We start from the raw sequence: 72,089 nt of genomic DNA, 5'->3' as shown, positions 1-72,089 counted from the left end.
AGGAATTTTATGGGTCGTCTTGGGAGGATCTCAATAGAATATCAACTTTCTAGATGTGTCCTTTCATATGCTGATTCATGGAAAGGAGTGTATAAAGCCCTGGCCGGATAGTTCAGTTGGTTAGAGCAGTGTTTTTCTTTTTTTCTTTTTTTTTTTTTTAGGTTTCTTTTTTTTTTTTTTTTTTTTCATTTTAGAGAGGAGAGTGAGAGACAGAGAGAGAGAGAGAGAAGGGGGGAGGAGCTGGAAGCATCAACTCCCATATGTGCCTTGACCAGGCAAGCCCAGGGTTTCGAACCGGCGACCTCAGCATTTCCAGGTCAACGCATTATCCACTGTGCCACCACAGGTCAGGCCCTAGAGCAGTGTTTTTCAACCAGTGTGCCGTGAGACATGGTCAAGTGTGCCGTGGGGAAATTAAACATGGGTCCCCAAACTACGGCCCGCTTACGTACAAACAATGAGAAATGGGCTCCTGTGTTGGATGATGTGAGCATAGTGAAATTTGTGAAGATGCAACCTTTGAGATGTCGCTTATTTGCGTCTTTGTGTAAAGAAATGGGAGTGGAACATAAAATCTTATTGCTCCACACGGAGGTCTGGTGGCTGTCGCGTGGCAAAGTGCTGGCCCCTGTGTATAAGTTGTGAGAGGAACTTAATTTCTGACAAACAAGAGGTCCGATTACTCAAAGCTGCTTGCAAGTGATGAGTGGTGTGCAAAGCTGGCATACCTGGCTGATATATTTCATTATCTGAATGAACTGAACACACGGATGCAAGGCCAAAATGAACCTGCTTACAAGCACTGATAAAATGAACGGATTCCATTTAAAGGTGCAGCTCTGGCAACAACATGTGCAGCGTGGCAACTTTGAGATGTTCCCTCTCACCAAGAAACAGCATGATGGCAACACTGCAAAATGTGCGAGGTGATTGGCAGACATTTGTTTTGTTTTTTTTGTTTTTGTTTTTGTTTTTTTTTTTGCAATTTTCTGAAGCCGGAAACAGGGAGAGACAGTCAGACAGACTCCCGCATGCGCCCGACCGGGATCCACCCGGCACGCCCACCAGGGGGCGACGCTCTGCCCACCAGGGGGCGATGCTCTGCCCATCCTGGGCGTCGCCATGTTGCGACCCTCCTGGGTGTCGCCATGTTGCGACCAGAGCCACTCTAGCGCCTGGGGCAGAGGCCACAGAGCCATCCCCAGCGCCCGGGCCATCTTTGCTCCAATGGAGCCTTGGCTGCGGGAGGGGAAGAGAGAGACAGAGAGGAAGGCGCGGCGGAGGGGTGGAGAAGCTAATGGGCGCTTCTCCTATGTGCCCTGGCCGGGAATTGAACCCGGGTCCTCCGCACGCTAGGCCGACGCTCTACCGCTGAGCCAACCGGCCAGGGCGATTGGCAGACATTTGAAAACTCTTGAGAAGACGTTGTCATTTTATTTCTCTTCAGCCTTCACAGAATGCCTTGACTGGGTTAGGGGCTCATATAGCTCAGTATCCGTTGCTGGAAAGGACATGTCTTTAAAGGAGCAAGAGGAACTCATTGAACTGAAACAAGATCGTGGTTTAAAGCTAAAGTTTGCTGATCTTCCTTTGGACAGTTTTTGGTTATCTGTTGCCAAGGAGTTCCCCATTCTGGCCAACAAAGCTATTTTGACATTGCTCCCGTTTTCAACCACATATCTATGTGAGCTGAGCTTCTCAAGCTTGACTGCAATAAAAACTAAAAACAGAGAGAGACTGAGAACTGTTGAAGAAGAGCTTCGTGTGTGTCTTTCTACCATTCCTGCCAGGATATCCCTTTTGTGTTCATCGAAACAGGCCCAGGTTTCACACTGAGTATAAATACATTTAGAAACTATATGTATAATATGTACTGTGTTAGAGTGTCATTTTGTGTCATTTTGGTAGGTGGTGTGCCCCAGGACTTTGTAAATGTAAAAAATGTGCCGCGGCTCAAAAAAGGTTGAAAAATCACTGGGTTAGAGCATCTTCCCGATATGCAGAGGTTGTGGGTTTGATCCCCGGTCAGGACACATATAGGAACAGATCAATGTTTCTCTCTCTTCTAAAATCAATAAAAAGGTTTTTTTTTAAAAAAGGTTCATTTTCTTTTCAATGAGTGTATGGAGGAGTCAGGGTCATTCTCTGGTCAGTTTCACCTTCAAAGAATGTCACCAATGAGGGACCTGGGCCCGGTAGAGTCTGGAATGTGTAAACCATTCGCGCTCGTAGGTATCCTTAGTTAGGAAAGCTAAGACCTTGCGATTTATTGTCTGGCTGTAACTTGCTTGGCTGTTTAACTGTCTGTTTTGGTTTCCCCATTCCACTTGCCAAGGAATTTTCCTAGCTTCTTACCGTCCTGCCTCAGTACTAGGAAAGGTAAACAGACAGGGCTCTTCACCCAACTGAGTCCCCATTCCGGTGACCTTTAGCAAACCATTCTCTATACCAGATCTCATTCCTGTATAACACAGGAATCATAAAATGCACCACCTGGGTTGGCAGAAACAGTAGCAAGGGATGTGTCCTTGTCTCTAAGTATCAAAGCTCTTCAGAAGAGAGGAGAAGCTCTTTGGTTCCGACCCTCTATAACTGAGAGGAGAGTCTATTAGACAGCCCGGTGAAATCTCACAAATAAGACAGGACTCGCCTACATTGCCCGTGTTGATTTGTTTTAATAAGCTTTTTATTTTACAGGTTTTAGATTTACAGAATAATTGCAAAGATGGGACAAAGAGTTCCCAAATACTCAGCATCCAGTTTCCCTATTATTATCATTTTATATTAGTATGGTACATTTGCTACCATTAACTAATTTTAATGTACTATTAACTATATTCTGATTTTCTTAGATTTTACCTGGTGTCCTTTTTCTGTCCCAGATCCCAGCCAGGTACCACATTGCACTCAGTCATTGGGTCTCCTCTTGGCTGTGACAGTTTCTCAGATTCTCCTTGTTCTTGCTGATTCTGGCAGTTTTGGGGAGCACTGGCCAGGTATTTTGTAGAATGTCTCTTAGTTGGAATTTGTCTGATATTTTTCTCATTATTAGACTGGGATTATGGGTTTTAGGGAGTAAGATCAAAGTAAAGTGCATTTTTATACCTTTCTTCTTTTTAAAAATCCCATGTCAATTCCTCCCTATCTCCCCCCACTGCCGAGAGCTGTTATTATATTGACAGTGCCTGTTAGGGTCAAGGAAACAGAGCTTCCTTCTGGTATGTATCACAGGCAGTCATTCCTACCTGATTGGCTATCACTGGTGGGAATGGATTTTTCAGAGAGGATTTCCCAGGAGGAGTCGCCATGGAGCCACAGACTTGATAGCAAGTGAGCTGAGAAGGGGACCAACCAGAAGCAGCAAGCCCAGGCAGAGAACCAGGACAATCTTGGCAGCGGACCTGAGAGAAGACACTGCCTGAGGGGTTTTCTAGTCCTTTCTGAGTAATGAAAGACTGAAATGTGAAGTAATGAGTGATAAAAATACGGCCACAATCCGAGGCACCTGGTCGAAGAAACACACTCACGCCCTACCTAGTAGAGGAAAGGCAGAATATAAATATGTCAGAGACAGGTGGTTGACGAGGCGCTGGCCTCTCTCCTGCCTCTGCTGCTGCCTCTCCCAGAGACTTTGGGCAAGTCACCCCTCCATCGTTTCTCAGGGTGATTCTGGAGGGTGGGTAGAATAGTGCCTGCCTCCTAGAGTTTTGTGGGACTCAAATGGGATGATATGAGTAAGCACTTACAGTAGTGCCTGAGCCATGGTGATTGCTCAATACTTAGAAGCTATTATCATCATTATTATATTGAGATTGAAATGGAGCAAATCCAGGAAGTATCCTAAAGTTAAAATCTTAAGGCTCAGATGGCTTCTAAATAAGCTAGCTGAAAATACATATTCTGGAAAAAAATCAGGAAATCTCTCTTTAAAAACAGAAGGCTTAGTCACCATCCGTTGTACCTGCTGGCAGGTGGAGAAGGCAGACGATTAGAGTTTCTCAGGAGCGTGTGTGTAATGCTTCCTCAGGTCTTCTCCCATATAATTTAAATTTAGAGTCATGTGCAGAGGGCAGTTAACTAGGGCTAAGTATGCTTCGGTGTCCAGAGCCAAAAAATGGAACCAAATCAACTGGCTCTTACTGGAACGGTGAACTTGGACTCTGGCCACTCAGCCAGCCAGCTAATGACCTGCCAACACAAACAAGCTTCAACATTCACCTCATTTTAGAACTCTGGTAAGGAGTAGAGGAACTCAGTTATCAGAAAACTCTGGGTAATCTGTGAAGTACTTTTAATTGAGAAGTATTATCAGTGTTCTGTTAAGCTCTTTGCCCAGGTCTGTCTCTGAAGAATGTGGCAAAAAAGGAATGCAGTGAGGATATATTCTCCTCTTCATATATCCTTTTCTTTCATATTTATAGTCCAGGTAATTATTATATAAAGATAGTGCAAGTGCATAACAGCAGAGGATTCATTAGCCCTCAGTGTGCTGGTTACAATTCTAAGCTCTTTGCATGTATGAATTCTTTTAATCCTTTTAACAATTCTCTGTTATTGTGCCCATTATTACAGATGAGTAAACTGAGATACTGAGAAGTTAAAATAAAAATAGCTATAATATAGCTGTACCATTTGGGACTAGGTTTGGTTGCATAACAACCCAAATTACATGATTTAAACAAATCAGACTTTAATTTGTTCTTGAGTAAAAGAAAATGGGAGGTAGGTAGTCAAAGGTTAGAATGGCAGTCTCATCATTCTGAGACTCAGGTTCATCTTTTTTTCTTTGGACATCTTAGCCCACGACTTCTATCCTTGGGTTCTCCTCAATAGTTCAAGATGGGGCTTGGAGTGCCAGGCATCAGAACTGTGTGTTCAGTTAGAAGAGAAGGAAGGAGAGTGCCAATGGTCTTTCCCAGGAGCCCCATCTAACAACCTCCACTGACACCTTGTTGGTTACCCCTAGCTGCAAAGAAAGCTGGGAAATGTGTTTTGCTTCTTCTTCTTTTTTTTAACTGGGCACATTTTTGCAGGTTCTAGAAAAGAAAAGAAAATTTTGATTCATACACCATAGAATATAGTTTCTCAGAACAGAATTGGGAAGTACAAGCAAGGTGGTGTATACTATTTTTTTAAACATTAAAACTTTACTCTGATTTTCAGTTTTTTCTTATCTGCCATTTAGTTATAATTGATTAGATTCTGGAACTTCATAGTATTCAAATGATTATTTTAGACTCTTACAATGCAAGACATTGTCCTCAGATTTTTCTTTCAAAGAGTAAATGTCCAATATTAAAGCTTTCATTTGTCTTGTAAGGAAAGAAAAGAAAAGAACAATTGAATTAGGTATTTAGAGAATTTCTTAGTTGGGTTATACTGTATTTGATTATGACCAACACCTTTCTTTTGATCTCAGTTTCTCCAGTATAAAGTATAGTCATTCATTCATTCATCCACTAAATACTTATGGGTTTAAAAGATGTTGGATGCTTTATATGTGATAGTCATTTCTGTCTTATTGTTAACAAAACAATTGGGTCACATGTAATAAGTTATTTAAAGTTTGTACCTCAATGAGTAATTTTACAGTTACATAGAAAGTATTTCTTTTCATATAGTAAACCAAATCTGGTATATTGAAAAGAGAAACTTTTGGGAATCATGAGATACAAACATTTCAACTATGTACACATAACACATAGAAAAACATATTATGAAGCTTTACATCTAAGGATATTAGAAGATAAATATTAAATTTTCTTTTAAGAGTAAACAATATATTGTGAAATGCCTTTGTGAAATTCCCGAGAGCTGATACAACTGTAAAATAGATATATTTACAGAAAATATTCTTCTCATTTGTATTATTGTAGCCATATTGCTTCTCTAAGGAAATATTTATAAATATTGCTACTGTGTTCCAGAAATGTTCTAGGAAGAAAATCATTGTATATGAATCACCTACAATGGAAAATATTATAATGTTTCCCCCATAGAATTAGAAATTGTGCATGTCACAGCAAACAAAAAGATATGAGTTCTGCATCAGAGCCTACGGCTATGGCTGGGTGTCATGGTTTATTTTCAGTTTCTTATTAATTCTGATTGCCTTCTAACACTAGACAAGCCATTCAAACTATAGAATTCTTCACCTTTCGTTTGCCAGAGGACACAGCCAACAATGGCCGTGGGAGGAACCATAGAGCACCTAGAAGCTTCAGTACACCAGTTGGAGACCTAAGTGCATGGCTATTGGGGAAAAGGGCCACACAAGTCGTTTAAGTCTTTAAAATATTTACTTCAAATTATGATAGACACAGAACCTTCCATTTTAATGATGGATTCACATAGAAGTGAGTGAAGTGAAGCGGGACAATGGGGAGAAGGGAGGCAGCCAGAACAGCACGACTCTGAAGCAGTGCTCTATGGAGAGAGTAAATATGGCAGTTACAGAAAGCAGAGAATCAGTTACCAAATCAGTTCTCAATGTGCTTTTCCTATTGTGCCCTTGATCTTATTTAGAAGAAGATGATTCAAACATTTGAACATATACCATAGCTTCATTTTTGTCTTGGTTAGCTAGTTTGTTGTTTGGGACAGGTGATAATGTGCCTGCCTCTTGACCAAAAGTTTGTCCTTCCTGCTCCTCAAAGTCAACGTTATTTTTATAGTATGATGCTTATAGAATCCCTTTCTTAGCATTTTTTTTACTTTGCTAATTTCTTCCCAGACACTTCTCCCCTCTATAATAGAACAGCAGTGCTGGAGTCCTAGCAAATCCTTAGTCAATAAATTAGTAGTCTATACTGGTGGTGTTAACATTCTTCATTTCAAATTAATGCAAATATGAGCTGTGCTGTTTATTGAGGGACACTGTCACAATAAGAAAGAGATTTTGAAAGTCTGTCTTTGGTGGCAAAATAGAACAATAGACACACTTTATCATTTTTGCCAGAGCCAATCATCTGCTTGTTTGATAATTCACACAGTAGTCAATCTTACACTAATTACTACCTCTTAATACACCCTATTCTTCTTACTCACTGCCATGAAAAACCATACTAAATCTGAATCTGAGATCCTGCAAATTATCCTTCCTTCCTCTTCCCTATATCCTTCCTCCCCCAACACTCACAAAGCAAACAATCTTCTAAAATAAATAAGCAACAACAGGAAAATGGCTCTTAGAGCCAGTCCGGCACTAGTAGATAAAGTCCCTTTATCTCTGGCTTATAACATCTCAAAGCAACAATGCATTCAAGATCCTTTGGGATGGTAAAGCACATAGATGCTTAGCTGTAAGGCAGGAGGAATAACACAGTGTATGAACCTTTGCCCCAAGATGACCGAAGTACTGAGGGAAGGTTCTTTGGCCTCCCAAAAAGCAAACTTTTGTGGCAGAAACACAACCAGGCATGATGAAGGAAGCAGAGCAAGAAACTAAAAATGGAGTATGATTTAATTATTTATAATGTTGCTGCAGCTGTATTGATCAGAGGAAGTTTCTCTCTTATCCCTGCCTTCTCTGTACCTAAAGAAGCTGTTATACCCGAAAGAATTATGCCCCAATTTGAAAGGGTGTGGGGTGGGTTACTGGTCAGGATCTTAGTTAAGAAAACACTGGTTATTCAATATAGTTCTACCATATCAAATGACAAACAAACCAATGATCTCTTTGCATATCTCATTTCCTAAGAAAGAAATGGCATATCATTTCACAGGACACCCTGCAGGGGAAAAGGGCTGGCCTCCCTACCAGGATCATGTTACCCCAGCATCAAAAAACCTAATGCAAAATTGAAGCTTTCAAAACACAGCATGGTATTAAAAGGACATTTATATTTTAAGAATCTTGTTTATCTTGTTTAGTGCTGAACCTGCATCACCAGACCACTGCCAGGCCCACAGTAGGAGGTCAGGCATATTGAATAAGCAAATGAATGTTGTTGGTATATCCAGATTCAGTGAATGGATTTGGATTCAGGCACTAAGAGTCATGTGCTCAGCAGCGTGTTAGGGGGCTGCTGGCTTCTATGATAGTCTGAGCTGGCTATCCTAGCTTCTTCCCAGGCAAAGTCTTGCTTGCTAGAGAAATAACTGGGAGATTAAGGAAGCATTTAGGCTATGTGCACACAGTTCCAGCTTTGCCGTCGGGAAACTCTAAGACAAAGATGGATTCTTTGTCCTTAAATAATTCCAAAGCAGTCTGCCACTCTCTTTAGGCCAAAGACTGTGTATGATAAACTTCTGAAAAAAAGAAACTGTTAGAAGATACAATATCCTTTTCACCTCAAGGGAAAGGGGACTTGAAAAGCAATGCTGTTTTTTGTTTGTTTTATTGACTGATTTTTAGAAAAAAAGGTATTCATTTGTTGTTCCACTTAGTTGTGCACTCGTTGGTCACTTCCTGTATGAGCGCTGACTGGGGGTCCAACCCACAATCTTAGTATTTTGGGACAAAGCTCTCTAACCAAATGAACTAACTGGCCAAGGCCCAGAAAATGCTGTTCTTATTGCTACTGAGGTAACCAGCACTTCACTTGGAAAAAATAAAATCCTATTCTGAGGTGGATGAGAAAAAACTATTGATAACCTACCAAGCTGGTTCATTCCATGAAAAAATTCTAAGTATTTGTTCTGAATGGGTGTTGAAAAGCCACCTAGGACAGGCATGTTGTGGCATGTCTCCATTACACACAACTTCGGCTAATGTGCTACCTTTTTCCCTCACAGTTAACATTTTATGGAATTAAACCAAAAAGCACATTACTGAAAAAGAAGGAGACAGGTAGATATGCCTAGTTCTTTGGTGATATTTAAATAGATCAGAGTGCTAGAAGTGATCAGGTTCCAACCAGAGCCTAAAAATGGCATCAATCTTGGATTTCAGATAAGAAGGCAGGTAGAGCCCATGCAAAGGCTTCTGTAGCTCCCATTCCACTTCCTAGAAGTGACAGGGCAGATGCTTTTTGCTTTTGTTTCTTCAAGTTAATAGCAGTACTAGAATATAGAAATAGATACTGAATGATCCAGAAATTATTATAGGGAATTCTAAAATATTCAAAGCAGATGGAATACTGTTAACAGTGATAAGCTCCTACCTAAAACTGGGAATGACTTCAAATGTGCTACTGACTCAGAAAGGGCAAATTCAGGGAACAAGAGGAGCCCTGGGTCACCAGAAAGTGCTGAGCTGGGACAAATGTGGACAATAGAGCAAAAATGTAGTAATAGAATTATATATCATAACCAAGCAGGATTTATGCCAGAGGTTCAAAATTGGAATTAAATATTAATGCAATTCACTCTATTACTAGAATAAAAATGGAAACCATACAATCATGTAAACAGATGCCTCAGAAAGGCATCTGATAAAATTCAAAATGTATATCTAATTTTAAAAATCATCTTTAGCATACTAGAAATAGGAACCTTCTTAAACCAAATAAAGGATATTATTAACCAAAAGTCCTTATTCCCCAAATTCCTCTGCCACAGGGTGAGCCATTCGGATGGTTTTCATTAAGGTCAGAAATAAGACAAGAATGACTGTTACCATTCTCTGTCCAACATTATACTGGAAGTTCTAACAGAAATAAGACAAGAACAAAATCTCTAAATATTGGCAAAGACTAAAAAAAAATGGGTTATATTTGTCCTTTTAAAAAATTTCTGTAACATCAACTAACAAACTTTTCAGAATAACGAGAGTCCAATAAGGTGACCAGAAACAAAATCAACAGACAAAAGCTATAGCGTTCAAACTTACTAGTAATATCCATATAAAGAATATTACTATGAGTTTCCTCAAACCTTCATGTGTTTTTGAATACATGACCCCTAGGACATGTATTTTGGATCCTAACCCCAAAGGTATTAGGTCAGTGGGAACTTTGAGAGGTTGTTAGATCATGAAAGTGGAGCCCTCAAGAATGAGATTAGTGCCCTTGTAAAATAAAAGACTCCGGGAAGCCCTCTTACCTCTTGTGCTGTGAGGAAACAGTGAGAACACACTGCCTTTTGCTTGTGTCTAGGTGAGAAACTCTTTGTGTTTATTCTTCTATGGTCTGCTGAGTTCTTAGATCTGTAGATTAATGTTTTCCATCAAATTTGGGAAGTTTTTAGCCATTATTTCTCCAAATATTTTCTTTACCTTCCTCTGTTTCTCTTCTCTTTTTCAACACACACACACACACACACACACACACACACAATGTGTATTCTATATGAAGTCCAAAATATGAATATAGCATAAATTATTCAATTAATTTGTTAGTGAAAATTAAATTCCTTCTATTTTTTACCATTATTAACAATGTTACAATTAACATTTAATTGAGGTTGCTTCTCTGAACAGATACGGAAAAGTGAAAATGCTGAGTCATTTAACATTTTAGTCACTGTTGCCAAATTGCCCTCCAAAATAATTACATCAATACTCAAACCAAAAGTTCTTTTTTTTTTTAGAGTTTAGTTTTCTTTTTCTTTTTCTTTTTTTAATATTAATATTTTTTTATTAAATTTAATGCAGTGACATTGATAAATCAGGGTACATATGTTGAGAGAAAATATCTCTAGATTATTTTGACATTTGATTGTGCTGTATACCCCTCCCGCAAAGTTAAATTGTCTCTGTCACCTTCTATCTGGTTTTCTTTGTGCCCCTCCCCTCCCCTAACCCCTCTCTCCTTCTTCACCCCCTCCCCCCTCCCCCAACCCCCCCGCCCCTGTTGCCATCACATTCTTGTTCATGTCTCTGAGTCTCATTTTTATGTCCCTTCTATGTATGGATTCATCTCAGTTTTTTTTCTGATTTACTTATTTCACTCCGTATAATGTTATCAAGGTCCATCCATGCTATTGTAAATGATCTGATGTCATCATTTCTTATGGCTGAGTAGTATTCCATAGTATATATGTACCAAAGTTTTTTAATCCACTCGTCCTCTGACGGACACTTGGGCTGTTTCCAGATCTTCGCTATTGTGAACAATGCTGCCACAAACATGCGGGTGCATTTCTCCTTTTCGAGCCGTTCTATGGTGTCCTTGGGGTATATTCCTAAAAGTGGGATAGCTGGGTCAAAAGGCGGTTCGATTTTCAGTTTTTTGAGGAATCTCCATACTGTTTTCCACAGTGGCTGCACCAGTCTGCATTTCCACCAGCAGTGCAGGAGGGTCCCCTTTTCTCCACATCCTCGCCAGCACTTATTCTGTGTTGTTTTGTTGATAAGCGCCATTCTGACTGGTGTAAGGTGATATCTCATTGTGGTTTTAATTTGCATTTCTCTAATGATTAGTGATGTTGAGCATTTTTTCATATGCCTATTGGCCATCTGTATGTCCTCTTTGGAGAAGTGTCTATTCATCTCTTTTGCCCATTTTTGGATTGGGTTGTTTGTCTTCCTGGTGTTGAGTTTTACAAGTTCTTTATAAATTTTGGTTATTAACCCCTTATCAGACGTATTGTCAAATATGTTCTCCCATTGTGTAGTTTGTCTTTTTATTCTGTTCTTGTTGTCTTTAGCTGTGCAAAAGCTTTTTAGTTTGATATAGTCCCATTTGTTTATCCTGTCTTTTATTTCACTTCCCCGTGGAGATAAATCAGCAAATATATTGCTCCGAGAGATGTCAGAGAGCTTACTGCCCATGTTTTCTTCTAAGATGCTTATGGTTTCACGGCCTACATTCAAGTCTTTTATCCATTTTGAGTTTATTTTTGTGAGTGGTGTAAGCTGGTGATCTAGTTTCATTTTTTTGCAGGTAGCTGTCCAATTTTCCCAACACCATTTGTTAAAGAGGCTGTCTTTACTCCATTGTATTTCCTTACCTCCTTTGTCAAATATCAGTTGTCCATAGAACTGTGGGTTTATTTCTGGGTTCTCTGTTCTATTCCATTGATCTATATGCCTGTTCTTATGCCAGTACCAGGCTGTTTTGAGCACAATGGCCTTGTAGTATAACTTGATATCAGGAAGTGTGATACCTCCCACTTTATTCTTCTTTTTTAAGATTGCTGAGGCTATTCGTGTCCTTTTTTGGTTCCATATAAATTTTTGGAATATGTGTTCTGTATCTTTGAAGTATGTCATTGGTATTTTAATTGGTATTGCATTGAATTTATAAATTGCTTTGGGTAATATAGACATTTTAATGATGTTTATTCTTCCTAACCATGAGCACGGTATATGCTTCCACTTGTTAGTATCTTCCTTGATTTCTTTTATCAATGTTTTGTAATTTTCCGAGTACAAGTCTTTAGTCTCCTTGGTTAAGTTTACTCCTAGGTACTTTATTTTTTTGGTTGTAATTGTGAAGGGGATTGTTTCCTTAATTTCTCTTTCTGACTGTTCATTGTTGGTGTATAAAAATGCTTCTGATTTCTGAGTATTGATTTTATATCCTGCCACTTTGCTGAATTTATTTATCAGGTGCAGTAGTTTTTTGACTGAGACTTTAGGGTTTTCTATATACAATATCATATCATCTGCAAATAATGATAGTTTTACTTCTTCTTTTCCAACTTGAATGCCTTTTATTTCTTCTTCTTGTCTGATTGCTGTGGCTAGGACTTCCAGGACTATGTTAAATAAGAGTGGTGAAAGGGGGCACCCCTGCCTTGTTCCTGATCTTAAGGGGATTGCTTTTAATTTTTGCCCATTGAGTATGATGTTGGCTGTGGGTTTCTCATAGATGGCTTTTATCATGTTGAGGTATGTTCCCTGTATTCCCACTTTGCTGAGAGTTTTGATCATGAATGGGTGCTGGATTTTATCAAATGCTTTTTCTGCATCTATTGAAATTATCATATGGTTTTTCTCCTTCTTTTTGTTTATGTGATGAATCACATTGATTGATTTACGAATATTGTACCAGCCTTGCCTCCCCAGAATAAATCCCACTTGATCATGGTGTATGATTTTTTCCATATATTGTTGGATCCGGTTTGCTAATATTTTGTTGAGGATTTTAGCATCTATATTCATCAGAGATATTGGCCTATAATTTTCTTTCTTTGTGTGGTCTTTGCCTGGTTTTGGAATCAGAATTATGCTCGCCTCATAAAAGGAGTTTGGAAGTCTTCCTTCCTCTTGAATTTTTTGAAATAGTTTGAGAAGGATAGGAGTTAGTTCTTCTTTGAATATTTGGTAGAATTCCGTTGTGAAGCCATCGGGCCCCGGACTTTTCTTTGTTGGGAGTTTTTTTGATAACTGTTTCGATCTCCTTTGGTGTAATTGGTCTGTTTAAGTTTTCTGATTCTTCCAGATTGATTTTTGGAAGATTGTACGTTTCAAGGAAAAGTGAAAATGCTGAGTCATTTAACATTTTAGTCACTGTTGCCAAATTGCCCTCCAAAATAATTACATCAATACTCAAACCAAAAGTTCTTAAAGGTACCACATTTCCTTACACTCTTGAAAAATTGTGTTATCAATTTGTTTTAATTGCTGATAATATGATGAATAAATAATGGGCGCTCATTGTTTTCATTTCTGTTTCCTTGTTACTACTGTGGTTGTGCATCTTTTCATGTTTATTGGTCATTTGTTTATCCTCACTTATAAATATTGTTTTTATCCCCTATCCATTTTTCTAGTAGGTTTTGTTTTTTTCTTATTGATTTACAGGAGGTTCCTTTTGTTTTCCTAAATGTATCCTATATCTGTTGTTTATGCTGCAAGTTTTTCTTCCCAGTCTCATTTCTTTTAACTTTGGTATCTTTTGATGTACAGAGTTTTCTCATCACCATTTGATTGATCTTTGCTTTCACCACTGACTTGAAATGTTACCTTTATTATTTAGTAAATAAATGTAAATCATGTAAATTCTCATCATGAGTTTTTTCTTATTCTGTTTTATTGATCTATTTGTCTGTTCTTATGTCAATTTTTCTAATTATTATGACTTCATTTTTCTGTTTGCTAGGACACTGGTTTTTGGGTTTTGTTTTGTTTTTTATAAATCGTCCTGGGCATTCACATGCATTTCTTTTTAGAATTAAATTCACAATTTTCTGGAAAATGCTTGAGAGTTTTATTGTGATTATTTTGGATTTACAGATTAATCTAAAGATTGAAGAACTTCATTGCTAACAGATTGTCTTACAAGATATACTAAAGGAAATCTTCAAAATGAAAGCAAATGACTATAGATAGCAAGTATGATGAGCACCAGAAATGACAAACTTGTGAGTAAATAAATAATATACATATATATTTTTTAAAATTTCTTTAAAACCATGCAATCTTTTGTTAAGTGTGTAAAGCAATAATTAAGACTGTATTGTTGAGTTTATAACTTGTAAGATGTAATATATATGACAATGGAGGGAGATAACTGGAACTATATTGTAAAGTTAGTATATATTACCAGAATTAACTCAGTATTAATCTAGAGTAGATTGCGATTGCCCTGGCTGGATGGCTTGATTGGTTTGGTTGGAGCATCATCCTGATGTACAAAGGTGGTAGGTTCGATACCTGGTCAGGGCACATACAAGAACAGATTGAGGTTTCTATCTCTCTCCCTTCCTCTTTCTAAAATAAATTTTAAAAATAAAAAAATAAAGTATATTTTGATCAGTTAAGATTTATATTTTAGTACCTAGAGTAACTATTAAAAAATAACAATTTTGTTAAAAGTCAACAAAATATTCATGGAACACTCCACCCAATAACAGAATACATGTTATTTTTATTATTATTATTTAGTGAAAGGAGGAGAGACAGAGACAGACTCCTGCATGTGCCCCAATGGGATCCACCCAGCAAGTCCATTTGGGGGTGATGCACTGCCCATCTGGGGCCTTGCTCCATTGCAACTGGAACCATTTTTCATTGCCTGAGGCAGAGGCCATGGCATCATCATCAGCACCTGGGGCCAACTCAATCCAATCAAGCCATGGCTGCAGGAGGGAAGGAGAAGAGAGAGAGACAGAGAGAATCAAGAGGGGTAGAGGTGGAGAAGCAGACTGGCGCTTCTCCTGTGTGCCTAGACGGGGAATCAAACCTGGGACATCCACATGCTGGGCCAACACTCTACCACTGAGCCAACTGGCCAGGGCCCATTGCTATCACTTTTATTCAGTATTGTACTGGTGGTTCTAATCAGAGCAATATTGCAAGAAAAATAAATGAAAAGCATACAGATTGGAAAGGAAAATTAAAAGTTCTTTAGTTACAGATACATATGGTCCCCGACTTACAATTTTTTGACAATGTGAAAGATTTCAGTAGAAACGGAACTTTGAATTTTGAATTTTGATCTTTCCCTGGGCTAGCAATGTGTGGTATGATACTCTCTTGTGTTTAAGAGCAGTGGCAGCAAGCCACAGCTCCCAGTCAGCCACCTGCTCACGAGGATAAACAACCCATACTCTCCAGTGTAGTATTAGATGCATTTTCAATTTCAGATATTTTCAACTTACAATGGGGTTATTAGGACATAACACCATTGTAAGATCAGGTGCATCTGCAATAGGATAAGGAATGTACAAATAAAATCTACTAGACTAGCCTGACCTGTAGTGGTGCAGTGGATAAAGCGTCGACCTGGAAATGCTGAGGTCGCCGGTTCGAAACCCTGGGCTTGCCTGGTCAAGGCACATATGGGAGTTGATGCTTCCAGCTCCTCCCCCCTTCTCTCTCTCTGTCTCTCCCTCTCCTAAAATGAATAAATAAAAAATTAAAAAAAAATCTACTAGACTAAATGAATTTTGCAATACTGTAAACTAAAGCTCATTATGCAATTATTAGTTGTATTTCTATATACAAGCAATGAACAATCCAAAAGTAAAATTAAAAAATCAATTTCATTCATAATAATAAAATACTTAGCAATACACTTAAGAAATGCAATACATCTGAACACTAACAGCTATAGAGCAAAGAGAAATTTTTTAAAATCCCAACAACTGGAGAGATATTCTAATGTTTTAAAACTGGATTATGAAATGATTGCACAACTCCAAAATTTTTTTTTTTTTTTTTTTTTTTTTTATGAAGCTGGAAATGGGGAGAGACAGTCAGACAGACTCCCGCATGCGCCCGACCGGGATCCACCCGGCACGCCCACCAGGGGCGACGCTCTGCCCACCAGGGGGCGATAATCTGCCCATCCTGGGCGTCGCCATGTTGCGACCAGAGCCACTCTAGCGCCTGGGGCAGAGGCCACAGAGCCATCCCCAGCGCCCGGGCCATCTTTGCTCCAATGGAGCCTTGGCTGCGGGAGGGGAAGAGAGAGACAGAGAGGAAAGCGTGGCGGAGGGGTGGAGAAGCAAATGGGCGCTTCTCCTGTGTGCCCTGGCCGGGAATCGAACCCGGGTCCTCCGCACGCTAGTCCGACGCTCTACCGCTGAGCCAACCGGCCAGGGCCACAACTCCAAAATTTAATAAAAATCACTAAACTATATACTTACAACTGGTGGGTTTTATGCTATGTAAATCATACCTCAATAAAGCTGTTTTAAAAAAAACATTATTTTAAATGACCATTCTGGGTTCAGGTGAAAAGATGCATTTGTGTCAGAAAGTAGCATTTTATGTTTGCATTTTTGAAATAAAAACTATTGAAGTAATATGATAGTTTTTTAAAAAACAAGATCTTTTTAGATTATTCTAGTCTCTAACTCTTAAACTGCTAAACATTAATCATTATAGATTTCAAAACCTTCACAAATGCAATTATTATCTGTGCCCATAGTTTAAAAACACTTAGAATGTGTATTCTGTTAATGTCATTTGTTGAAACTATTATGTGTTATGTTGATTATCATTAGATGGAGAGAATACGGTGTTGTGGATGAAAATGGAGTAAAAAACTGGATCAGGTTACAATAATTTTAATAATTGGCATGGCAATAGAGCAGTTACATTGAAAAGTTTTCTTCATTAGATGGAAATTGGAAATTAGCAGATTTCTGAAAGCATGTGACCCTTTAATATTGCTAGTCTCAGTATGAAGAGATTCATGCATCACATAATCCCTCTATTAAATATCTTTCTCTTAGGTAGGGAAATTTCCTATGAAGCTGCATCTGTCATGTTAATTTCATGGTTTTTGAGAAATATGAATTTTTTTAATTGTTTCTTTTGGGAAATGAAGTTTGACATTAATTTGTGTGATATTAATCTTATTTTGTTCATATAGGTAAGAGGAATAATAAAGCACATCTTGTTGGTATCTATTAACTGTCTGACCCTGCATCTTTTTTTTTTTTTTTTTAACAGAGACAGAGAGAGAGTCAGAGAGAGGGATAGATAGGGACAGACAGACAGGAACAGAGAGAGATGAGAAGCATCAATCATCAGTTTTTCGTTGTGGCACTTTAGTTGTTCATTGATTATTTTCTCATATGTGCCTTGACCACGGGCCTTCAGCAGACTAAGTAACCCCTTGCTCAAGCCAGCGACCTTGGGTCCAAGCTGGTGAGTTTGCTCAAACCAGATGAGGCCGCGCTCAAGCTGGCGACCTCGGGGTCTCTAACCTGGATCCTCCCACGTCCCAGTCCAACGCTCTATCCACTGCGCCACTGCCTGGTCAGGCTGACCCTGCATCTTTGAAGTCCATGCATAGAATTTTAGGGGAAATTGTAATGTGGCCTACATTTTGTATGCCTATCATCTTTGAAAGGTCTTTACTGCTCCAAAATGCTCTTTGCACACTGACAACAATAAAGAGTAGTAAATGCCACCAGGCATCTGAGTAAAATCTCAGGACCCAATCTAGGTTCTAACGTCTGGACACTGATGTGGACTCAAGCAGTTCTACTCTGGGCCACTGTAGCAGCTGAGGCTAAGATCCATACCGTCAACCCCATCTTGGTCTTGGATAGGAATCCAAGCAACTAATAAGGATATTTTGCATAGAGTAGTTCCTAGTAGCAAGTGATCAGGTGGACAGACCTTTTATAATATCAACTTTTCTAGGGAAAACAGTGGCAGCTAGTGTTGCCAGATGGCAAACGAATTCTAAAGGTCTTAGCATTAAGAACAGGGTTTGCCTGACCAGGTGGTGGCACAGTGGATAGAGTGTCAACCTGGGACACTGAGGACCCAGATTCGAAACCCCTAGGTCACCAGCTTGAGTGCAGAGTTGCCAGCTTGAATGTGGAATCAGACATGACCCCATGGTCACTGGCTTGAAGCCCAAGGTCGCTGGCTTGAGCCCAAGGTCGCTGGCTTGAGCAAGGGTCACTGGCTCAGCTGGAGCCCCTGAGTTAGGCACAAATGAGAAGCAATCAATGAACAACAAGAAGTGCTGCAACTACAAGTTGATGCTTTTTATCTTCTCCCTTTCTGTCTGTCTGTCTCTCTCACGCACATAAAAAAGAAAAAAAAAAAAACAGGATTAGATACCATTTCATTTAAAACCAGTCATTTTAGGCTCTGGCCTGTTGGCTCAGCAGATAGAGCATTGACTCAGTGTGTGGACATCCTGGGTTCGATCCCCGGTCAGGACACTCATGAGAAGCAACCATCTGCTTCTCTTCCCCTCCCTCTCTTCCTTTTCTCTATCTTTCCCTCTCGCAGCCAGTGGCTCAGTTGGTTCAAGTGGCAACTCTGGGTGCTGAGAATAGCTTGGTTGATTCTAGCACTGGGCCCAGTTTGGGGTTGCTGGGTGGATCCCGGTAGGGGAGCTTACAGGAGTCTATTTCCACTCCTCTCACTTAAAAAAATAAATAAAAAACAGTCATTTTACAGGAGACAAAAATGAAACTCAGGAAATTTAATGGACCTACCCTAGGGGTAGTAGATTAGCAATCAATGTTCCCAGAGTAAAATAATCACCTCCTAGCCTCCCTTTAGCTAGGGGTAGACACGTGTCCCAGTTCTCTTTTCACAAGGGACATGTAAGTGGGCATCACTGGATGGAGTTTGGGGACAAGTTTTTAGGGAAAACATTTGGCTTGTATGTTCCTTTGTCTTTACTTTCCTCCTTCCTGCTTATAGGGCAGACATAAGATTAATTGTTCAACTCTAACACTTCAATTTTTATCATGTGCCAGAAGCCATTCTGGGATGAAAAACTTTCACTTTTAAAGCAATCTGTCAAGAATTGCTAATATTACGGAGAAATCCATTCATGGCTATAGACCTTATCTGATTTCTACTGTTGTTCTGTATGAAAGCAAAGATCATGCACAATGTTCTACAGGACTTGAGAAGGACAAGCAGCTTTGAAGCAAAAAGTATTATGATTGTATATTATCTCCTACTGAGCCCCTAAAATGAATACCCAGCACATTAAGTTTTGCTTCTTGCTCTAATAAGCAATCAGAACTAACAGAGAAGGAAAGCATCACAACACATTGAAGAAAAGGAGCAAAGTTCTCATAGAAGAGTCAAGGAGCAATTACTGGACATTTAAAAAGGGGTGTGCAGGAAGAAAAGTATGTTACATACTTTTAGACTTCTGGGCCAAAGAGGAGAAATTTAAAAATGACCCCAAAAAAGAGGCCAGGAAGATAAACCCCCATCTCATTCAGTCTGCAAACACCTAGCACCTACAAATGAGGCCATTTCCACACTGCATGCACCCTGTCACTGATGCTGAGCCCAGCGCAAACTAAACTCCGCCAAACTGCTTAAGGAAAGTGGTTCACTCTTATGTTTGTGTCTAATCTAATCATCACTGGCAGATTATTATTTTTTTAAGTAGAAAACCTCAAGCCCTTATTATCGCTTTCCATCTTTTCAAGAAAGGTAACACTGCCTAGAGCAGAGTAATAGACCAGAACTGACTTTTGTTCAGCCAAGTTTTCTTTGCAAGAGAAGCAAAGCTTGTCAGGTATTAATGAAGCAGGGAGAACACTGAGAGACTATTTCAGCTGCAGCCTCCTAGGGGAGCCGCTATTTTAAAAAGAAGTGTAAAATGTGGGAAACATGCACTGAATGTTTAACTCAATCGGCAAAGAGAATAACCGGAAAGTTTAGTCGTCCGTAAGGGTGAGAGCGTTTGTCCAGGAACCTTGCTGGCAGAAATGCTTTTTTTTTTCTTTTTTCTTTTTTTAAATTACGGGAAGGTTGAGTATCAAGAGGATACAGAGATACAATCGATCTTACACACTTAGAGTGTTTAAAATACAATCCTTGTAATTGTTCTCATCTCAGAAGCGCTGGGCTTGGTCTTTGTTACCTATTGGATTTCAGGAAGGCTGACTTGAGATGCAGCGTTGCCGTTTCCTGGGCCCTCACTTATTTTTTTTTCCGGCGCTGGCAGCCAGTTCCTTTGTTGTGCCTCCTCTGCTTTTCATTCTCTGCCCTCGCACCTCCAGACAGAGTGGTGGGGTTTTTTCCGGGTCCTCGCTCTGTGAAGTGAGATCCCGCCGGCCACCTTCCTGGGCATTGCATAAAGCACCGCTTTAACCATCCAGTGGGTGTCGGGGCTGCCACGCCGGGAGCAGCCCCTCTTTTGTGTTGGTGTTTGTTTCCACCGCGGACGCACCCGGGCGGGAGGCGCCGGCCGCGACCCCCGAGGAGGCGGGGCCTCGGCACCGGCTCCGCCTGGTGAAGATTTCACCGCCGCTGCCGCCGCCCTCGTTTGTTCCGTTACATCGCCCGGACCGGACCGCTTCACCCAGGACTGAGCACACCTGCTTGGGGCTGCCCAGGAGCCTTCTATAGCCTTTCTCCCACCCAACCCCGCTTTATGCTTGTTTCCCCGCTTTCTCATGTTCCCTATTTAACAGCATACTGGCGGGGCGCTGGCAAAACTAAGACTAAAAAGCAGAGTAAGAGATAAAAAGAACAAATTCGATGCACCTGCTTCAGTCCTCCGGAGTTTGTGAAGGGTGGTAACCATGTCTGAGTCGGGGGAGATAAGTGAATTTGGCTACATTATGGAATTGCTAGCCAGAGGCAAGGTAAGTGCTGGGGCGCGCGTTGCGGCAGCCTGGGCCCCCACTTCGGGCACTACCAGGCTGGTCGCTGCGAGCGCCCTTCTCCATTCCAGGGCGGGGCAGGGGCCGGGATCCGGGTCCGCGCGCTCAGCTCGGGCGTCCTAGCAGCTGTAGAATACAAAATATCCGCCTTTTCTTTATTACTCGATATCTCTGAAATGAGCCAACGAGAACTCTGGCGTGTTTGGGGCCAGCTGGGCGACCGGGGGAGGCTCCCCGGAACGAGACGCGCGAGCGCGCAGCGTGCGTAAATGGGGAAGGAGGCCGGGCGCTGTCCAGGGGGGACCGCTCCTGGACGCGTCCAGGGCTGCCTGGGCGTGGTGACTTCTAGTGGGTGACCTCGCCTGTCCTGGCACCGAGCGTGGAGGGAGAATCGGAGCAGCCAGCCAGTGGGATCGGGAGTGCGGAATTGGCTGTAGATGGTAACAGGGCAGAATTCTTGATCGCCCCGCCGGCGCTTTTAGTCTTCCTTCCAAGTCTTTAGCTGCTGCTCCAGACCAGCAACCTTTCAAGCTGATTTCTTTGGTGGGGAGGAGGGAGATCATAAAGAGCCGAATTTCAATCCAGCACCTGTCCCGGAGCCCTTTCCAAATCCAGGCTGGCGCTGTCTGTGGCGCCTCGCGACCACGCCCTCGGCCCAGCGTGTTGGCGCCGCGCCTGGGCAGAAAGCCTTGCGGGAAGGCTGGCCTCGCGCTGCGAGCTAGAAACTGCCCAGAGAGGCTCCTAAGTGGTTTGCAGGAGGGAGGCGTCGGAAAATGCAAAAGTCACGGGGATTCACAAGCGCGGAGAAAGCGAAAAGACGAGAAACAGGGTCAGCATTTACCCTATGCACCTGGAGTTTCGAGAAGAGGGGATGATGACACAGAAGAAAAAGGATTCCCTGTGCACGGTCATCAGAAAGAAGGATGATCCTGCAGGCCTAGTGTGAGCACCTGAAACTTCAGTCTCATACCTCACTCACCCCAACTCCGCAGACACAGAGTGTGGCATGGTTTTAGCGTAGGCCAGACATCCTACGTCTGGGCAGCCGGTATAATGCACTTTCAGACTAAAGCGTCCTGGAAGAACCGTGCTCCTCTCTGAACTCTCCCTCCTGTTCTACAAACACAGAATTCACTAATCCAAGATAGAATGCTTATTAACATTTTGAAGGTGGGGCCGCCCCTAGCAATTACAGACCAAGACCAGTACAAATGGAAGACCCTTCCTTGTTCCTCATTTCTTCCTACCCTGGGGCTCTTCATCCTGCACTTCAGAGGGCCTCCCACTCAAGCGTAGGGACATGTTGGCCAGCACATTCAAGCGCCTCGACCCCACCTGTAGCCTCCAGTTGGCCAACCCCCAGGCCGACGGTGCATAACACAGCCCACTCCACCCTCTGCAGGATCAACACTGGGGAGCGAAGTCCAGAAGGAAGTGTTGGTTCTGAGCGAGAAGGCACGCAGCCAAAGAGCCAGGACGCGGCACTCAAAAGCACGCTGGAAGATCTCGATGCACCGGAACTCTGGCGGGTTCCGGCTGGGACGGTGCCGGAGGAGAGATGATACCATTTGTCGATGACAGAATAAAGGGATCACTCTCAATTGAGAGATGAGTTTAGGCGTGTGCTCAGACATTCTTTAAAGTAATTCAGAATTGTATTAGCTGACTAATACTTTGAGCAGGCAAAACTTTAAATTCTGAGAGAACAGTTCAGAGGTGGGACCCAGGGATCTGCATGTTGACATTCCAGGTGATTATAAAGCAGAGAGGTAAACTTCCCCTAATTGGGAAGTCGGACGGAACCATTAGTGAACCCTTGAAACTTCTTATAATAAAGTCAGGTAAACAAAAACAAACCACTCAAAATTAGCAGTGTGTTTACCACAATATGCTCACTGTAAAGAAAAAACAAAAATGAGCCTGATCTGTGGTGGCGCAGTGGATAAAGCAATCACCTAGAAAGCTGAGGTCGCAGGATTCAAAACCCTGCACTTGTCTGGTCAAGGCACATATGGGAATTGATGCTTCTTGTCCCCCCCCCCCCCTCTAAAATGAATAAATATTTTTTTAAAAGAAAAAACAAAAATGAAATAACCTTCTGGTTTCATCCACTGAACTTGGCTGCCTCACTCTGAGGGTTTCAGCAATGAGCCTGCAGCAAGCACAGAGCTGCTCTGCTGCTTCCCGAGTGAGAGAGGCTGGCGTGCCTGTGAACTTGGAGTTTGAAGCAGGCACTCACAGGAAGAACTTGAGACAGTTCCTCCCTCTGACTTTTTGTTTTATCTTGATGGTGGTGGTATGTGTGTCAGGAGTAGCCTTCCAACCATTTTGACACAAGCTTATTCCCTGCCCTCTCTCCTCGCTGCCTGTGCCCCCTACCCTTCCAACTCCATTTAAAACCCTCACACTGGGTGTGATATACAGGATTTGAACACTGAATACCTACTTCTGTGAGTATTAGCCATGGAATAGCAGACCTTTGAGATTTACTTGCTTTGTTTTCCTCTGAGGAGTTGGGTTCCACTTGGTAGTTCAAGTTTGTAATGTAAGGAATAATGTGAAACTAGTCTAATTACACCAAGTTGGCTGAGTTAGTGGTGAGCAGGGGCCAGTCATCCTCTTGCCCGCTTCCAATCCCTTCCTTTCCCTCAAAGTTGAGACCAGTGGGTTGACTATTTTACAATGTATTTCACTTTTCTCTCATGGTTTAAAAATTTTACAAAACTAATATATATACTTGTTCAGAATACACAACCTTCCAGAAAGTTTTATAGGGTAAAAGGTGAAATGTCACTTCCACCTCCAATCTACCGCCTCCACCTAGGGCAGCAGTTTGCTGTGTATCTATTTAAAATTCAATTAGCTTATTGTTTGTTCTTTGTGGGAGGTTAGCCTTTCATCTTAGGTAACCTAAACCCCACATGACAAACTTGATCAGCTTGTTTTACTCTATTGTGATGATTACTTTAATATTTAAAATAGACAGTGATCTCGACCACTGTGGTCTTTCTGTTCAGCAAACAATACACTCTAGGTATAGTTAATACCTATGATAATTCTTAAGAGGTTTAAAAATCAATGAATGGAATTTATTATATTTCACTATCAGATCTGTATTTCTGAAAGCTCTTTTTTGTTTCTTTTTAAAACTTGACTCTTAGGACTAAAAGAGAGCTTTCCATGTCTGTGGTCAACATCTATTGGTTTTTAGAATGATTTGTGTTGCTAAGTTTTTAAAAAATCACGTTGATGCACCTCTTTCCTTCACATCATTATACATTTTTCTGTAATCATATAATGAAGATTTGATGACAAAGAACATTGAAGAATTTAAATTTACTATATACCTCTCTATATTTAGAGTATTTAATATATTTATATATAAATAGCCAGAAAGTCCTTCTTGTTTTTCACAGTTCAGTAGTTACTCTTCAGGCTCTTCCAAAGAGTACAATAGTTTGAGCAAAATAAAGGAGGATTTGGAATGTTACATTTAATTTTGATATAGAAACCGGCAATGATTCCATTACTTGGTGAATTATTACTTTCATTTATTAAAAAAAACACAACAACAACAAAAGAAAAACTTTTCATTAATTTGAGAGAGAGGAATAGACAGAGAGAGAGAGAGAGGGAGAGAAGCACTACTTCTTGCTTAGTTGTTCCATTTGGTGGTACACTCCTTGGTTGCCCTGACCTGGGATCAAACCCACGACTTTGGCATGCCAGGACAACGTTCTTTCCACTGAGACATTCGCCCAGGCCTATGAATGATCACTTTTAACTTTGAATATCTTTTTTCTTTTAAAGGTAAGCAGCTTTCCTTTTCTTTTAGACTTTTTATTTTTAACATTTATTGATTTTAATGAGAGAGGAAGGGAGAGAGAGAAAGAGAGACAGGAACATCAATCTACTCTTGTATGTATTCTGACTGGAAATCCAGCTGGCAACCTCTGCACTTTGGGATGATGCTCTAAACAATTGAGCTGTCTGGCCAGGGCTGAATATCATTTAGTGACAAAAAATTCAAGATACTTATAAATCCAAAATTCACTTTAAAACAAGAAGATAGTCTGAAAGAATTAGGTTTAGAAAATCCTCATATATAGACTAATATAAAGTCTTAAATATCTCCTGGAATCAAAACCAAAATACTACCAAAGGATCTGTTTCAGAAGGTTCAATAATAGTTACACAAATGAAAGCTAAACTGGATGACAAAACTAAGGTGTGTTCACTGCAAAATATTTTTTATGTCTTGAGATTGGTTAAAATGTGTATGTTTTAGGGGTTCAGAAGGCAAATAGAACATTTAGACTGAAGCAACATCATTTGAAAATAGCTAGGTTCATAAATATTGTTATAATTTTCCTCTGATGTCTTTACTACATTGTTCAAAAGGTAATTTGAAAAACAGCATCTCAAATTACTTTGAAAAGTAGCTCAAGCGACTTTATGAAATTGTAAACTTCATGTTTTATGGGAAGTGCAGTAGGTATGCTGGTGTGAGACCCACATTTGAATCTGGCTCTTCAGTATCTAATCATGTGACTTTGAGAGTACTACTTAATCTGTGGGTGGAGGTGGGTAGGAGTTGTGGTTGTTACATGCTCCCTCTGAAGGGAATTATACCTATTTCACAGGGTCATTGCAAAGTTTAAGAGAATATTTTATGCAGAGTTCCTGATACTGCTATTGGCACATAGTAGGCCCTCAATAAATAAAAGTTATTACATCTAACTACTATGACAGTGGGGTTGGGTCGTGAGATTCCTTAAATTCAAACTGATTATTAGCAAGTGGAGGTAGAGTTGCTAGATAAAATGCAAGAGTTAGAGTTAAATTTGAATTTCAGATAAATGAATAATTTTTTTTTTTGTATTTTTCTGAAGTTAGAAGCAGTGAGGCAGACAGACTCCATATGTGCCTGACTGGGATCTAGCCGGCATGCCCACCAAGGGGTGATGCTCTGCCCATTCGGGGCCTTGCTCCATTGCAACTGGAGCCATTCTAGTGCCTGAGGCGGAGGCCATGGAGCCCTTTTTAGAGCCTGGGCCAATTTTGCTCCAATGAGCCTTGGCTGTGGGAGGGGAAGAAAGAGATAGAAAAGAGAGGGAAAGGGTGGAGAAGCAGATGGGCACTTCTCCTGTGTGCCCTGACTGGGAATTGAACCTGGGACTTCCACATGCCGCGCCGACGCTCTGCCGCAGAGCCAACAAATAATTTTTTTTTTGGTATAGGTAAGTCCTAGTCAATATCTGGGACATACTTATACTAGAAAAGTTTCATTATGTATCTGAAAATTTAACAAGGTATTTATCCTGTTTTTATTTGCTAAACCTAGCCATCCTAAGTGTAGGAATAATAAGATACAGTCAAAAGACATCTGCTAACAACCTCTAAATATTATCAATGTTGTTCATCTCAAGGTGGCCGAGAGACCCCGTTGCCCACCAGCTGTGCAGCTAGTACCCTCCTGCCCTTGATGGAAAACTGTCTGCCTGAGCAGCACTCTGTTCCTCCTGTCAAATTTCAAATTTTTGGGTCTGGTGCTACCATTAGCAGATAAATATATACTGGATTTTCTCTTAAAACAAATAAAAGCTTACATGTATGGGAAGCTAAGGCTTACAAAACATCAAGTGGTGTATGATATAAGAGAATGGAATCATGTTAAACTGAGCAGTAAGACTCTTTAAGTGCTAAAAGAGTTCAGAGTAAGGGAAGCTAATCAATGAAAACTAGACTAATGAGTAAGGAGGCTCTTGATCTGCAGCTTGAAAGAGGAGTAGGGTTTGGCTAGGTAATGGAAATCTGTATTTCCTGGCTCACAGGACTCTGTCCCCTGAGGTTGTTCCCATAGGAACACTTTATGACAGGTGAACTTGGCCGGTCAGAGGCTTGAGTCAATAATTGATAAGTGCCATTTATTGTCCTTTCTGATATCCAGCAGCAGAGACAATGTGTGTGCCAACCACTGCGAAACCCTGTGATTTACTTCATCTTCCTTATTTTCCCTAAGTCCAGGACTCTCTTAACTTTGTACCCAGGTTGTTCAATGACTAGGGGTTACCAACAGGGGGCAAGGTTTGGAAGTATGTGGCCAAATCACCTTGTTACTTCTTGTTCAGGACATACTAACAGTATGAGACCAGGGATGTTTGATTTCAGGCCAGATTAAGAGCCAGTGGTGCCTCACAGCACTGAAATATGCACCATGGTCATTAGGACTTGACTCCGGGAGTAATTTAATCTCTTGTTGGGTATTAGGAGTCAGTATGGAAAGAGACCTGGTCAGTTTACTGAGTAGGGTATAATCTAAAGGGTAATAAATTTATATTTTAATGTCAGATCATGAATATTTATTGAGCTTCTGTTTTACCAAAACTGAAATGATGAGTGTGTGTTTGGGGAGTGGTGGTTTTTGATAGGTGAAGTAGAAGAAAATTGATGACATCCTTCCTTGACCTTTTGGACTTCATAAAGTAGATAGACACTAGACAGCTCATGCTCCTGTAACAGAAAAGCAATTAAGCTACACCAACAGGTGCAAGATATCACAATGTAAGCAAGAGCACTGAAGGTCTGTGGACTTGAGGGGGGTGTGTGTGATAAACATAGAATAATAGGCTTCTTGGTATTGAATTTGGATCATATTTTAAAAGAAACTATTGGAAAAGGATGTACTAGGCTACTACAAACTAAAGAAGGGTAGGCACTAAGGAATACCATATGCAATGCAAATTAGAGGAATGATTAAAAAACAACAACAACAATTCAGATGTTTCATGTCAGTCTCACTTAAAAGCCTGCAAAAGCTTCCCAATGTCTCCAGAAAAGAAGCATGGCATTTGTTGGGCTGATAAAATAAAAGATGGTGCTGCCCACGTGGAAGCCCGTTGCCCAGGTGATAATATTAGTTGCCCTTCTTGCTTGGGATGGGCGTGGTTATATTAATGTGTGTTGGGGGAGGGCTTTCGCACCAAAAGGTTTTAAAAGGAAGAGAGATCACATTTTTCTGGAGAAGAGTGATTATGTTCTAGGAAAGCAGGGAGAGGAGAACAGAGAAGGGCCACGTGGAAGAGGAGAAGCAGCCAAGATGGTGGAGTGCTGAAGGAGAAGTCAGTTTGTGCAGAGAGAAGGAGATGGGGAACAGAGGTGAATAAGGCTGGTGAGGTTAGAAACCTTTGATTCTAGGAAACTCGGATAAGTCAGTGGCTTTGGGAGCCCGGAAGGGAAAGGGAAGTGTTTTCCTACTGTGTGTATTTCATGCCTGCTGGGTGCAAGCTAGGATTAAAGCTAATGACCCACCAGTTCTTGGCTCCATTTTTCATTACCGTCTGTCCTAATCAAATGCGAACCTGCACGGGCCAGGCAGCTGTGATGGTGGCTGTGGCTACTGGCTTTACAGTATTCCAGACTCTCCATACTATTTTTGACTCATTTGGTGTTACTACCAGTTTACCTCTCTGTCTTGCCCCTAAACATTCAAATACGTTCACGTGCACATGTCATATATTCCCTCTCTGTTATAATCTTACATAAAGTTGCCTCTGGTCCAGGACAGTAAATTTTTCTGCCCCTTTGCAAATGGAGCTATAAGGACAGCAACTTACACATATAGAAAGTCATCTGTAAATACCTAATCGATTGGTTGTTACTGTAATCTAGGCATGGGGAGAGGAGGCTCAAGGTGGGTAGAGGAATTAGCTGTGAGTTTGAGAAAGGACAGTATCTGAGTAGAAACAAGAGGACTTGAAGACCGAAGGAGAGAAAAAGATATATATATATATATATATATAAAATAAAAGAAACCGACAGGATTTTAACTTGAGGGACTGGGAAGGATGTTGTGTGGTTAATAACTCAAAAGCTGGAATGTATGGATGTTGACAGAAATGGATGAGATGGCCCAAAGGATGGCAGCTGGGGTGGGGGTTTGGGGAGGCAGAAATGAGCACTGGTGGGCAAACTCATTAGTCAACAGAGCCAAATATCAACAGTACAACGATTGAAATTTCTTTTGAGAGCCAGATTTTTTAAACTTAAACTATATAGGTAGGTACAGTGTTATTAACTTAATTAGGGTACACCTAAACTGGCTTTGCTAAAAAACATCCTCAATCTGAATGGGCCATGGTTTGCCGACCACTGGACTAGGAAATGGGAGAGTGATGGTTTAGAATGGTGATTCTCATATTTGCTATTTTCTTACCGATATTGTTCCTCCCTTTTTTGCTTTTAAAATTTATGTATTAAATTCCATTAAAAAGTCTCTAAAAGTAAAACATATTATAATGTGAAAACAATGCAATGAAACATGAGTGAAAAATGTCTTCCACACCAGACTCCTTCCCCTTACTTTTCAACAATACTATTACCATTTTTTTTTTTCGTGCTCTATTTCAGAGTCTTATTTTTATTATTTTCCTTATTTATATTATAGGTATAAGCATATATGTCTGTCTTATCTTTTTGACAGTGGCAACATACAGAATTTGTATAGTTTTGTACTTTTTAAAATAACTATATTTTAGGAATCCTTTCTCATCAGTACATTCATTTTAACTGCTGCACTATATTCCATGGTATGGATGTAAGTTATGGATGATGGAAATTTAGTTTCTATAAATACGGTCCCAATTAAGATCATTGTACACGTTTTTGTGTACACATGTAAGTCAGTGGAAAAATTTATAGAAGTGGAATTGCTTAGACAGATTTTAAGCATTTACAATTTTTGATAAACTTGCAAAATTTCCCTTCATATAAGCTATACCAATCTACATGGTCACAAAAAACTGTTTGCAAGTGCTTAGTTCCCTACATTCTTGCCAAGTGTATTAACAGAACTTTTGAACTTTGAGAATCAGGTGGAAAATGATATCTCATTGAGGTTTGATTTGCATAATGGAAGGGCTTTCAAATTTATTTTCAGGCAAATATTGTCTATACAAGTTATATCTTTAGTTCATGTAAATGAAGCCTGCTAATCTCTTTTACTTTGTTAATTGTTTTGGACCAAAGCTCTATTTAAATGTGCTGATGTGAGATTACAGCTAAAGGGAATTATTAGACCATCATTAAAAACAGAAACTGATTTACTATGCTTTTTAAATGGTTGAGTTTAAAAAAATTTATATGGGAACATGGTGTACATGTTATATGTAACTAAATTGCACAGGCATTCCATTTTTTCCCCTCATTCCCTCTTGAATTAGGAAGCTTCAGAACTTCTGGGAAGAAAGCCTCAATTCCAGCATGTGGGATCATGCAACAAACAGGCTTTAATGTTGATCAGAAAAGTCCAGTCATTACTTGGCAAGGCATTCATCCTCTTTGCACCTCATCTGTAAAATTGTGGGTTTCTGCGACAAACCAGCATAGCTAGTAATTCCAGGTCCTGAGTGGGAACAGCGTGGAATTAAGAAAATAAACTTGATCAGGAGGCCTCTGCAAGCTGCTGGCAAGAACAGAACGCGCTCTCCACCCCTAACCTTGCTTTATTTATAGGGCATAGAGAGTCATTAGCAAATCAACAAGATCATCAAAACAAAGTTGCATTTCCAAGGCATTCCCAAGAATTCTACCAAGTGCAGAAACCCCCCACCATACATAACATCTTAACAAAACAAAGGATAAAAAGGAAATTGCCTCAAGTTTTTCCAGGGACAGGGGGGATAGGATGAGTAGAAACAATCCAGCACCACAGCTACCGTGGAGGTGTGGGAAAAAACAGACTTTAGCAACTTCACTAAGCAAGTGAGGTGGGGGTTGGGTAGACTGTCAGTTTACTGCCAGTTCCCCATACCTCTGTCCCCCTAAATCGAAACTGCAAAGACCCTGTTGGCTTGCGGTCCCCAACAGGTTTCTATTAAAGACAATTGCTAATGTCCCTTGCTGTCCTAATTCTACACTACCACACCTTTATTTAATTGCCGGCCGGAGAAGAGGCTATGACTGCTGACAGTGCTGTGGGAAGACAGAAGAACTTTCCACAGCAAGAGACTTCATCCAAATACGAAATAAAAGTGGGAAGTACTTTAAAACCTAAAGGGGATGCTGTGCAGCAGCTCTGTGGTCCTTTTACCTGTTTAGAGCGCTTCTTTTCTCAGTCTATATGTAAAGATGGAATTATTAGCCCGGAAGACGGTGGCTTGATCTAATAATACGGCTTCCAACAACCCCAGGTTAATTTGTTTCCCATTTGTTTTGAAAACAAGATAGAAGAAACGCGCTCCAGCCATGCCAGGTGAATTTTACAACCCTAGACCCGGATCTGTGGAAGCCGCGCCCTAACCCTAGGCTGGCGCCCACCACGTGGGTGTGTGGGTGCCGGAGTTTTCGGACCAGCTGTCCGGATTTCCGCGCCCTCTGTGCCGGGGGCGGCGGAGGCGGGGGACCGCAAGCAGCTGCGGAGGCGGAGGCAGGGTGCTGACAGAAGGCGGGGCAGGCGTACCCTTGCTGCGGTCTTTTGAATTCGGTTCTTGCCCAGAGCCCGGGAAAGGGACACCTACTATGTGGTCTGTCCTCGGCCACTTGGCAAGAACGTGTTATGCGTGTGGAAAAGCAGAAGCAAAAAGCGGAATATGAGTGATTTGTGACCAGACAGGGACTGTGAAGTTCACTATACGAATCGGGCCGGAAGAAACGGAGGCGCGCAGGGCGGGGACAGGGACCAACGGGGGAACCCCCAGCCCAGGCAGCATCGGAGGGGGCGGTTCGGCGGTGCCAGGGGAGAGGGTACAGAGCCGCCCGCTCTTCTCCGCCCCGTCTGGAGGCAGGCAATGTAACTTGTCTGTGATGCGTGGTACGGTGCATTACCAAAGTCCAAGGAAAGCAAAAGGAAGCGGGGGGGGGGGGGGGTGCCCGGACTAGAGGCCAGGGCTGCAGCCTGCAGCAGCGCAGCACGCCTGCCCCGCCCGGCCCTACCCGGCGCTCCCTCAGCCTCCGCCGCGCCCTCACTTCCGCCCCTCCGGGCTTCCAATTCGCCTGGGGCGTCGGCGCCAGCCTAGGTGGGAGTGAGGGGCGAAGTAGCCGGACCCCCATGACGCGCCGCAGCCCCGGCTGCTGCTACGCTGCCGGGTGGTCTAGCTCACAGTCCCTCCTCCTTTGTGCGGTGGGAGCTGTTGCTCGGGCGACGGCGCCGCCCCGCCCCAGCCCCGCCCCTGCAGCGCCCGCGCCTGGGTCTCCGTGCGGCCGCCGGCCCCGCCGCAGTCTGCAGGAGCCGCCGCCGCCGCCGGCAGCGGGCTGAGTTTCCGGGGCCGTCGCAGGGAGTGAAGCCCCTCTCTGCGCCTGTGCTCTCGTCCGCCCTGGGCTCTGACCACGTCGGCCCGCTGGCCGGATCCGGCTGACCAGCTCGCCCTCTGGCTCCCAGAGGAGGCTCCACGGCAGCCGCAGGGACCCGCCCACCAGACCCTGCCCGGCGCCAGTCTGCCTGTTGGGACCCTGCCGTTGTTGACACCTGGCCGAAGGCTGCCATGGAAGGGGATGGTTCAGACTCGCTGGTGAGTGGGGCAGAGCTGCGGCCGCCGCACGCCTCGATGGCGGCGCGCCGGGGCTCCTGGGTCTCTTCCCTCCGCGTTCGCTGGGAGGGAGCCGCTCCGGGAGAGCGAAGGCTGCCGGGTGGTGGTCCCGCTTCCTGTTCGCCTTCCCCGTCCGGGGTCGGGATCCCTAACCCGTGCGCCCCCTTTCTACTTCTCGGAGGGTCAGATTCCGGGTCCGCCGCTCGGGTGCGGTTGTCGCCCATCTGAGCATCTGGGGGAGTCCGGATGGGGCTCTTTAACGAGGTCCAGTTGTAGAATTAATTCACTTTAGGGAGTCTGGTGCCCGCCGCGGCTCAGGGCTCGTGTCCCGCTGCCCATTGTCTGGGAGCGCGATGGGGTCGCCGCTCGAGTTCCGCTAGGACCCCTGCGGGCTCGGCCCTGTCCGGCTGCCTTGGCCCGGAGCGAAGGCTCCTCCTCTCTGGCGCAGGCGAGCTCTGGCCGCTGTCTGGGTAAGAATGGTTTTGTTTGAAGGAGTCGGATAGGTAATTCTTTGTTTTTTTTTTTTTATTTTTTTCTTTTTGGTAAGAGTGTGTTTAGTTTTATTTATTTTTTATTATATTGAATTTATTGAGGTGACATTGGTTAATAAAATCATACAGGTTTCAAGTGTACAACCCAATAAAACATCTGGACACTGCATCGTGCGCTCACCAGCCAAAGTCAAGTCTCGTTCTGTCCTCAGTTGGATTGGCCATTCTTAAGAACTTGTTAGTTTTCTGTCGAATCTCATTTATTTTGAAACAGCCTAATTGTGGGAACCACCACGTAACATTTCTCTTAGATTGTTTCCCCTCAATGAATGTAAACTGAACACTGTCTTTTGGGTAAAAATTACTTTATATCTATCGTGCTTAAAAAGCTGCTTTATGTACAAGAAAAATGAAAAGGAACTTTTAGAGCTTACCTCCCATAAAATGGATTGGTAGAACCTATTTTAGACATTAGGACAATATTTTCTTTTGAATTGTCATCTTTTTCTTGTAAAATGAGATAGGATGTAAATATTCTGTATTCTTTGATGTGAATCGTATCTGTCTTCCAAATTTACTAAAATGGTGACACGATTTGGGCTTTTATTAAATACTGTTGAATGATGCAGCAAGAAAGGCTGCAAGGACCTATTGAGCCAGTTGGCTGTAGTGCTATTGTCAGGGAGTATTAAAGCACTTGTGTTACTTTAGGGGGAATGTATAGCATACATTTTTATTTAATTAAAATATGATGATTTGAATTTAATTTTCTGTGTATTTCCAGTAGTTTAAATGATTGTACAGGGTTATTAGTACTTTAAAGTTGGACTGTCACTAAAATTGCTGGAATTCATAGCCCTTGAAGTTTGCTATATGCATGGGGGGGGGCACACAGGGAAAGGATGTGAAAACTGGTATGAAACCTTTAGAGTGGTGGAGTCTGTTTCTCACTGAAACTAATGCAAGCTTGTAGTGTTGAAAGCATTTATAATGGTGCCTTCTAATCCTGTACACCCTTTCAATATTTAGAAAGTGCTTTTAAGATAACTGCTTTGGTATTGCAGCATGAGGACCTCAAGGGTTTTACCTGCATTACAGTTGGCAGCATATGAAAAATGATCCCATTTAATGTAGAAAGTTGCTGATAAATTCAGCTTGTCAATTGATTTCAAGTAGGGTTCTATGACCATACTTACCTAGTTTTGACCAGCTCTTGTTATTTGCTACTCACAGGGTAATGTGCTAAATGGGAAAACAGCCTTATTCTTAGTGCTGTATTCTTATTTTTATTGAAGTAATCTTTTAGGATTTCACTGAAGTCTTAGATCAGTAAAATAGTGATGGTTTGAATAACTTTATAACTTGATTAAATTATTGTAGTCCCCTAATATTTTCTGCTCATTTTTCTCATACTTCATTTTTTATTATTTAATGTCACTTCAGTTCTAGGCTGTTGAGTATTGAGAGGGGGGTTGATGGTGTAGTAGTTCATAATCAAAAAGCAACCTCAGATTAAAAACAAAATCTGTTTCTTAATTCTTTTTGGAAAGGTAAACAGGTGTATTTGTACAAGAGGTGTAAGCATGTTAATATATTTAACCCACTTTTAGAGCCTTTGATTCTGATTACCTTTTTTTCTTTTCAATTTAAGGTTACCATTAAGAATATCGAAAGAGAGCTCATTTGCCCAGCGTGCAAGGAGCTGTTTACCCACCCATTGATTCTCCCTTGTCAACATAGTATTTGTCATAAGTGTGTGAAAGAACTCTTACTGACACTTGATGATTCATGTAATGACATGGGATCAGACAACTCCAATCAGAGCAGTCCTCGACTTTGGCTCCCCTCCCCTAGCATGGATAAAGTTGACAGGATTAACAGACCAGGTATGTGATAGCATTGGGGTTGGGAGTCTCATTGATAAACATAGAAGGGAAATTATTTTTGTCATTTTTAGGGTTAATCTTTCCAAGTGAATAAATTTAAACTGTATACAAGGACTCCTCCCCATTTTTAAATGTCAGAATGAACTCTTGTTATCTTTTGGTATACACTTAAAATTGGATATTGAATACCAATTTTATATTAAGCCTCTTATAACTGTGTATACTCTGGAGCAGTTGTCACCAACCGCCGGGCCGTGGACCGGTACCGGTCCGCAGAGAAAGAATAAATAACTTACATTATTTACGTTTTATTTATATTTAAGTCTGAATGATGTTTTATTTTTTAAAAACGACCAGATTTCCTCTGTTACATCCGTCTAACGCTTGTCTTGGTCACGTGATACATTTATCTGTCCCCCCTAAAGCCCAGTCTGTGAAAATATTTTCTGACATTAAACCGGTCTGTGGCCCAAAAAAGGTTGGAGACCACTGCTCTAGGGCATGTTCTTGCCCTGTGATACCCTTCACATGAGGGATGAAGTAATGGATTACTGCAGTATTTATTAGGGGAACATCTATTTATGGTATTAAGTAAGTAAACATGCAGAATTGGGAATGGGTACATAGTGACTGGTCCTGAGGAATTATTTGGTATCATTTTATCCCACCTGAGGAATTTATTTTCTTCAGCCATTTTAAATCCATTTTTTAAAAATAAGGATTTTGAAAATCAAATAATAGTGGAATTCTGTAGTAATGATACAAGTAGATCTAATGACATGTATAGGACATATACTATATATACCTTTATTATATAGCCAATGTTTGAATTGTTTCCTGTTGGGATAGTGTTGCTTTCTTCTAGATATCCAGAGTAGGATTAATAATTAGTAGATCTAAATTAATTTGAAGTCACTAGGAACAGGGCCACTGAAAAATGAAAGGCCAAAATCAGCAGTGGGGACCAAGGGAAGGGCTAGGTTGGGTGGAGATACCACAGCGTCATGTTAGGCATGTTCTTTGTATGGAGAGTGCTTGAGTGGCCAGAAGCACCAGACCTCACAGCTTCAGCTTTTCCCAGTTTGAGCTTTGAGATTTTAAGTTTAATTCTTTCCCCAACTCTGTCCATTTCTTCTTTTTATACAAGTAACTTTTTTTTCTTTTTCTAAGTGAGAAAAGAGGAGATAGAAGGACAGACTCCCACATGCGCCCTGATGGGGATCTACCCAGCAACCTCCGTCTGGGGCTGGCTGCTGCCCATCTGGGGCCATGCTTGGAACTAAGCTACTTTTAGCACCTGAGGTGGAGGCTCCACGGAGCCATCCTCAGTGCCCAGGGCTGATGCACTCTAACCACTCAAGCCATGGCTGTGGGAGAGGAAGAGAGTGAGAGAAAAGGGAGGGAGGGAGAAGCAGATGGTCGCTTTATCTGTGTGCCCTGACCTGAAATGGAACCCGGGACATCCACAAGCTAGGCCGACAGAGTCTATCTCCCCTCCTCTCACTTGGAAAACAAAAAATTATAGTTCTACAGTCATGTGCCACGTAAGGATGGAGGTACATTCTGAAACCTCTCTTCCGGTGACTTAGCAGTTGTGTGGCACAGGGGAGGTGAAGCCAGCTGAGAGCCAGGGTGGTGGGGGTGCCTCATGCAGAGGGAGCCAAGTGAAGAGGTACTCAGTTTCACTTTCTGTGTATTAATATTTAGCATAGTTTTTATATTGATTACATTTTACAGCAGTAGTGTTTTGGATGTTTGGTTAAATAACGTGTTATTGAAATGAATTTCACCTGTTTCTTTTTATCTGGATACTGGGAAATTTAAAATGACAGACGGGGGGCTTATTTAATTTTTGGCTCACACATTCCTTTGGATAGCATTGCATTGGACATTTGACAGATTTTAAAACTAAAAGGTGCCTTGAAAGGAGAGTAAGGTTTGTATATATAAAAATAGCATATTAAATTATGTAAAAATAAAAACTGTATTATTGTACAGTTTTGGTTGTAATATAAGCATGTTTTCCCCATTTGTATTTCCTTTTGTCAGAAAGATATAGTTAGATGTAGTAATGTTTATTTACATTGTTATTTATATCAGTAAAAAATCAACCAAAAGATGCTTGACTTGACTTTATTTTCAATGGTTACCAGAAATATAATTGTTTAAAAATACAAAATTATAAGCTAAAGTGTAGGTCTTTTAAGTGCTTCTCCAGTGATTAGTTTTACACACTAAGATCAGCTTGATGAATGTTTTACAGTGATGGCTTCATAAAAGCCATTTGTACCAGGAAAACACATTTTCTTTACTGTTCAGTCAATACTTGTGTTATGTGGAGGACACAGTTCCTGCTTTATCTTTTGTTAACAAGTTGTGAATCTTCTCTTTGAAATTCTAAATCCAGCTTTCTGTTCATTGTTCACAGCATTACAGTGGAGATCTTTGGGGTGGAGAGGTAGAAAATGCTTTATTGCTTGTGTGGCCGCAGGCAGTCTAGTGTTATATTTAAATGAAATAACCTTGTATTGATTATGTTTTAAACATCAGTGGTCAAGTCTTCAAAATTTTGTAGGAAGTGAGCAAATTGGGCTGAAATGACTTAAAGGTCAACAGGACTAAATTTCCAAGCAAGTTCTGATGTTTTTAAAGGGAGCACTGATTATTAGTGCTTGCATGTTATAAGTATACGTGACAAGATATTTTTTAAGAAAATAATATACCCGTTGTTAGCTTTTTAAATGTTACCTTAAAAATTCTTTTCGTTTACTTAGTGGAACAAAACTTGTGTTAACTGTATTGTTACCTTGAGGAGGTTAAATAAGCCAATACTTCCTTCTGTATTTTAAAAATTTGCTTAAAATATTGATATTTTTTGTAGTTAAAAACATAATCTTTGCTTGTTTTATGGTGTTTTTCCTTTGTTAATGTTTTAAAAGTATTTGAGTTGTAATATTGAGGTCTTACCCATTTGTGGGTACATAATGTACACTGCTTTTTTAGGCTGTTCTGTAGTGTTTGATTCTGTGTGAAAGATGGGCCAGCCTGTCTTATTAATTTTTCTTTTCTTTCTTTTCTTTTTTTTTACTCCAGTTGACCTTTAAAGTAATATTGGCTACTTGGTTTTGAAATGCTGGTGATACCTTATATCTTACTGGAGAAAATAAACATCTGAAATGTTATCCCTTTTCTGTCTTCCTTACCTTCCCATCCGTGCCTTGATTTTATTTTATTTTTTTAATTTAAATGATTTTTATTTTTGAATTACAGTTGACATACAATATTATATCAGTTTCTTATGTACACCCCAGTGACTAGACATTACATTATTTATTAAGTGATTATCCAACTAAATCTAGTACCCATCTGCCACCATAAATAGTTATTGAAATATTCTTGACTATATTCCCTATGTCGTACTTTACATTCCCATGGCTGTTCTGTAACAACCAATTTGTGGTTCTTAATCCCTTCACTTTTTTTACCCATCCTCCCAACCCCCCCCTCCCAATCTGGCAACTGTTAAAATGTTCTTTGTTATCTATGAGTGTGTTTCTGTTCTGTTTATTTATTTTTTAAAGGTTTTTAATGTTTATATTATTGATTTTAGAGAGAGAGGATGGGGGAGAGAGAGAGAAACAGGAACATACATCCATTCTTGTATGTGCCCTGACCGGGGATCAAACCAGCAACCTCTGTGCTTTGGGACAATGCTCCAACCAATTGAGCTATCTGATCAGGGCTGTTCTGCTTCTTCATTTATTTATTTTTTAAGTTTCATTTGTTGATAGATACATATTTCTTGCCATTTTATTATTCATATTTTTGGTCCTTTTTTTTCTTCTTAAAGAAGATCCGTTAACATTTTCATTTAATACTGGTCTGGTGGTGATGAACTCCTTTAGCTTCTCCTTGTCGGGGAAGCTCTTTATCCTTTGATTCTAAATGATAGCTTTGCTGGGTAGAGTAATCTTGGTTGTAGGTCCTTGCTTTTCATCACTTTGAATATTTCTTTCTAATCCCTTCTGGCTGTGAAGTTTCTATTAAAAAATTAACCTACGGTCTTATGGGAGCTTCCTTGTTGGTAACTAACTGCTTTTCTCTTGCTGCTTTTAAGATTCTCTTTGTCTTTAACCTTTTGCATTTTAATTATGATGTGTCTTGGTGTGGGTCTCTTTGGGTTCATCTTGTTTAGGAGTCTCTGTGCTTCTTGGACTTGTATATCTTTTTCTATCAACATAACGATTAGGAAAGTTTTCTGTCATTATTTATTGATTTATTGACAGAGACAGAGAGTCAGAGAGAGGGACAGATAGGGACAGGCAGACAGGAAGGGAGAGAAATGGGAAGCATCAATTCTTTGTTGAGGCACCTTAGTTGTTCACTGATTGCTTTCTCATGTGCCTCGACTGGGCCGGGGGACTATAGTAGAGTGATTTATCCCTTGCTTGAGTCGGTGACCTCGGACTCAAGCCAGTGACCTTGGGCTTCAAACCAGCAACCTTTGGGCTCAAGCCAGTGACCATGGAGTCACATCTGTGATCCCACGCTCAAGCCAGATGAGCCTGCGCTCATGCTGACGGCCTCTGGGTTTTGAACCTGGGTCCTCTGCGTTCCAGTCCAGCACTCTACCCACTGTGTCACCATCTGGTCAGGCTCTGTCATTATTTTTTAAAATAGGGTTTTCATTTCTTGCTCTCTTGCTTCCCCTTCTGGCACTTCTATGATGTGAATGTTGGTATACTTCAAGTTGTCCCAGAGACTTCTTATGCCAATCTTCATTTGTTAGGAATCTTCTTTTTCTTTTTACTATTCTGATTGTTTTTTGCTTCTTGTATTCCAAATCGCTAATTTGATTCTCAGCATTATCTGCTCTACTGTTGATTCTGTATAAATTATTCTTCATTTCAGTTAGTGTATCCTTCATTCATGACTGATTCTTTCTTATGGTTTCCATGTCCTTTTTTATGCTGTTGAAGTTTTAAGTTCAAGTACCCTTCCCCTAAATTCACTGAGCATCCTTAATAGCCAGTGTTTTGAACTCTATATCTAGTTGATTGCTTATCTCCATTTTGTTTAGTTCTTTTTCTGGAGTTTAGTTCTTTCATTTGGGATGCGTTTTTGTGTCTCCTCATTCTGGGAACCGTCCTGTGTTTGTTTCTATGAATTAGATAGAGCTACTACGTCCCCTGGGCTTGGAATAGTGACCTAATGTAGTAGGTCTCTTGTAGGGTCCAGCTACATGCCTTGGTTTTAAAATCTTATTGTCACTTTTAGAAGCTGCATGTAATCTTTTCTGTTATAGGCTTTAGTGAGTTCCTGAGTATTTTAAATATTGAAATTTAACAATTAGGAAGAAAAGTAGGAGTAATTTGCTTTTTAAAAATGGTTGCGGCCCTGGCCGGTTGGCTCAGTGGTAGAGCGTCGGCCTGGCGTGCAGGAGTCCCGGGTTCGATTCCCGGCCAGGGCACACAGGAGAGGCGCCCATCTGCTTCTCCACCCCTCCCCCTCTCCTTCCTCTCTGTCTCTCTCTTCCCCTCCCGCAGCCGAGGCTCCATTGGAGCAAAGATGGCCCAGGCACTGGGGATGGCTCCTTGGCCTCTGCCCCAGGCACTAGAATGGCTCTGATTGTGGCAGAGCGACGCCACGGATGGGCAGAGCAGCGCCCCCTGGTGGGCGTGCCGGGTGGATCACGGTCGGGCGCATGCGGGAGTCTGTCTGACTGCCTCCCCCGTTCCAGCTTTAGAAAAATACGAAAACAAACAAACAAACAAAAAATGGTTGCTTACTACCTTTTTTTGATTAAGGTAGTAGTGAGAAAAAGGCTTTGCAAGTTGAAAATACTAATGATAATCAAAAGTTAAATATAACTGATAGGAATCAGATGGTCAGAATGTGTGAAAAGAAACATTAAGGTGGCAGTATAAGACATCAGCCCATTGCCAAACACCAGCCCAACAGGAATGTGCAGTGTGTAGAGAGGTAGTTCAGTGACTGCCAGGTAGTAATAGTGGGGAAATTGTTGCTAGCCAGAATGTGGAAGAGGGTGCAGCTAGCAGTTTTTGAATCTGTTATGAAATAACTCCTTTTTTTTTTTTTTTTTTTTTTTTTTTGTATTTTTCCAAAGTGAGAAGCGGGGGTGGAGGGATGGCGATGGTGGGGAGTCACACAGACTCCCACATGCGCCCGACAGGGATCCACTTGGCACGCCCACCATGGGGCGATGTTCAGCCCCTCTGGGGCATTGCTCTGCTGCAGTCAGAGCCATTCTAGCGCCTGAGGCTAAGGCCATAGAGCCATCCTCAGCACCCCGGCCAACTTTTGCTCCAGTGGAGCTTTGGCTGCAGGAGGGAAAGCGAGAGATAGATAAAGAGAAAGGAGAGGAGGAAGGGTGGAGAGTAGCAGATGGGTGCTTCTTCTGCGTGCCCTGACTAGGAATTGAACCCGGGACTTCCACATGCCGGGCCAATGCTCTACTGCTGAGCCAACCAGCCAGGGCTATTAACTCTTAGTTTTGAAATACTTTTCTTTTTGATTATTAAATAGTAAACCATATGACTGAAAGCTGACTTTGGGGGGGATTTTTTATTAACTAATTTGAAGAATTTTTGGAGTTTTCAGTTTTAAATTGTATTGTTTTATACTTTTTTTTTTTTTTTTTGTATTTTTCCGAAGCTGGAAATGGGGAGAGACAGACAGACTCCCGCATGCGCCCGACCCGGATCCACCCGGCACGCCCACCAGGGGCAATGCTCTGCCCCTCCGGGGCATCGCTCTGTCGCGACCAGAGCCACTCTAGCGCCTGGGGCAGAGGCCAAGGAGCCATCCCCAGTGCCCGGGCCATCTTTACTCCAATGGAGCCTCGCTGCGGGAGGGGAAGAGAGAGACAGAGAGGAAGGAGAGGGGGAGAGGTGGAGAAGCAGATGGGCGCTTCTCCTGTGTGCCCTGGCCGGGAATTGAACCCGGGACCCCTGCACGCCAGGCCAACGCTCTACCACTGAGCCAACTGGCCAGGGCCTTAATTTGTTTTTGAAGTGAAGGTATATGGGAAAAGAATTGATTCTGTAAGGTGACAGTGGTCAAATCATTTGTATATGTTATTGGTCCCACAAATGCAATTTGACGTAAAATTGCATTGCATGGCCTATGTTGTTTCTAAGCCATTATTATTATTTTTCATTATATCACGATATTGAGCAGTATTATCCATTGGAACGTTCTGCTATCATGGAAGTGGTTGACTCTGCACAATGTAGAATGGTAGCCACTAGCCCATGTGGCTCTTGTCAATTGGAATTGTGTCTGGTGCAACCAGGAAACTGAATTTTTAATTTAATTTAATTTGAATTTAATTTAGTTTTAATACCACATTTGGCTAGTGGTTGCTAATTGTATTAGACAGCACAGCTATAGAGAGTAAGAAGATCACTCTATTACATTTTATTCTTAGTTCTAGTTCTTGATTTTTTTCATTACATTTACTTACCAGAATATTCTTTGATCTGTCCTGTTTTCCTTATTGCCCTGAACATATGTTATGTTATGTTATTTGTTTTTATGAAAACAGTGATAGAAGTATGAAAGATAAAAATAAAATAAGTCAATTCTTTAGCGTTTCTTTTTTGTGTATGACAGAGAGAGAGAGAGGGACAGATAGAGATAGAGATGAGAAGCATCAATTCTTTTTTGCAGCACCTTAGTTATTCATTGATTGCTTTCTCATATGTGCTTTGACCGGGAGCTACAGCAGAGCAAGTGACCCCTTGCTCAAGCAAGTGACCTTGGGCTCAAGCTGGTGGACCTTGCTCAAACCAGATGAGCCCATGCTCAAGCTAGCGACCTCAGGGTTTTGAACTGGTGTCCTCCATGTCCCAGTCTGATACTCTATCCACTGCACCACTGCCTGGTCAGGCTCTATAGCATTTCTGAAAAAAATTTGAGAACTTTTAAGGTCTGTTTAGAAAAAGACAAGATAATATTGATTTAATATTTTGTCTGATTTGAGAAGTTTAATATAATTCTATATACCTAAACTTTTATTATAATAATAAGTTAAAGGAGGTTTACAGAAAAGGGATGAAACTTTTTCTTAAAATTCTGAACATGAAGGCCAAAATCGGGGTGTCACCAGTGTACATGGTTAAGCATGATTTTGTTGTCATGATTTCATTTTTTTATCTTGTTACTTATTAATTGGTCATAACCTTCAATTCATAAAGCCAATAATAACCCATTTTTTTAAAAAAATTGTTGAGATTAGTCAACCATTTTCATTGTATCACCTAGTTCATGTGTGGAAGCATGCAATTAAATGTGAATTTCCATATGTTTAAACTTGACCACTGCACTGTATCACTTCCAGTATTAATTGGCTTGTGTTTTCACTAAATAAAATTTTCATTGGCATGCATTTTAAAAACGGCTTTGCTGCTTATTTCATTATATGCCTGATGTGTTGTGAAACGTTTGGACTGTATTGCATGCTTTTTGAAATATTAATAGTACAAGAATATATTTTATTTAGGATTTTTAGATTTTTGTGGCACAGCTTTTTTTTTTTTGTATGCTTTTTTTGGTGTGTTTAAAGATTAAAATATCTTTAAATGGAGATATTAAAAATACTCTGCATATTTGTTCCATAAGTAGCTTTCAGGGCCTAGTGCCTTCTGATTGCCAAATTTTACCTGTATATATATCATGCCAGGTATTTTTAAAGACAGTCTTTTCAGTGGGGGTAGTAATGTGCCAAGGCAGGATTAATATCGCTGTGTAAAGACCTTTCCTAAATGTGGTATACTAAGTTTAAACATTCATTTTTGGATACATGGCAGTATTGAAAGAAAGTGGTAGTTTAAGAAGTTTGTTTATTTTTAGGTAATTATTTTGTGGGCAGTCAAGAGTACATGCTCTAAGAATAGATTTATAAATGAGAGGAGGGACTATGGTATGTATGCACCAATGTTAAATGGCAAACCTGGATTCTGGTGAATTTGTGGGTAAGGACTGTCATGCCTTAGTTTCTTGATTTGTTAAAATCAGGGTAATACTGAACTAAAGTGTGATTGATGTTAATGTCATTCATTGTATTGTGTATGTATTATAATATTTGTAATACTTCTTGGGTAACTTTTGGTTTACTGAATTAAGTAACCTTTAATGATTCTTTTTTTTTCAGGTCATAAGAAGATATTAAATGGTTGGTTCCTTTTAAAATCACTAGATTCAAAAAAAAATCACTAGATTCTAGGACTATGAATGAGCTTTTCACTCTTTTGTAGATTGTGCTTAATTTAACTAATGATTTTGCCTACTGAATTTTTCTAGATAAAACAATACTATGGTGGGAAACCCTCTATTGAAGTGATTCTTAACAATTTTGTGATCACATACTCCTTTGAGATGCTGCTAAAAGATATGGATTATTTAACCATAAATTATGCATAGGAATATCTATACAAAACTTGCATGCAATTTTAAATAATTTGCAAAACTATTTGGATCTCTTTGGAGCCAATTCATGGAGCTCCAGATTAAGGGCTTCTGTGTGAATCATTTTTTATTGCATAGTCAATGCTTTATTTATTTAAATGGAAGTCCAATTCATTTGGGTGTGATATATAAAAATAACTATAAATATTTATATATGTAAATATATAAATTATTATATAATTTCAAAAGATCCTTAGCCGGTATAGTATTGTATTATATATTTTGTCCATGTATCTGTTTTATTTAAAATGATTTTTCATATAGGATTTACTATAGAATACTTTCTTCTTTGATTTAATGACTTTGGTCTGTCTTTTATTTTCCAAGGGAAAAAAAAAAATATTTTTTTTACAGGGACAGAGAGAGGGATAGGTAGGGACAGACAGACAGGAACAGAGATGGATGAGAAGCATCAATCATCAGTTTTTCGTTGTGACACCTTAGTTGTTCATTGATTGCTTTCTCATATGTGCCTTGATCGCGGGCCTTCAGCAGACTGAGTAACCACTTGCTTGAGCCAGTGACCTTGGGTCCAAGCTAGTGAGCTCTTCGCTCAAGCCAGATGAGCCCATTCTCAAGCTGGCGACCTTGGGGTCTCGAAGTTGGGTCCTCCGCATCCCGGTCCGACGCTTTATCCACTGCACTACCGCCTGGTTAGGTGGGAAAGTATTTTTTTAAAGAAGTATTTTCAGGTCCTGGCCAGTTGGCTCAGTGGTAGAGCATCGGCCCAGTGTGTGGATGTCCCAGGTTCAATTTCTGGTCAGGGAACATAGGAGAAGTGACCATCTGCTTCTCCACCCTCCCTCTCTCCCTTCTTTCTCTTCTCCTCTCTCAGCCATGGCTCGGTTGGAACAAGTAGGCCCTGAGGATGGCTCCATGGCCTTGCCTCAGGTGCTAAAATTTAAGCTTGGTTGCTGAGAAACAGAGCAATGGCTCCAAAGGGGGTTTGCCAGGTGGATCCCAGTCGGGGCACATGCAGGAGGCTGTCTCTCTGTCTCCTTGATTCTCACTTAGAAAAAAAGAAATAATAAATGAATAAAAATAAAAAAGTATTTTCAGAATATGAATTGATTCAAAGGGAGTAACTTTGAGTATTTAAGTTTTTTAATATGCTTGTAGATATGTATCTTCACAAAACATACTCCTTTTTCTTCATTCTATTTTCTTACTAATATAACTAAACAAGGACTTACTGATTACACAGGCTGGAAGCGTAATTCACTGACCCCTAGGACCACTACTTTTCCTTGCCCTGGCTGTGAGCATGATGTGGATCTTGGAGAGCGAGGAATCAATGGTCTGTTTCGGAATTTCACTTTGGAAACTATTGTCGAGAGATATCGGCAGGCAGCCAGGGCGGCCACAGCCGTTATGTGTGACCTTTGTAAACCACCACCTCAAGAATCCACAAAAAGTTGCATGGACTGTAGTGCAAGCTACTGCAATGAATGCTTCAAAATTTATCATCCTTGGGGTACTATAAAAGCACAGCATGAGTATGTGGGCCCAACCACTAATTTTAGACCCAAGGTAAGTGAAGTTCTTTTTGTTAGAATATGCCTTATAAAAGGAATTATTGCAAGTCTGGAATTTGACAGTAAGAAAGAAAATAACTTTAAAAGCTGGTACAAGAAATTAAGGCTTAGAAGTTGGGAGTTATTTAGTATGTTGCTAAACATCCCCACAGGTTAGCAGGCAGTGTTACGGTTCACTCTATTATATACAATAGAATACAAACATCCCCACAGGTTAGCAGGCAGTGTTACGGTTCACTCTATTATATACAATGGAATACAACACAGTATGTGAATGTTCATAATGATAAGAGTTAGAGGAGGAAGAGTAAAATGGTTAAAGTTGAAAAGATTTTGTGCTTTAATAGATAAACCTGTAATTGTCTAAAAAATTAGATTAGGAGACATTTTCCTGATAGTCTTAGTTTGCTAAAATTGTACTGTGAATAAATAAGTGTAATTACAGCCTAATATTCTGAAGCTTGTGATATGCTGTCTAGTATCTGAAGTAGAATCTGCATTTCTTAAATATTCTGGGTAATTTCTATAATGATGCTCGAAATAACTTTACTGTATGGTTTGCCCTGCTCTGTGACTGAAAAGCAGAATAATTTTTTTATATCTTCACTTATACTGGTTTCTGAGTTATATAGATTAAAAAAAGTATAATTGATTCTCTTAACTAAAGTTCTTACTCCTTACAACTTACTGTGTATAAAAATCTGTTTATATTGTTGAGCATAAAACCTTTAATTTGTAATAGAAAAATGGAAAAAAATCCCAAAAGTTGATCTTGAAACTATGAGCTGAGTTATTTACATTGTATTAAATAGTGTAGTGAACTGGTAGTTTAATACAAAACCTAAACTTGCATGTTTTGAATGATGCCTTTCAAACTGTGTCATTGTGGTAAGACATATCAAGTAGTTTGCAGTCCTCTATTATGTTTCTGTCATTTTAAATGCTCAAGGTCACAGATTTTTAAAAAGTTATGATTTCAACCTGGTGTTTTACTATTTTTTTGTTTTGTTTTTAGTGAGAGAGACAGTGACAGAGAGAGAGAGAAGAAGCATCAGTTTTTTTGTTGTAGCACCTTAGTTGTTCATTGATTGCTTTCTCATATATGCCTTGACTGGGGGCTACAGCAGAGTGTGTGACCCCTTGCTCAAGCCAACATCCTTGGGCTTCAAGCCAGCGGCCCTGTGCTCAAGCTGATGAGTCCGCGCTCAAGCGGCAACCCAGACAAACCTGGGTTGTCTGCGTCCCAGTCTGACGCTATGTCCATTGTGCCACCGCCTAGTCGGGCTTTTACTGTTTCTTTTAAATTAATAAATTCCATCATGAAAGAACTTATTAAATAAATTATATGAGGCTTGTGTTTATTTTTTTATTTTATTTTTTTATTTTTTATATATATATATATATATATATATATATATATATATTTTGTATTTTTCTGAAGCTGGAAACGGGGAGAGACAGTCAGACAGACTCCCACATGCGCCCGACCGGGATCCACCCGGCACGCCCACCAGGGGGCGACGCTCTGCCCACCAGGGGGCGATGCTCTGCCACGACCAGAGCCACTCTAGCGTCTGGGGCAGAGGCCAAGGAGCCATCCCCAGCGCCTAGGCCATCTTTGCTCCAATGGAGCCTTGGCTGCGGGAGGGGAAGAGAGAGACAGAGAGGAAGGAGGGGGGGTGTGTGGAGAAGCAAATGGGCACTTCTCCTATGTGCCCTGGCTGGGAATCGAACCCGGGTCCCCCGCACGCCAGGCCGACGCTCTACTGCTGAGCCAACCAGCCAGGGCCGAGGCTTGTGTTTAATGAGTTAAGAATTCATGAAATATTGAGTAAACATTTTTAGTATAAATTACAGTCTTATTCTTTCTGTTTACAAATATAATAAAGATTAATAAGAGAAAACTGAAGAAATAAGAATAGGTTATTTGAGAAAAAAGTTTTCCCCCGTGTTACTGTTATTCAATATAGTAAAATTCTAAAAAGGTTATCCTATAGAATATTTGCCTATAACTTTGAGTTCTGGTCATCATTCTTTACAGAAAGTCAAACTTAATATTTTTTTTATGACTTTGAGAATGTAGAAACTTGGACAAGCTAAAAAATTTGAACTCTTCCAGTTGTTTTTCTCTAAGATATGCACATTGGACATTTTTTTCTTTCTTTCTAAATTATCAGAATAGTTATGGTAGCTTAAAATCTAAACTGTTGGACTCATAAACATCTTTTTGATTTCATCAACTCTTTGGTCTAAAGCAGTGGTAGTCAACCTGGTCCCTACCGCCTACTAGTGGGCGTTCCAGCTTTCATGGTGGGCAGTAGTGGAGCAACCAAAGTATAAGTAAAAAGATAGATTTAATTATAGTAACTTGTTTTATAAAGATTTATTCTGCCAAACAGTGAAATTATTATATGCTTTAACTTGCTTTAACTCTGCTCTATAAATTTTATGAAGTAAAGTTACTTCCCTACTTTATAAATCACCATTACTGTGGAACCGGTGGGCGGTTAGAAAATTTTACTACTAGCAGAGATACAAAAATGAGCAGTAGGTATAAAAAGGTTGACTACCCCTGGTTTAAGGAATCTTCCCTTCCAAAAATAAAAGTAATTATTTTGCATAAATATTCAGATATACTGCTAATGATAAGTTACTGAGTAAAACATAGAAATTTGAATCAGGAAAACACAAGTTTAAATTTGACCAGCATGTGTAATTAGTATATAAAAGCAAATGCATCTGGAGGCTTACATCATAAAGTGTTCCAAGACTCTGCTAGGAGCAGATAGATGTTTTGCGAGGATAGTGATGCAGTGGACTTTCATAAATATTTGTTATTGTGCCTTAGGAAAATATTATGATTATTGAGTTACCTATTTAGAGCCTTTCTAGCTTGGTTACACATTCTACTTAAGGCTGATAGTAATGAAATTTTCGCTGTCTTATCACCAAGTTTAGGAGAAATAACATCTACATATTTAATTGACTAGTTGAAATTGAACAATAAGAATTCTAATATAGAGAATTTTCATATGATACACCAAATGCTTTTTTTTTCTTTTTATACTTTTATTCATTTAAATGGCTTTATTTAGTGATTTTCTAAAGCAGATCTTTGTTTTTTGGGACTTTGAGAGTCCTGCAAGCTATGATGATCCTTAATCACACATTCATTTATTTATTTATTTATTTATTTATTTATTCATTTTAGAGGAGAGAGAGAGAGAGAGAGAGAAGGGGGGAGGAGCAGGAGGCATCAACTCCCGTATGTGACTTGACCAGGCAAGCCCAGGGTTTCGAACCGGCGACCTCAGCATTTCCAGGTCGACGCTTTATCCACTGCACCACCACAGGTCAGGCCTTAATCACACTTTTATTATTTATTCAACAGATCTTGATGTGCCCAGAACATGAAACGGAGAGAATAAATATGTACTGTGAATTATGTCGGAGGCCAGTTTGTCATCTCTGTAAGCTGGGTGGTAGTCATTCCAATCACCGTGTAACTACCATGAGCAGTGCCTACAAAACCTTAAAGGTAGGACTTGTTTAATTTTGGAACTAAATTTTGATTCTTTATAACTTTATTATACTTTATGCCTTTAACTTTTTCTTTATAAAATCATGACTTCTTGTGTGGTCTGTTTTACTGAAATAAGTTAACAATGAAAATTGTTAATTAATGGTCCACTGATAGTATGTTGTTAGGATTTCTGACCCAGCTGTTCTTTGTCATACTGATGTATAGTTCTGAATTCTGAGCAAAGAGACAAGGATGGAGGACTCTTGAGTGTGATCCGCAAGTGAGCCCAATGCCTGAGACATTGTCCGTGGGAATGGCACACCTTGAAAGACAGCAGCCATTTGATACTTGTTGCTTGCCCATAGGATTAGTAGAAACAGTTTTTGTTTGTTTATTCTAGCGGGACTGTCACTAGCTACAACTGAGTTGCTTCCTGTTTTTAATCTCATACATGGCACTTTTAAAACAGCAAAGTAGGCAGTGGTATAATGCTGTTTTTTTGTTTGTTTGCTTTATTTCTTTTTATTTTAAACAATATTTAAAAAAGAAGTTAATCTGTGCATAAATCTATGACCCATTTTAATTTTTGCTTCCTTTTTGTCTTTAACAATATATATGTATATTTGCATTTTTGGCCTATATCTAATTTTTATTTATATGTACAGCTTTATATTTTGCGTTTTATATGTCATGCTCAGTCTTCCTTCTACATTGAATACATAGATTAGAGGTATAATTGTTTTATTGTCGTTGTCTATTACTTGTGTCATCTTGAGTCATTACTGGGTCAGTTTTGACTGTTATTTCTTCTCATTGTGATTTGTATTCCCCGCTTCATTGTGTTCTTAGCAATTTTTGATTGGCTGCCTGGTACTGAAATTTTTACCTTGTTGGACACTGGATATTTTTGTATCCTACAGATATGCTTGCGTTTTCTTCTGGTATGTGATTAAGTTACTTGGAAACAGTTGTTCCTCTTCGGCCTTGCTTTTAAGCTTTGTTAGGCAGGACAGAGCAAGATTTAGTTCTAGGACTAATTTTAACCAAAGTGTGGATGTAAAAAACCTTTCTTTACTCTTCTCAGTGCCCTATGAATTTAGTCTGGCTGGTAGGGAACAGGCACTATTCCCAGCCTTGTGTGAGATCCTGGAAGTGTTTCCTCTAATCCTACTGGCTGATTCTTTCCCTGACTTCTGGCGGTTTTCTCCCACGAATGTACTGATCAATAAATACTCTAAATGAGTAAGGGGAGCCCTGCTCTTCTCTAAACATCAGTTCATAGGAATTACACTTACAAACCAGCCTCCCTGTATGTACCCTCCGTTTCATCTTTTCAACTCATTGGGGATAATGGCTCCTTGAGTTCTTTGCACCTGGCCTTGAAACCTCCAAACGCTAAGCTGGGGCAGCCATTGGCTCGTCGTGTTTACCATCTCAGAGTTCTTTGTTACTTGATGTCCAGTGTCTTGAGAGCTCTTGCATATTTTCTGATAGGTTTTAAAATTTTTTTCAAGTGGAGAGAAAATCCAGTCATTGTTGACTTTGTTCTGCCCTCCAGTGGTAGTACCACTGTTTGCTAAATTTAACTTTGACATCTTTTTTGTTTATTGCTTATTGATTTGATTTTATACAGGTTGTCCAAAACAATTTTTTTATGACTTGGAGTTGAATTTGTTTTTTTTTCTTTTTTTTCTTTTCTAAGTGAGAGGAGGGGAGATAGAGATATAGACTCCCACATGCTCCCTAATCGGGATGCACCCAGTAACCCCCATCTGGGGCCATGCTCGCAACTGAGCTATTTTTAGTGCCTGAAGCTGAGGCTCCATAGAGCCATCCTCAGTGTGGAGGGCAATACTCTTGAACCAATTGAGCCATGGCTGTGGGGAGGGGGAGGGGGCAGAGATAGGGAGAAGGGGAAGGGTGGAGACGGTCAATTTTCCTGTGTGCCCTGACTGGAAATTGAACCTGGGACATCCACATGCTGGATCAACGCTCTGCCACTGAGCCAACCAGCCAGGGTGTGTTGTTAAATTTTTGATAATAGTATAGACTTAAGCTATTCTTTACATTTTGTTATTTCTCTCATATGTTTTAGACTTTTTAGAAAATAGACTCCAGCCCTGGCCGGTTGGCTCAGCGGTAGAGCGTCGGCCTAGCGTGCGGAGGACCCGGGTTCGATTCCCGGCCAGGGCACACAGGAGAAGCGCCCATTTGCTTCTCCACCCCTCCGCCGCGCTTTCCTCTCTGTCTCTCTCTTCCCCTCCCGCAGCCAAGGCTCCATTGGAGCAAAGATGGCCCGGGCGCTGGGGATGGCTCTGTGGCCTCTGCCCCAGGCGCTAGAGTGGCTCTGGTCGCAACATGGCGACGCCCAGGATGGGCAGATTATCGCCCCCTGGTGGGCAGAGCGTCGCCCCTGGTGGGCGTGCCGGGTGGATCCCGGTCGGGCGCATGCGGGAGTCTGTCTGACTGTCTCTCCCCATTTCCAACTTCAGAAAAAATGAAAAAAAAAAAAAAAAAATAGACTCCATAACAGATTTTTCAGTTTCTAAAAGTAGCAAAGAGATTGCCTCAGATCTCCTTCCTTTCACCTGGTTTTAGGTGTTTAAACTGGAGATTATATTAACATTTTCATTTTTACTCACTTGACTGTTGCAAAGAGAAAGGAGAAATGGGTGTCACATAAGATTACTTTGTGCTTTTTGTCTGCTGTTTGTTGAAACTGAAGTAGGGGCCAGGTTACCCATCTGCCTCTTTATTTGATCTGGCTTCTAATACAGGTAAACTGTGTTGTAGTATGTGGCCCCTCTGACTTATTACCAGGTTGTTTTGTGGATGGTGTCTATCAGTTCTGGAGGGTGCTATTACTGTGGGTGAACTGGCCTAAGTAGGTAATAACTGAGAGGGATAAGCCCTGCTACTGTAGTCTTCTGATAGGTGACACCTATTTTTTTTCCCTTCCATATAATCATCTCTCTTGTTAATCTCCAGACAGACAGAAATCAGAAATATGCACACGTACATATAATTGTTTAATGACTATCTAGGCTGAGATGGGCTTTGAGATTATTTTGGAAGGGTCTTTGTTACTATTTGTGTTGTGGGTGTGTGTGTGTGAAAGTGAATTATCAAGTCTGACGGAAGGCTGTACTGTTTGATTGGCTGCTCTTTTACTTAGCAGCCTTACATAAAGAGTTTTGGGAGTGAAAATGAGCTATCAAAAATGTACCATTTGTATATTTAGGATTTTTGACTAATCTGAGCATTCCTATCTTGTTCTTTTTTCCAGCCTGCTTTCAATATCTTATATATTCTAGGGCCTCTGTGCTCAAGGTCAGAAACTGATTTTTTTTTTTTTTTTTTTTTTAATTTTTTTATAGGGACAGAGAGAGAGTCAGATAGAGGGATAGACAGGGACAGACAGACAGGAACGGAGAGAGATGAGAAGCATCAATCATCAGTTTTTCGTTGCGACACCATAGTTGTTCATTGATTGCTTTCTCATATGTGCCATGACCGCGGGCCTTCAGCAGACTGAGTAACCCCCCACTTGAGCCAGTGACCTTGGGTCCAAGCTGGTGAGCTTTTTGCTCAAACCAGATGAGCCTGCGCTCAAGCTGGCAACCTCGGGGTCTCGAACCTGGGTCCTTCCGCATCCCAGTCTGACGCTCTATCCAGTGCGCCACCGCCTGGTCAGGCGGTCAGAAACTGATTTAATAACTATAATCATTATAGTTGATTTTACAGTCTGTTCTTCCATAGGCTGAAGAAAAGTACTGTGTAAAAAAGAAAACAAAAAAGATTTTGTAAGGCCTGTGTTAAACTTCTATTTCTGTTTGTGTTACCAATATGTTCCAACAGGAAAAGCTTTCAAAGGATATTGATTACCTTATTGGCAAGGAGAGCCAGGTGAAGGGTCAGATTTCTGAACTAAACTTATTAATGAAAGAAACAGAGGTAAGTGATAAACTGGTTTGTATATTCATCTAGATAACTTTTTTTATTAAGTTGGGTTAGATTTCACTTCTGCTTTTCTGGGACTAGGAAAACGTAAAATATAAATTATAATTTTGTGTGATCAGTGCTATGCTAGAGGTGATTAATAGTGGTGCATAGGAAAGAATGACAAACTCTTTATGTGGCAGTTAAGGTCTCAAGAGCAGTAACAAGAGAAATGAAAGCTTTTGCAATTATCTATATTTTATAAAATTAATAGATGACATTTGAAAAAATGTACTATATGTGGAGAGGACCAGGGTTACTTAAAATTACAGATATTCCTAAGTATATACCAAAACACATGTATTAGAATGTTCATAGCTGCACTCTTTGTAATATCCACAAAGTGAAAACTATCCAGATGTTCGTCACTACTGGAATGTAAGCAACAGTAAAAATAAGTATCTACAACAATGTAGACAAATCTTGCAATAGTATTGAAAGATGCCAGATACAAAGGAGTAAAAATACTGTGGAATTCTTTTTATAAAAAGTACTAAAAAAGGTGCAAATGGCCTATATTGTTCAGAATAGGACTTGTTAAAGACGAGGAGGATTAGTGCCTCTGAAAGTTAAAAGGGTGGCTTCTGGGATACTGGTAGTGGTCTTTTATATAATCTGGGTGCTGGTTACATAGGAGTGTTTGCCAAGATTCGTTGATCTCTACACATACGTAAATTTTTTTGTTTGTATATTACATTTCAATAAAATATTAGAAAAATTGTATTTAAAAAATACAGTAAAAGAGGACAGGACTCGGTTATTTTAAAATTTCAAGTAGTCTTCCCCAATTTAATGCGTATTTCTTTTCTCTATTTGAAATAAATTGAAGAAACATTACTTCTGATCACTTTAAAAGTTATAATTAAATAAAAAAATATTCTGGCTAGTGTGAGACTGTTACTTCTTGAAAAAATTTTTTCAAAGATGAGTTAAAATTATTGAGAAATTTATGTTAGCCCTGGCCGGTTGCTCAGTGGTAGAGCGTTGGCCTGGCATGTGGAAGTCCCTGGTTCAATTCTTGGCCAGGGCACACAGGAGAAGCACTCATCTGTTTCTCCACCCGTCCCCCTCTCCTTCTCTGTCTCTCTCTTCCCCTCCCACAGCCAAGGCTCCATTGGAGCAAAGTTGGCCTGGCTTCATGGCCTCTGCCTCAGGCACTAGAATGGCTCCACAGATGGGCAGAGCATCGCCCCCTAGTAGGCTTGCCGGGTGGATCCTGGTCAGGCACATGTGGTAGTCTGTCTCTCTGCCTCCCCACTTCTCACTTTGGAAAAATACAAAAAAAAAAAAAAGGAAATTATGCTAGTTATCACTGTTTAACCAGTATTGCTTTTTTAAATATTTTTTCTGGTATTCACTAATTGCATTCACTACCCTAAGTTCATTTTCATGTAATTTAAAAATGAAATTTTGTTTTTATATTTTTGTTTGATCAGTGTAATCCCCCAACATATAGCAAGTTATCAAGATAAATAGAGTCCTGGTCAGTTTCTCAGTGGCCTGGCATGCAGACGTCCTGGCTTTGATCCCCGATCAGGGCAAACATGAGAAGCGACCATCTGCTTCTCTTCTCCTCCCTTTCCTCTTCTCTCTTTCCTCCTTGCTTGCAGCCAGTAGCTCGGTGGATCTGAGAATTAGCTAGGCATTGAGGATAGCTCAGTTGATTTGAACATTGTACCCAGATGGAGGTTGCTGGGTGGTTCTCGGTTGGGCTCATGCAGGAGTCTGTCTCTCTATCTCCTCTCCTATCATATTAAAAAAAAGAAAAGAAAAAAAAAATAGGTTGTTAGTCATGCTGCCCTTCTGAAATAAGGAAACTTCAATACATGTTTTAGAGTTTTTCATTCAGCAGGTTGAAAATTGAGGAACTTAGGCATCAAGTATTCATGTAGACATTGATTCCTTGGGATCCAGGAGAAATTAGTTTCTTTTTGTACCTTTGACCTATGCTGCATTGGTAGCCTTATCAGTAAGAATTTTCTACACTAGAGAATTTGTCTCTATTCTTGACTTATACTCAGTGATGATTGTGAACTGTCTTTTTATCTATAATTATGGCAAGCTGGAGAAAAAATCTCCTTCTTACCTACATTTAATATTTCTGAGTTTAATGTCTTGATTGGTCATTGAAATACTACCAAAATGTCACCAGCATCTGTCTTCCCCTGTCCCACCCACTTAAAAGAAATTGGCTTTGGGGTAAGGTAACAGAAGGGAATCTGGAAAATTTTTTCTCTCATTATAAATATTGGTTAGAAATCATTGGAAAATGCACAGTGCACTTCTATAATATATTTTCACCTTTTAAGAATGTTCTTGGAGATCTTTTTTTCTATTGGCTGCTGCTTAGTATCTGTCATGATGAGTGCTCTGACAGTATATTTTCAAATAATCAAGTTGATCTTTGATTTCATTGACATTAAAAATGTTTAATAAGTACTACAGATAGGATCTGTTTTTTGACAAAATAGGGGAACACTTATGTTGTATAGTGAAAATAATGCTTATTGAGAATATGTGACATTGTGGCAGGCATTATATGTCAACAAAAACAGAAATCTAAATGGTTTCTCTTATCCCTAGTTTTTAGAAGAGAAAAAGTCAAGCATAAAGTATTTAAGTAATTTGCATAAAGTCACATAGAATTTAGTTACACTAAAATTTTAATTTAAAGAGTTATTTTTCTTAGTAAAGGATGTCATTTTACTGAGTTTCATGGCTGTGGTTTACTATTGGATTAGTGTGGAAATGATAAAAACGTGTCCTTAATTAGAAATGAATTAAAAAGTCCAGAATTGTACTTTCCTGTGTCTTTGGTTAAATCAGTTAATTTCTGCCTCAGTTTCCTTTGTATACATATTGAAGATTGTTTTCTTATTTAAGTGAATACATTGTTTATTATTGGAATTTGGAGATTAAAAGTTTAAGGAAGGTATAATACTGTAAAATTAAAATGTCTAAATAAAAGTTACCAATCTTGCTGATAATTCATTGATGCCAAGTTATTCTGAGAATTTCAGAGTTAGACAAAATTTATTTACTTTACAATATTTGGATTTGTTTTGTTGAGTTTGGGTTATTTTGTGAAAAGACATTGGGATTTAGCAGATAAGGTAATGCTTTGCTTGTTTTATATTAGTGTAATGGAGAGAGGGCTAAAGAAGATGCAATTACACATTTTGAAAAGCTCTTTGAAATTCTAGAAGAAAGGAAATCATCAGTTTTGAAAGCAATTGATGCTTCGAAGAAACTCAGATTAGACAAATTTCAGACTCAAGTGGAAGAATATCAGGGACTTCTAGAGAACAATGGACTTGTGGGATACGCGCAAGAGGTGCTGAAGGAGACGGATCAGTCTTGTTTTGTACAGACCGCCAAACAGCTCCACCGCAGGTATCTCGCTCTTCACCTAGAATCTCCTTAGTGTCTTGAGACCGGGCTGTACGACCCACTTAGCTCTGAGTGGTTCCTTCATTACCTGTCATGTGAAGTACCCCTTGCTTCGCTCTGAACTTGAATATTCTTTTGTTATTCAAGTCAAATATTCTTTTGTTAACCACATTACAGATACTTAGTCTGATTTGCCTTTTTAACGAATTATTTCTATAATTTATAATGTCTGGATACAGAATACAGAAAGCTACAGAATCTTTGAAGAGCTTTAGACCTGCGGCTCAGACTTCTTTCGAAGACTATGTTGTTAATACATCCAAACAAACAGAACTTCTTGGAGAACTGTCCTTTTTCTCTAGTGGTAAGTTTTAGTAACAGCAGAACCATGCTCTTTTAGTCTGAATTTACATTGTGTAGAAAAAACACAACTTCTCTTTTGTTGGACGTGATGAAGCAGCATCTCAGTTGCCCAGAACCATCATATCTTAAAACCATACTGTATAACTATGTTTTTATACACAAAATCTATATTCTGTTGGTGTGTCTTTTTAAGCATTGTGTAAATGCCATCAAATTGTATGTATCTTTTCTGTAAATTGCTTTTATAAAAAAATTAAGATAAATATTTGTTATACACAAAAATCTGGTTTAACGCTATATTTTAACTGTTCATAGTAAGTATTTCATTATGTAAATCATTTTTCTACTGAGAAACAATTTGTTTCTATTTTCTCTCTTGTTGTTAACAGTGCTGTATTGAACATTTTCATCAGTGGTTGTTGTGCACCACTGATATATGTGAGTTTCTCTAGGGCAGAAACCTGGGTATTTCCAGGCTAAAAGTGACTCTTAAGATGAATAAGCATTTACCTTGCTATCCTTGCCAAAATAAAATATCTAGAGTGGGTACTATAACAACAGAAATTGATTTTCTTCCAGTTCTGGAGGCTAGAAGTCTGAGAGCAAGTGTTGGTAGGGTTGGTTTCTCCTGAGGCCTCTTTTTGGGTTTGCATATGGCCAACTTCCTATGTGTTCACATGATCTTCCCTCTGTACAGATAGATCTGGGTCCAGACTTCTTTATCATGACACTAGCCATGTTAGTCATGTTGGAGGAGGGTCTGCTCTAATGACCTCATTTTAATTTAATTATCTATTTAAAGACCCTGTCTTTAATAAAGTCACATTGTGAGGTGCTGGGGATCAGAACTTCACATTGTAGGGGACACAGTCCAGCCAGTACGACTTGCTCATGTTGTGCTGCTCCCCAGCAGGGAGTTAGTTCTTCCTTTCCTCTTTTTATTTACCTTTTCATCCCCCTCAGATTTCTCTCCTAGTGATGATGAACAATTATAATCCTTAGAAAGGTATATGCCTGACCAGGCAGTGGCGCAGTGGACAGAGCGTCGGACTGGGATGCAGAGGACCCAGGTTCGAGACCACGAGGTCACCAGCTTGAGCGTGGGCTCATCTGGTTTGAGCAAAGCTCACCAGCTTGGACCCAAGGTCGCTGGCTTGAGCAAAGGGTTACTCAGTCTGCTGAAGGCCCGCGGTCAAGGCACATATGAGAGAGCAATCAATGAACAACTAAGGTGTCGCAACGAAAAACTGATGATTGATGCTTCTCATCTCTCTCTGTTCCTGTCTGTCTGTCCCTATCTATCCCTCTCTCTGACTCTCTCTCTGTTCCTGTAAAAAAAGATATACTTATAGTCTGATAACTATATAGGTATATATATATATATATGTATGGATTTATACATTCAATCAAAGAAAACTTGCCTTGTTGAATGCTAAAAACTCTGAAGGATTATTATTGTGATTTTTCTTTTCAATTCTGTACCTGAATCTCCCTTCAGATACATGCTCATCTTGTTTATTATGACAGTCTTGATTTTCCAAATATATATTTGTTACTCTTTCAAATGCTGATTCTACTTTATATACTATACACCCCCTTTTTCAAAGGTATACTTGAATTGTTTTTCATATATGCTAGTTTACTTAGGAGTACAAGCTCTTCCTGCCCCTGGAGATCCCAAAACAGTCTTTGGAAAGATGAGGTTGAAGGTGGGTGATCTAGGGTTATACAGTGTTTAAGAGTGCAAAGTAGGAAGCCAACTTCTGGCTGATGTCTCCTCATTCTTCCTGCATGCACATTTTTTTCAGTAAGCTATGTTTCAAAAAAAGAATGGGATGTTGGGCGGGCCAATACTAGTCGTGTTATTTTTTAACTAGCATTTTCTTTTTTTTTCTTTTCACTTTAAAATATACTTTGGATGACTTTATAGATCTCATTATGGTTACATAAATGGGTTATACCCAGGCATGCCTGTACATTGCTACATATAGCTGGGGAAAGGCAAAGAGGGAGACTTTCCATTTCATGTACTTCTCTGTAATTTGATAAATATGTGTGTGTGTGCGTGCATGTGTAACTTTTATAGCTTATTCTTACCACGTGACCCAAATAGTTACACTTACTGGAATTTATTCTATGGAATAGGTTATCAATATGCACAATGATTTAGCTGTAATATTTTGACCATTGTATTTTGAATGAAAAATTAGAAGCATATTTCTGAAAATAGTTAAATATTAATACACCCATATAGTAGAACACCAGTGGGAGAAAAATACTGATAGGAGTTAACACAAAGTTATTGTAGTGATTATCTTTGAGTTACGTAAGATTTTGTTTTGAGTGTTTTATGTAGTTCCTTGTTTTCTTACAAAAATCATGTTTATACCAAGGAAAATTTATTTAAATGGCTTTGCAACTCTAGAAGAAAATAGGAAAGAAAATTGTATGATGTTTTATTGAAGTGTTTTGCTATCTTCACCAAACTTAGATTTAAAAACATTTATTAAAATAATTGTTTATAGGAGGGCACAAATTAACATTTTAAAGTCAAGGGGTTGTTATTCAGCAAGTGGAAATTGAAGAATGTTTGTCTGAATTTTCTTCTTTTTCTATTCAGTTATAAACACAAATATACCTTTTTAAGTATTTAAAAAAAAATTTTGTGGTAAGAACACTTACCATGAGAACCTATCCTTTTATCAGATTTTAAGTGTGCAGTGCTGTGGTTGACCAGGTCCCGTATTGTACTGCAGCTCTTGAGGGCTTATTCATCTTGATCGACTGGAACTTTATGTCTGTGGATTAATACCTGCCCATTTCTCCCTCCCTCCAGCCCCTGGGAACGACCGTTCCAGTCTTTGATTTTATGAATTTGACTCTTTCAGATACTTTGATCATGCAGTCAGTATTTGTCTTTCTATGTCTGGCCTATTTCACTTAGCATGTCTGCAGTGTTCATCCATGTTGTCACATATGCAGCAATGATTCTTTTTCTCATACATAGAATTATAAATTTAGAAATCATCTAAGTATTATCAGCACATTTATTGAGGTAAAACATAGGTTTTTTAAATAATATTTTGACTTTGTTTTCTATTTCATAATTCTTTCAGGCATAGATGTGCCAGAGATCAATGAGGAACAGAGCAAAATTTATAACAATGCTTTCATAAGTTGGCACCATCCAGAAAAGGACAAAGCTGACAGCTATGTCCTGGAATATCGGAAGATTAGTAGAGATGAAGAAATGCTGTCTTGGAATGAGATAGAAGTTTGTGGCACAAGCAAAGTTATTTCAGAACTTGAGAGTAACTGTAACTATGCGTTCAGAGTAAGAGCCTACAAGGGTTCAATTTGTAGTCCTTGCAGCCGAGAACTGATTCTTCATACTCCACCAGCTCCAGGTATTGTGACCATTGGGAATAAGGAAAGCCCAGAGTTGGAAGAAACCTTGATAAAAAATAAACTAGTTGGTGTTTCTTTGTAGACCTGCAATTAAACCAGCTCTCATTTGTAAAAAAGTCTAGAAAAGTAGTTTCCATACCAGCTAGGATTTAGAAATAGATTGATTACATAAATTTCACCATGTAGGCTGAGGAGAGGATTAGGTGTTTGATGATATCAAATAAAAACATGAAAAGAAGGCGTCTGAGGGAGCAGGGCTATTAATTTGGAATTAAAGTAGCATATATGCTACCTGACAAGTTCTAAATAGTACATATTTTTTTCACCAGCTTATAGAATCTCTAGAACATAGGATCTAGGTATTTTAAAAATGTATTGGTATAATATGAAATATAATTTTGATTAACCTAATTTAGACTAATTAATTTGATTAATCCAATTTTGTTTGGATTTCCTAACACAGTGATTGCCAGCACATGGGACTTCATTAGAATCATATGCACACCTCTCCCCATCCGAGACTACTGCCCAGCCACCTCCCCCGCCCTTCCAGTTAACACTCACTCATACTACTTTCCGAGTGTCTTTAGATTTTTACAGAGTGGGAATGATTTACAGGTTAGTTGATGTTCGCTACATTGTCTGCATTGACAAAGGACATTTAGGTCAGGGTGTGCTCTGGTTCGCAGGGAAACATTTTGCCCTGTTGATCACTGCCTTAAGACGTGCCATCAGTTGGATTTTAGATCCCACTGCCTCTGCCCATTTTCGTGGCTTATGTATCCATGTTTTGTCCTGTCCTTCCTCCCCTTTATGTGTTCAAAGTGTATTTCTCCACTCTTCATTTTTCATACACTTTGTTGCTAATTTGAAAAAATTAGGAAACAAGTATATAAAAATAGAGTTGGCTAAAATTATTTTTCTTGAATCTTAATAAAATCCTGTAGTTTTAGAATGGATGCGCGGTACTAAGTAAATATTTTATAGCTGATGCAGTTTCAGCTCTTTTCTAGTCTCTGACTGAAATTGGGAGAAAAAAGAAACTTGAAAGTTACTGCTGTTTCAATAACATGGAGGAAAGGAAGGGCTAAAAGTTGTCTTCCTTTTCTCAGACGCCAAATGAATAGGGTGACCCATTGGAATTTATTTTAAGGTCTGGGAGACTTGAGATCAAAAGGAAGGATGACATACCATGTTGGGACAAGAGGCATTACCAGGAAGAGTGGCCAGCTACATATGGAGAATGGTTTTAGCTCACTAGTAGACAGTTTTGAAAATTGTACTATAATATAGTTAAAACTTAACATTTTCACCAGTTTAAAGTGTACAGGTCAGTAGCATCAAGTACATTAACAATGTTGTGCAACCACCACCACTCCTATCTAGAAATTTTCACTTTTTCCAAGCTGACACTCTGTGCCCATTAAACAGTAACTCCCCATTCTCCCTCCTCACACAGCTTGGTCACCTCTGTTCCGCTCTCTGTCTCTGAACTTGCCTGTTCTGGGCGCCTCATATTAGTAGATCCATAGAACCCTTGTGTGACTGCCAGATTCCCAGCTTCATCCTTGTTGTAGCATGTATCCACTTCCTTCCTTTTTTTGGCTGAATAATATTCCATTGCATATGTATATACCATATTTTCTTTTTCCATTCATCTGTTGATGGACATTTGGACTGTCCCCGTTTTGGGGGCTAGGAGCCAGTGTTACTCTTAATGGATTTGAGTTGATAGAGACTTAGGAGAAGTGGTTTTATCTCCATTTTCTAGCTGAGGAAATTAAAGTTTAGGCTAAACTCTAGTGAAACGCTTGAGCAGGGATGCAAACCCGTGTCTCTCTGAACGCAGGTCCTGTGCTTTCTCCTTTTACACTATGCGCTGTTTCTCATGCCTGTCATGTTAATAAAAATGGAAGACATTATTAAAAGTGCTTTATTTTTCACACTTATAAAATTTGGATTAAATACTTAAGAAAATATATAGATAATTATGAAAATGTAAAACCCTTTAGTTAGGGGTAAAAGACAAATCCAGTAGTGTGAAATACATAGGATAGATTTGCTATATCTATTCCAAGGAATCACATTCATAAGTTTTCTCATATTTAAAATATTTCCTTCAGCTTTTGAGGTTTCTGAAGATTTTCAGGTATAGAGAATTTGCTGAAAATTATTTCCGAGTTGGGGTTTTGGTGTCATAGTTTGCTACATCCTGTCTCTTCAGTCATTTCTATTTGAAAAACCTATCATATTTAACGGTAAATGATAGAAATGCTAATGAATATTTCTTAGACTAATTTTAAGCTTTATTTACAGTTTTCAGTTTCCTCTTTGATGAGAAATGTGGCTATAATAATGAACACCTCTTGTTGAACCTGAAGAGAGACCGTGTAGAGAGTAGAGCCGGATTCAGTCTTCTGCTTGCTGCGGAACGCATCCAAGTGGGTTATTACACCAGCTTAGACTACATCATCGGGGATGTGGGGATTACAAAAGGGAAGCACTTCTGGGCCTTCCGTGTGGAGCCGTATTCATACCTGGTAAAAGCAGGAGTCGCTTCCAGTGATAAACTACAAGAGTGGCTTCGTTCTCCTCGGGATGCAGTGAGTCCAAGGTACACTTCTTTTTTTTAAATTGATCTAGAACATGATCATTTTTCTAAAAGTAAACATGCTTTTTTTTTTTTTTTTTTTTTTTTTAAAGCAATGTAGGCTTGAAAATAGACCTGGATTTACTTTTCACGTTTCTAGTACACGTCTTAGAGTCAAGAGTTTTGGCTATGCGTATGTGGCTGGCTAGGAAAAGGAGGCGGTTTCTTTGTTCACACAGGAATAATGAGATTTAGCTGTTAATTTAGGATGCCATGAGTAACTAAGTTTGTTTTGGATACCTCTTGATTATGATACAGCTTCAGTTTTAAATTCTGAAAGTCACAACAGTTACTGTAATTATGTGATGAAATTACATATATAGTGAAATGCCCCAAACTGCCATACTTCACAATTGATACTAAGTTGTTCTTTTGTTGGGGGACACAGTCTCTTTAAATGTCCCCTGAATACTTTGCAAAATTGAGTAATGGTAAACATGTTTCCATAGCAAAGAATCTTAATTTCTAAAGCGATTGACTATTTAATGGAGTTTGTGTGCTTTAATTTATTTAGATGGTGAAAAGGTGAACTAACATAGAGAAATAATTTTTGGCCACTTGAACAGAATCCCAGGTTAACAATTGGAGTAATAGAAAAAATTTTTGCATGAAGATGAGAAATTGACTTAACAATGCAAATTGTATTAGAAAAATGGTTAAGTGAGTAGTGGCATGTCCACTTGATAGAATAGTAGTATTAATCATATTTTTAAAATATGTAACATGTTAGAAATAAAAAAACTTATTAAAATGGTTGATGTCAAAATCATAAATATATAAAAAGCAAAAAAAAAGAAGGAACTTGGTATTAATTTTTAATAAGCTGCTACTATTTTATACTACAGGTAAAAAAACCTTCGTAATACTTGCTTACATCATTATAGATCCATTTAGAAATCTCAGTCGGGAAAGAGTTCTCTGGAGGAGAATGAAACCTGCCCTTTTCTCCTGCATGAGTATGCAGTGCCAGTTTATTTAGTTTGTAATTCCTTGGATTAGGGCACACATCGGGGTTTTGTATTTTCTTACATATGATTGTGTGCTATAAATATTTAAACTTTGACAAATCCTTGAGGTCTCGTCCCTCTGCTTTATTTTTGATAGGCTTTAATTTTTAGGTTCTCATCTTTGTCAATATCTAGGTAAATGTGGATGACGTTTTAAGACAGAATTTGGGGCGAGTGTGTTGATGTAATTCTGAATGCTAATGTGTAATCCTTATATTTTTAATTATTTCATTAGAAAGTTTTTGATATATAATTTATTTTAATTTTAACTTAGTATAGATTGTCTTGTAAGATGTTTCAAAGATACATGAAGGCCTATGGATAATGACACCAAAAGATTGTATTTTGTGTGCTGTGTTGCAGATATGAGCAAGACAGCGGGCATGACAGCGGAAGTGAAGATGCCTATTTTGATTCTTCACAACCCTTTACATTAGTTACTATAGGCATGAAGAAATTTTTTATACCCAAGTCACCTACTTCTTCTAATGAACCTGAAAATAGAGTTCTTCCCATGCCAACAAGTATAGGGATTTTCCTTGACTATGATAAAGGCAAAGTGGGTTTCTATGACATGGATCACATGAAATGCCTTTATGAACGCCAAGTGGACTGTTCACACACAATGTATCCAGCATTTGCTTTAATGGGCAGTGGAGGAATTCAACTTGAAGAACCTATCACAGCAAAATCTCTAGAATACCAAGAAGACATATAGTTTAAGCATCTGATGTGACTTAGAATGGAAAATGTGAGCAAAATAATGCCTTGCTGTTAACATTCGTAACTAATTACATATCATCTAAGAATTCTGTCACCACACTTGTTTTTTGTGTATGTTTCTTAAAACACAGAAACACCTGAACAGCTTTGCCTCTTCTGTGTCACTCTACTGCCTTCCTTAAATGACAGGGAAAGGACACTTTTTCCTAGATAACACTGAAATGGTTAACTAGATTGCTTTTTTTTTTTTAATGAACAGGAAATCTAATTTATTTATGTTAGCTGGTGTTGCTGATACATTCTTTTTTTAGGGGGGTAGACATACAAATGTATTTATTATGATTCTTTTGTGTTTGGTTTTTCATTTTTATATCATGTTTATGTCCTAAGAGAAGATGTTTTTAAATGCCTTATGGATAGAAATTAGTATTAAGCGTTGTGTATTGCATTTGTTTTTAAAAGAAAAACAAAGGTATAGATGGGAGAAAGGCCATAAATGGTAATATATTTAAATGAAAAATTATGTATTTTGAGGTGTGTAACTAATATTAAGAGTATATTGCCTGGCCAATGAATACTACTGTTTTTTGGGTTTTTTTTTAAAGACTGAAAACTATATTCTTAAGGACATTAAAAAGCATTTTCTTAGCTGTAACACCCGTATGTGCAAATGTTTTTGCAGAACACAAAGAGTTTTAGGTTAATACATGAAGCTCATTTTATATAATTTTTTTTCAGAAATGTGTCTTCAATTTTTAGGTTGCTTTATGAAAATATTTGCACATATATTAAATAATTACTTTTCATAAATATTAGTGAAGATTCATTGATATTTGTCATATTTGGGGTTTTTGTCCCCTCTATGTGTTGTGATTTTTATTTTTTTGCACAAATATTACATATCATATTGTCCTGGTTTATGTTTACATTTTTTAAAAGTTCGTGATCTAATTTTAGTGTAAGTATAAAATGTGGAATAACTGGTCAGTTGTATGGCATTTTCTGTGGCTCATTGTTTGGTAATGAGCCTTGGTAATAAACAAGTAAAAGTACAAATTTAATTCTTTAGGAGTAATGACTAAAATAATGACTGTGTATCCTTTTAAAAGTTCTTAATTTGAAGAATTTGTCTAAATTTTATGTTTATTTTTGAAACGTTTTATTGTTAGGTTGTTTTATTTAAACTTCTTTTTCTGAAGTTAAAATGTTAGAAACTAGACTTAGGCGTTTTAGCACTCATCATTTTGGAATGCTTGTGATAATAGACTGACAAAAATTTTTAGACCTTTTTTTTTCTTTATATTTTTAATGGAAATCTGTTATTCAGGCTGGTAGCATTAAATTATTCCCAAGCCAAATAGAAAATATCATGGAGAATTTCCGTGTTTAATAGGCTTTGTTACTTTCCCACCAATGAATAGCACTTTATGACACAAGCTGATCTAAATAAATGTGCAGTGTTATGTGAATCGTGCAATAAAGCTGCTGAAGTCACATGTGTGGTAGAGTTTGATAGTCCCAGGCCTGGGTAAGCACATATCACGTAGACATTTTAAATATGAAGCTTTATTAGGAATAGGAAAGCTGTTTGAACATTGTATAGTTATATGTAAATTGTTCTGGGTTTTTTTCATTTTTAATAAAAATGAAAACTATGTTAAATATAACTTGAAATCTTTATTCCAGGAATTCTCAGTATGTTTATATGGAAAATGGAAGCACATTTATTTATGGAAAGATGTTTAGTGTATATATAAACTTAGAGCTAAAGTTTTATATAAAGTTATTTGGGGAATTTAATTATTAGCTTTAATTCTTGTGGAACTGATCATTAGAAAAGCTTAACATGAAACTGATTTACTTCAGTTAATTCATCGGTTTGTCTAATTTTTCTGATTCATAACACAGGGCAACAAAATTTTTGTTGCATCCACCAAAACACCTGTTCTTACCTAATTTGAGTGTGCTGATCTCAAATCTGACATAAGTTTTTCTCTGTAAGCTACAGTTTTTTTGCAATTAAAGATTTTATGTTTATATGTTGTAAAATTTTCAACATTTAGTTTAACATAATGAAGTGTAGAGTGTCTTCTTGGGCATCATCTTTGTGAAAATATAATAATTTATATAATACAGTAAATACACTGATACACTAAAATATATGATTGCATCAGAATTTGTCTACAATTCCAAAATAGAACATATTAAAACACTTATTTTAATCATAAAATTTGCACAAAACTTATTTAAATTCTACTGAGGCAAAAATTTGTTTGTAGCTCTTGTGTTTGTGTACTTGTTGAAGACAATCTCATTGGATGCTCCAGCAGTAGTCTGCTCATCACTAACAGCTCCAAGATTTTCGGGAAACTTATCAAGGTGACTGTTCAGGAAGTGAATCTTAACGCTCATGTTACATCCAATGTCGCGGAAAGCTAACAGCACCCTTTGAACCAGAAGTTCATAGTTTTCTGCTTTCTTGTTGCCAAGGAAGTTCTTTGTAACTACCACAAAAGACTGCCATGCTGCTTTCTCCTCCTTATTCATCTTCCTGGCAAATTCCTCGTCATGAGGGTTTGAATTTGAGGTCCATCGAATATACCTGCTTTTATCTTCTCAAAAGACAAGGCAGGAAAAGCAGAAATAATATGTTAAAAGCATTCACTTTCTCTATTCAAAGCCTGAACAAACTGCTTCATTAAGCCAAGTTTGATGTGAAGTGGGGGAAAAATGATCCTGTCTCAATTAACTACAGGTTCATTCACAATATTTTGCATCCCTACTTCCAGAGCTTCACGTTTCGGCCACTCCTTCTGTGTCCAGTGTTTCTCCCGAGCTCGGCTGTCCCACAAACACAGAAAGCAAGGATACTTCGTGAAACCTCTCTGTTGTCCTAGCACAGAGGTCAGGAACCTTTTTGGCTGAGAGAGCCATGAATGCCACATATTTTAAAATGTAATTCCGTGAGAGCCATACAACAACCCGTGTATGTTATGCATTATCCAATAAAATCTGGTGTTGTCCTGGAGGACAGCTGTAATTAGCTTCAGCCACCCGATCCATGAACATAAACAGTAGGAAATGAATGGATTGTAATACATGAGAATGTTTTATATTTTTAACATTTTTTTAAAGATTTGTCTGTGAGCCATAGGTTCCCGACCCCTGTCCTGGCAGGAAATTTATCATTTTAAGATCCACTCAAATGATCCAGTTATGCTCCTCATACTTCAGAAATTCGAGGACAACTTTTATGTCGTCATAATCTCGCAGATGAGTTGAATAAAATTGGATCTGCTGAAAATAGGCAATATATGCATGTGTCAAAAATGATGGAATTTTGCGCCTTTGACGTTGAAGTGTGTAACAGCCACAAATATAACAGAAGGTGTCAGGACTATTCTTACATTTATGCCTACTTGAAGAAGCCATGATTTAATCTTAAGAGGGTGTTTTTATCAGATAATTTTTTACATTTAGAAACAACTACAATTATGTAAAAGTGATGTTTGTAAAACATTAATTGCCTTGTTATGTTCAATCCAAGAGTCGTTGCCCTTTAACTCCAATTTAAAAACCAATGCATGCCATTAACTGTAACAAAAAATTAAAATTGCATAAAAACGAGCATGCACCAAAAAACGGATTTCAGATTTGGAATCAACGATGCAGAAATATATAGAAACAGTTCTAAAACCTCATGCAACAGAAAATGAAAAAAAAAATTGTTCACCAGTGAACAGATTCGATTTTGATCACATGAGTGGCTTTTTAGTTCACATTTATACTCTTGGATTATAGGGCTCTGTTGGTTGTGGTTCGTTGTGAATCACAGGGAAGTGTTAGTAATGATGGGTCTTAATTTAAAAAGATCTAAAATAACTAATAACATTTATTGTTGCTTTTCTTAAAAGTAGAAAAAGCCAGAGCTATCTTCTGGGGATTGAAAACAATCTGGTTCTGTTAAAGCTTTGCCTTGGCCAATCATCTGGTTAGGCCCATGTGGGAATGTAATCAATTGTGTTGCTACAGAAAACAATTGAGAACTAGTGTTATAGGCAAGGATACTCTTAAGAAGTTAAGGTAAATTCGCATTCATTTTAAAGGCATTTATGGGAATAAAATCCTGAGACTTGGAGTCTTTCTTGTGATTCTTCTGCTTTAAAAAATAAACCTGGAGAAATTTAAGTATTTTAAGTTTGATTTGGAACTACATTTCACAAGTTTTTAACTCTTGCTGTTTATGAAACACTGTGCTGTTTATTGGGTAGAAAGTGAAGAAGACACAGTCTAGCTAGGTTCCTGTTTTTAGGAGCTTAATTTCTAGGAAGGAGAGATGATAAAAATGGAAGGAACTAAAGAGTATTTGAGGTGGGAGCTAATATTAGATTTGGTGACCAGGGAGGTCCCTCCCAGGAGGTGATGCAAGTTTGGCATCAGATTGCTAATGAGTTGGCCATATGAAGAGGTAAGTGAGCGCCTAGGTAGACAACACGAAATTCACAAAGGCTTTCAGATAGTGAATTGGTCAGAGTCCTGGCCAGGTAGAAAATTCATCCTGGATGGTTCAACTAAAAAGAAATTAATGAAAGGATTGCTTAGAGATCCAGGTAACTTTCAACAAAGAAATAAGCAATGGCGATCCATGGAAAGACTAGCCACAGCCTGAAGCCATGACTGCCTTAAAGCACAGAGGACAAGGGGAAGCAGCGACTACATCTCAAGGAGAGTGAGAACATTAAGAAAGGGTTGCAGGCTCAGAGTAGAGTATTGGCCCGGTGTGTGAAAGTCCCAGGTTCGGTTTCCGGCCAGGGCACACAGGAGAAGCGCCCATCTGCTTCTCCACCCTTCTCCCTCTCCTTTCTGTCTCTTCCTCTCCCGCAGCCAAGGCTCCATGGGAGCAAAGTTGGCCCAGGTGCTGAGGATGGCTCCACGGTCTCTACCTCAGGTGCTAGAATGGCTGTGGCTGCAACAGAGTGATGCTCCAGATGGGCAGAGCATCGCCCTCTGGTGGGCATGCCAGTTGGATCCCGGTCGGGTGCATGCAGGAGTCTGTCTTACTGCCTCCCATTTCTAACTTTGGAAAAATACAAAAAGAAAAAAAAATGAAAGGGTTGCCAAGGGAGGCAGCTATTTCCAGAGATGTGGTGCAAGACAGGGAGGGAGTCAGAAAGAAGCATCCTCCACCTGATCATCTGATCAGCCAGTGGAGTCTGTTAACCCATCCCAACTGGAAGTCAGCCAGCAGGGGTCACCTTTCTAGGGCAGAGAGCAGGGAAAGCGGGGACCTGATGGTGGTTGTGAGGTGTTATAAATGGGGAATAATGCACTCAAGTAGGAAGGATTTTGGTGTATTGGGGGAAGGGAGGCTATTGGTTGTTGTGCTAACTGCTTAAATAAGGGTATTTTATACTGTTCTGAAATGTTAAAACATTCAGAAAGAAGACTTAGGAAGCTATGCACTGTCGCCCTTTCAGCTTTATGGCATTTCTCTTCCCGGTTGGCCATTCTATGCTGCGATAATCTGAGGCTAATGGAGTTGCTTCTTTTCTGAGTTTGCCATCTCTTGTTTGAAATCTCTTTGGAATAGAGAAGAATAATTAAGTGCTGTGGCTAAGAAAAAGGTATCCTTAGAGTTCTGACTAGATTGGTGCCTGCATGCAAGAGTGTGGAATAGTGTCAAAATGGAAAATTGAAATGTGCCATGCACCAATTACAGATAATAGTCTGCCTGCCTGTGGGTAGTTAAAAAATACTTTTTAAAAAACTTCACTTTTCCTTAGATTTCTTTATTTAACCTATCTCAACTCAGTGGTTTTATTTTTTAAATGCCACCACTGCTTGCTTTTAGAAAACCTAAAAAAGTTCTCCGGTGTTTGTATTGGCCCATGATTTGAATGCAGTTTTGAATCTACGCTGGCTAGCTAGATCATATGACTGCCTCCGGAGAGCTGCTTTCTCTTCTTGTAAGTCTTGATCTCAAAAGACAAGTCTTCCAAGAGCAGAGCTGATATCCTCTAGGATAGTATACCTGTCTATAACCATAAACTAGTGGAGCAATTGACTTTCTAACTTTTCCTAGGTCAGGCAGTAAGGACCTGTTAGCTTTTGTAAAAGTATGTTATGTCTTTATATTTTCAGAATAGCTATATAACACGTTAATATGTTTTCCCCATTTGGATTCTTTGTACCCTAGAAGCTCTCTCTATTTTTGATGCAAAGCAACTCTGACAATATGGAAATAATTGTAGTCCAGAAATTATTTTCCTGGTAACATTTCTTGGGTTACCAGTTCTGCTGATAACTTTGACATGCAAACCTTTGAATTCCTTCTTGGAGCATATCTTATATGCCTGAAATTTTTTGAGTGATAGGAAATTGTAAAAGCACTTTAAAAATGGAAACTTTGGTACGTTGTGCTACATGCCGAAAGGGTGACCTAACAGTGTTTATAGGTTTGGGGGAAAGGAGAGGACTCCGTGAACAAATACATTTGGGTGCTGCTCTGTTAAGTAAAATCAGATACTTTATTTTTGCAGGAATTCGCTCAGCATTAGTGCCCATTTGACTCAATCTCACAGCGAGAGCTTTCTAGGGAACACATGGACATAGTAGTCATGGTTATTGCAGATTTCTGGTTTGTCATTTAATAGATGTATGATCTTAGACAAGTTGTTAGCCTGTGAGCTTCACTTTGTCTGTAAAATAGTTCTAGTGGTATGTACTTGAGGTAAATTAGGTGATATATACAAAGGACTTCACACAGTGTCTGGGGTGTTAAGCGGTGGCTTCACATACACGTTACTAGCATTTCTGAGATTAGTGTTTAACCTCCTAAGGCATCTTTTACAAACGAGAATATAGATTTGAACATAGAATTGTACCAAGGGAGTCATATAAGTCCTGTATTCAACTGCTGTTATTTGCTTATAAGGTCCCAGAATTAAACTGGAGAGTGACTAAGGTATAATTCAGCCAGTCGGATAAAAATTAAACCCGGTTTCTGTGACATCAAGCACGTACAATACAGGTGTATTTCTTATTTCATAACAGTGAGCAAAAGGAGCTCATAAAATGGAGGCTGTGCCCTGTGACTCCACTGAATCTGGGAAGCCCAACTCTCTTACATAAGCAGACCTGATGTCACTGAACTGCACTGCACTTCACAGAGTGCATGAAAAGGACTTACGTGGCCTGTGGCAAGTCTCAGAGTCTCA

The 72,089-nt window shown here is 39.4% G+C and overlaps 1 protein-coding gene across 4 annotated transcripts; it reads left to right on the top strand.

The window, feature by feature from the left end:
• The first annotated feature begins 20,238 nt into the window (after positions 1-20,238).
• TRIM36 (tripartite motif containing 36) lies at positions 20,239-66,909 on the top strand. 4 transcript variants are annotated; one of them, XM_066274084.1, is made up of 11 exons: positions 20,239-20,865; positions 34,551-34,785; positions 43,961-43,981; positions 45,479-45,804; positions 49,201-49,347; positions 53,191-53,286; positions 56,471-56,724; positions 56,961-57,085; positions 60,201-60,491; positions 62,809-63,106; positions 64,513-66,909. In XM_066274084.1, exons 1-11 carry the CDS (start codon positions 20,803-20,805, stop codon positions 64,865-64,867), a joined length of 2,211 nt encoding a protein of 736 aa, XP_066130181.1. In that variant the 5' UTR covers positions 20,239-20,802; the 3' UTR covers positions 64,868-66,909. The 4 variants fall into 4 exon arrangements, with proteins under 4 accessions (XP_066130181.1, XP_066130182.1, XP_066130183.1 ...); XM_066274086.1 differs by lacking the exon at positions 20,239-20,865 and adding an exon at positions 31,860-32,390 and having other exon boundaries at positions 64,513-66,908; XM_066274085.1 differs by lacking the exon at positions 43,961-43,981 and having other exon boundaries at positions 20,240-20,865; positions 64,513-66,908.
• Positions 66,910-72,089: the final 5,180 nt, after the last annotated feature.

This window comes from Saccopteryx bilineata, chromosome 4 (genome assembly GCF_036850765.1).
Source record: "Saccopteryx bilineata isolate mSacBil1 chromosome 4, mSacBil1_pri_phased_curated, whole genome shotgun sequence".
In the NCBI taxonomy this organism is placed as follows: Eukaryota; Metazoa; Chordata; class Mammalia; order Chiroptera; family Emballonuridae; genus Saccopteryx; species Saccopteryx bilineata.
This window is presented reverse-complemented; position numbering and strand designations above follow the sequence as displayed.

What these genes read in the sequence shown, in the direction of transcription:
- TRIM36 (XM_066274084.1), top strand. Translation starts at nt 20,803, where the DNA reads ATGTCTGAGTCGGGGGAGATAAGTGAATTTGGCTACATTATGGAATTG. An exon ending in AATTGCTAGCCAGAGGCAAG is followed by an intron (nt 20,866 to 34,550) that starts GTAAGTGCTGGG and finishes TTTCAATTTAAG; the next exon opens with GTTACCATTAAGAATATCGA. An exon ending in GTGCCTACAAAACCTTAAAG is followed by an intron (nt 49,348 to 53,190) that starts GTAGGACTTGTT and finishes ATGTTCCAACAG; the next exon opens with GAAAAGCTTTCAAAGGATAT.